Genomic DNA, 71,794 nt, shown 5'->3' with positions numbered 1-71,794 from the left:
TGGGACTACGAGGCGGTACCTCGGTAGTGCCCTTGTTGATATTGATTTATGGCCATAGTTGCTTTCGATTAATTGTTGTGATTTTCATAAAGTTGAAGAAAATTCTGTTTTGATTCCACGAGATATTATTTACAATTATTTAGTGTCATTAAATGTGACATACTATTTGATTCATTTCCAATGTTATTTTATTTTACTACATTGATAAATATTTTACCATGTCATTATTATATTTCAGTAGGGCCTTACATGACCTCGTCACTACTCTATCGAGGTTAGGCTTGGCACTTACTGGGTACCACTGTGGTGTACTCATACTACGCTTCTGCACATCTGTTTGTGCAGATCCAGGTACATTTTACCAGCCTAGACGTCAGTGAGTTACCTGCGCACGGAGACTTCGAGGTATATCTGCTAGCGTCCGCAGACTCCGGAGTCCCCTTCTATCATTTTATGTTGCTTTCTTATATTTTATTTAGACCTTGACATATAGAGACATTGAGAATAAATTCTTAGAAGCTTGTGACTTATTTCTACCGGATTTTGGGAGTTAAAATTGTTTGAATTGTAGTTTATTTATTTCAGATATTTATTATTATTCCGCATTGATAGGCTTACCTAGTCTTAGAGACTAGGTGCCATCACGACATCCTACGGAGGGAATTTGGGGTCGTGACAAGTTGGTATCAGAGCACTAGGTTCATAGGTGTCATGAGTCACCCTTTTATTAGTTCCAAAAATCAAAGGTTTCAATCCCAACTTTAACTGATATATCATGAGAATAAGCAGCACAAGAGAATTCTTGAAGAATCTTATATTTTTTTCAATATATGTCAATGTAATTCTCAATTAATTTTTCGCATTATAATTGAACCGAGATGGTCAACCGGTCATGCCAACTAATATTTGTTTTAGTAAACCTCTAGTTTACTTGTGACATATGATTCCATCATCATGCTTATATTTGTGTAGTACAAATAAAAAGAAAATCGGGTAATCTTTCATATTTATCTGTTATGATTATAGAAATATGAAAATATTCAATATTCCTTTCATTTATAGTCTCAATATGCCAACCACTTTGACTTATACATTTGAAACTCAAAAAGTTTCTTTTGAGACTTTACAATATCAATGTCGTGAATACTTTTATTTATCCGGGTACTAACAAATTAATTTTTTCGGAACTCTTAATAACTTTTGTACTACAAGATCTTTTGTCACACCATTCATATAGTAAATGTCTCCTTCATGGAGAAAATTATATCATAATAAATTTTTATTGTCAAAATCATCATAAGCAAAGTCATTTTTTTGTTTTAATTTTGCCTTTAATAACCTTCTATAAGGCACAATAAAATATATTTTGACGTATCACATGTACGCGACCAATGGCATATTTATGTAACCACACAATAATATTTATTTTCTTTATTTCACTCAAACCTCCCTGAGAGGTGAGTTGTGGTGTATTCATCCAATCATGCATTGCATGTCTTTATTCATTATTTTTATTATATATTACAACATTCACCTTTAGGAATGGGTCTGCATTCCCAATACTTATCACAAGTCACATTCTCTTCAATGAATGTATCATAATCGGCGGCGTGCTTTATTATTTTGCATACCAATTTGATGGTAACCATTGCCTTCACATTTTGAAGAACTATTATTATTATTGTGAAGGCAATGCTTACCTCTTGAGTTAAACTATTCATAATGTCATTTGGATATAATTCTCAACAATAGACTTTCGTTTACTCAAATCAGCTAAGTAATTAGTGTCAAACAGATATATGAAAATATAAAATAATATTGAAAATTCACATGTGGTCTTTGCTGCAATAAGCTTACTTCAAGATGAAAGTGATATAACTAGAACATTAAAGAAAAATAATGTATCAAATAGAATAATATAGTACTACTAGTTACCATACACTTTTATGGAAACTAAGTATATTGCTCTCGAGAAAAATAAATAGATATAACAGAACCTTTAATTGAAAAAATTATTGATAATATTTTTAACATTAATGAAAAAGTCAATACTGGAATGACTCTACCATCTTGTTGCCTCCCACATCAGTTATAAAATAGGAGCAGTTATGTATTTTAAGTCACAAGAAACTAAACCCCTTTTTTATTTAATGGAGTATACTAAGAATATCGTGTACAAATAATAAAAAATTGGGTTGCAGAGATACAAACTCACTCAATTTTTCAATATACGAGAATTAAAAGTTTTGATCGGCCAATGCTAATTCAAAATATTTTTCCATTTGGATCGTATATTTATTTATCAATAACGTATGCTAGTTATGCTATTAAGATTACCCGAGAGAAACTTACCTCACATTACCTTTTCAAAAGTCAGAATGGCGCATGATGGTCAAGCATATATTTTATAGGAAAACGTTCAGTTAAGGGAAACTTTACATAAGGTTCTTGCTTTTTTTTTTTTGTTAACTAAGGAACCAAAGTTCCTCAAATGACTTTGCAAAAGTTGTAGTAGCTCCCCAATTTCTTGTACTTCTTTTGTTCTTTGGTTTAGTACATAACTCTTGGCTGCATCATTATATACTTCTGATTCTTATAATAAGATCTATATAACCAGGATACGAGATGATAAATATCAGACCAAACTTACAACAAATATTAAAAACTCGTTCATTGAAATGGATATTGATAATGCAACAAAATAAAATAAGTAAAACATGGAGTAGTAATTAGTTTACATTTAAGTATTTTCCTTTATAAAGTAAAACACTTAAGAATATGAATGGATTTGTAAGAAGAAAATACTTAGCATTGGAAACTTTCATAACAAATAAAGAACCTATGAGAAAAACGAATAAGAAAATGAATTAATAAGAAATTGAAAACGTATCTTAGCATTAGCATTATATGCCTTATCACAGTGTACTGGTCTCCTCAACCTTATTGTTACTTCAGTTATGTTTGATACCATTCTTTGAAATTGCTAAATGAGAAAGAAAAGCTTATCTCTTCAAGATGAATATTAGGCACGGCAGGAACATGCCTTTTATGATGTAGGACAATTTTGTAGATGTAAGTAACTCAATTGATTAGGGCATCGTATTGATAACGTGTTATAAAATAAAAGCAACTTAGTAAAACATGAACAAAACATGTTGTTATATATGAAATAAAAGCAATTTAGTAAAACATGAACAAGAAATGGAGATAGAGAGAAGGAAGAGATTTTCTTCTTCAATTGTGTGTATTTTCTTATCTATTACAAGGCCTTTATATAGGCATGAAAAGTGAAGAAAAATATGTTATTGAATATGTCATTAAACATAGAAATATGTCATTGAATATGTCATTAAGCATTTGAGAAAATCATGGAGGAAGAGTAGACATCCACCATAATTTGATTTTTCTTATAACACTCCCCCCTGGATGTCCATAGATAATGTATTGTTGACTAGTGAATTGTAATGCGAGTGCTAAACTTGGCTTAGGCTCGAGATCAAAGTTTCCGATCCAACCCAAACTCAGCCCAAATGTCACCTTCGGGTCATTTCGAACTTCCTATTTTACTTCCGGTGATTCAAATCAATTGGGCTGTTGTACAGATATGCTATCTGCTTAAAAGTCCAATTAGATAATTGGATATAGGTGAATGAGCCGCTTTAATGGACTTTATGGAGATAAGTTATATAATTCTGCTAAAAATAATTTATAATAAGCCTAAATTGTGAAATCTAAATCCAGTACCAGGAGATTTGAACGATAGTCCATTGGACTCTTAATACTCACTCCGTTCTAGTTTTTGTGAGCCTATTTTCTTTTTGGTCCGTTCCAAAAAGAATGACCCCTTTCTAAATTTGAAAATAATTTAGCTTAAACTTCCAATTTTATCTTTAATGAGAGGCTTTTATAACCATACAAATACTCGGGCATGTTTACCACCACAAGTTTCAAAAGAATTATAGTCATACAAATATTCTGACTTGTTAACACCACAAATTCCAAAAGTCTTCATTTTTTTCTTAAATTTCGTATTCAGTTAAACAGGTTCACATAATTTAAAACGGAGGGAGTATATTTGATCGGCCGGTCAAAAATAATTACATATGCTAATCAAATATACAAAAGTTATATATATATATATATATATATATATATATATATATATATATATATATATATATATATACTAGTCTTAGGGTACGCGCTTTGCGCGTGTACCCATTTTAATAAGTATATCATTATTTAAAACATATGTAAATATAATTAGACAATAGAAATGATGAATATTACATTATTTCCAATTAGCTAACTCAAGAACTAAAAGAATTCATGTCATGCAAATGTTTTCATATATCTTATTTTGATTTATGAGGACGTATGTGTGAATATCTTATGAAACATGTTATTCTCTGTGACTTAATATTTAAAATAAAACATCAGATTATTGAATCTTTTGATCTTTTAGGTATATACCTCCTAAAAAAATGACAATCACATTATAAAGTCTGAAAAATGACTAATGTTGAGTAATATTTATAACAAATAACTTAATATGAAAAAGAATATAGTGAGGCGTTTTCATTTGTATAACTTAATGCAAATAAGAAAAAAGAACAACTCATTTATAATACGTTTTATCTTTTACTATTTTATCCTTATCGTTTCAAATTTATATTTTTATCAATTTAACTCTCGATACTATAGTATAATTGATTTTACTCTATTTTTTTATTTTGTTTTACCGTCAACACTCTTCTTACAAAAAATTAATTTATATATTTTAATAGTTTTGTCAAACAAAACTTGACAAACTGTTTTACTTATTGATGAATATTGTATTATTTTCAATTAGCTAACTCAAGAAATAAAAAATTCATGTCATGCAAAAGTTTTCATATATCTTATTTTGATTTGTGAGGACTTATGTGTGAATATCTTATGAACAATATTGTTATTATCTGTGACTTAATACAGTAAATAAAATACCAGATTATTGAATCTTTTGGTCTTTTAGGTATATACCTCCTAAAAAATGACAATCACACAATATAAAGTCTAAAAATGACTAATGTTGAGTTAATACTTATAATAAATAACTTAATATGAAAAAGAATATAGTGAGACGTTTTCATCTACTGAGAAACAACGGACCTAATGTTGGAAGCCGACTCTTGTTCTTTGGGCCAACTACTTAGTTGACTGGCAATGGCAAAGGCTTGCGAAACTAAATTTGTAGAACTTAATGCAAAAAAAGAAAAAAAAAACGATAACTCATTTCTTTTACCGTCAACACTCTTCTTACAAAAAATAAATTTATATATTTTAATAGTTTTGTCAAACAAAACTTAACAAATAGCTTTTCTTATATGATGAATTTGAAAAAGAATTAAATTTATATATAAAAAGAAATAAAATGATTGTTAAAAACTTAAAGTAGAATATTAGCGCTTATTATTATTTTATCCAAAATAAAGTATATTATGGCGTAATATAATTCTCAAAAAGGTCTACTAAACTTTCATGTAGATTTTGATGTGTATTCATATAAATTATTATAATAGTGTTTAATTTTTTTCATTTCATCAGCATACACATTTTAAGATGCTTTTTTGAGTTAACTAATTAAAAATTATTGTTGGTAATATTTTGGTGACAAAATACTTGAGTTTAACTCATTGGATCTCACTTAATCCACGAATAATGTTGTTGACTTAGGTTTGAATAGCTTTGTCACGATCATACTGTTGATATTGATATTTGTCCAAAATTTTATAATTATATATTAATTAAAAAAATTTAGCAAGGTAATATTAATTAATTTTAAACTTTTAAATATAATAATTTCCTACATAGTTCAAGTGAGAGAAAAATCTAATTAATAAAGTTTTATTAATTTAAAAGTTCTTAAGATTAGGAAAATAAGTAAGCGACCCCAATTATTCCTATCTTTTACTTGAAAACAAATAAGTAAATGACCTCAGTTATTCTTCATAATTAGTATTTCTTAATTTTAATTTAATATGAAAGCAAGAAATAAATGAAAAATATATTATTATATATAACTTTTCAACTGTGATAGTATCTTGGTTTAACTTTGTATAATCATTAAGAAACTAAGAATAATACATTGTCTCTTTTTATTTAATAAATAAGATATCATGTTACTTAATTTAATCAAAATATAATAGAAAAAAATATTATATTAAGAAAAACTATTCCTTTCGGTTGTAAAGTATTGTCCACCTTTTTTTAACTTGTCACCAAATAAATTCTTTAAATCGAGTTTAATTTTTAATTTATTATAATTCTTAGATTTTTGATTGATACGACATTTGAGCAGAAGGGTTAAACTTTCTAATATTTGAAAAGAGACGTTTAAGTCAAAATTGTGTTTTGATATTTAGCTTAGAATTATTGCTTAAATATTTGAATTTAGAAGTAATAAATTTTAAAAGGAAAGAATTTGCTAAAATCTTTCTTAAGTTCAAATTCTTAAATATAGAAGTCAATATATAATTCGAATAAGAAAAAATTTAATATATAAACTTTAATTAATTTTAAGTTCTAAATATTAGAGAAATAATTAAACAACTATTCCTAAATATTAGGAAAATAATTAAATGATCATTTCTAAATAATAGTAAAAGTATTATATGAATATTCCTAAATATTGCGATAATAATTAAAAGACTGTTTTGTCTAGTCTGAATTCTACTTTCAAAAAATAAAAATGACGAACAATATTTCGTTAAATGCCTTCATGCTTTTAGTATATATATATATATATATATATATTGTACACTTACATACAAAAAATATTATTTTAGTGGACAGTTATACTTGTGTAAATTTTTCAAAGTTTAGTTTTTATTCACTCTGTTAGCTATTTTGGGAAAACAGAACATTATGACTAACCATCTCTTTGGTCTAAGGGTCTAGCTAGGATCGATTTATAAGTAACAGCTTGATCCTCGTACTCTAAAATCGTCCTTTATACATTGGAATCGTTGAACTAATCGAACCGATTTTAAATATTGTAGTAGATGATTAAACAAGGAATGACATGGGAATGTTAAGAGATTGGATAATAAAATGAGGACAGAAGGATGGGGAACTACAGATAGAGTAGGAAACCTAGCTGCATGCGCCAACAGATGGCACAAATTTGGGAATTAGGACCATATGGCACGTTTAGCGCATGGCTGCAACCATATATATATTGGAGAAATCAGAACACTCCTATTAGAAGCTTCAAAAATAAACATCATCATTACTGAGAGACACCACGTATGATCTTGAACTCCCTTTCCATGCAAGTGTCAACTAATCAGTAAATAGAGTCAGAGCCAGAGGTGAGGCTCCATTTTACTAGTTAAGAGTCAACCCTAAAATAATTTAGCAAAACAAAATGTTGCGTAGACAAAATTTGAACCCGTGATATGACACTTCCAATTAAAAAAACTTACGCCCTATGAAAAGATAATGTTACCAAACGTAAAATCAAAAATCAATTTTTTTATCTTTAAAAGTAAATTACATACACATAAAATATATTTGAAGTATAAATTTTTGACTTTGCAATTAGTAATGTTATAAAATATAGATATATAAAGTGTAATTAGATCTCTCTAAGTACAACATTACTATATAATAATCATTTACTATAAAAATTAAACTTTTTATGAAACTAATTTTTATGTTATATTATAATATATGTTATCTATAACAACAGTTTGCTATAACAACCAAAAAAATCCGGAACAAATGAAGTTGTCACAGAGAAGTTTGACTGTATATATTACTACTAACCTTACCCATCTTGAATTCTTGATCAGGGACAAATTTAGGGGCGGAAGAAAATTCACCCGACACCCCTTCACCGAAAAATTATACTATACATATAAGTCAGAATTCGATTTGTATATCTATATATTATATTTTGAATCCACTTGATATACCCCAAAAGTATAGCTAAATGGCATAGGGGGTTTAAAACACATGCATATATCACCGATCGTGTCAATACGTTTCATCTCCTATAATAGAACAAAAAGAATACTAAAAAGACCACTGTTTTTCTCTCACACATGCAAACTCTTATATGCTCTTAAGAGAAATGTATACCAAAAAATATGCTCTTCGAAAAGCTGTTCTTGATCGTCTTTGTGATAACTAGTCAACTGGTTAAAAATTCTCCTCCCACCACTATTGCTTCGTTAGAACTGTTAATAGAAAGTAACAATTTCTTTTATTAACATAATAATTTCGTAAAATCTCACAGAAAGTTACAATCTTTTATTGGAGATCACATTATCTCATGTCATGCATATAAGGAATTCCCAAAAAGTATTATAAACAATCGTCTGGTTATACCTACCACTCATCCTCTTATGATTTTTGAATTAAATTGTCGGGACTTTTTTTTACAGCAGTAATATCAATTTACTCCAATGTCGAGAACTTTCACAAACTTATTGCCATTGGGTGCAATAAAACTCCAGGTTTAGTTAACAAAGCATAAGTCACATGGAATATGTAGTCAGAAAGGTGAACTATCATATATGCAAATATAGCTAGACATTTATTAAAGTTATTACTCCATTTCTTTTGTTTTTTAAAATTTTCTTCTACTGATATAGGTCATGGAACCAACTAAATTTGTCAATGGGAATGCCTATGCCAATCTAATTCTAGTAATCTACCATAATTGATGTCGAACGTGAAATCAGTGAAGAATCCTTTTTAATTTGTATTCATCTTGCAATTTTGAACTTTGTCCAAATCATTAAGTAATTAACCATCAAGATCTTTAAGAAAAAAAAAACAAATTATACTCAGCTTCTTGGTATTCCCTTTGTGCTATTGAAATCTTAGTAGAGGCAAAATGTTATGGTCTATTGCAAGGAATATGTGAAGTGTTGATGTGGGGTTTATATAACTTTGGGTTCTCCTACCTCAATAGCTAACTTTTGGGGTGTGGTTCTCACTAGGTTGTATTAATGGTATCAGAGCCGCCACCACCCTCTGTACCCTCCATGCCTTGGATGGTGACGCCGGTATTGCAGTGTTCGCTTGGGGCTAGAAATGTCTAGCGCACAGCCGTCGAGGATGATGGATCGAAGTGTAGTGGTTTGTTATGGTCTATTGCAAGGAATGAGACTTGAGTCCCACGTCGGTACTACAAAGTGGTGATGTGAGATTTATATAGCCTTGGGCTCTCCCACCTTAATAACTACACTACTAAAAATCCGCTAAAAACCGATCAAATATTTCCGACCAACGTTGGTCGGTCAAAAAAAGCGACTAAAAACCGTCCAGCTTGGACGGAAACTGGAAAATATTTTTTTATATTTTTTTAAAACTAAATACCGACCAACGTTGGTCGATAAATTGGTCAACGAATTGACCCAGCTGGTCAGACAAGAAAATTTTGGATTATCGACCAACGTTGGTCGGTAATCTGGATTCAATTTTTTAAATTTTAATAATTATTTTATTATTTAAAATATTTTTATAATATTTAAGAATTTATATTTAAAATTACCGACCAACGTTGGTCGGTTAATGTAGGGGAAGCATTTACCGACCAACTTTGGTCAGTAATTGTTATTTTCTGCAAAATAACCGACCAAAGTTGGTCAGTTATTACGTCAACATTGATCAAACTTTTGAATTACTTTTATATTTACTATCTAAATAATATAAATGTAATTCGTAACACTTTTGTAATACAAATAATGAATACACTAACATATACTATATATAACATGCTATATATGTAGTTAAAGTAGTACAACGAAGCGTGTTATATATATATATATATATATATATATATATATATATATATATATATATATATATATATATATATATATATATATATATATATATATATATATATATATATATATATATATATATATATATATATATATATATATATATATATATATATATATATATATATATATGAAGAGTGTGTGTGTGTGTGTGTATATATATATAGAGAGAGAGAGGTATAGCCGTATATATATAAGAACACGAAGCGCTAGGACCACGGGGTCGGGTTCTTTTAGGGATAGACTTGTGAAGATCCTAATTAGTATATATAATTTATCATCAAATATATCTATTTGTAAATTGATTCATCGACTTATAACTTACTTAGATGCATCGATGAATATTAAAAATAAAACGTTTGACCTATATCGACTAATAGTAAAAACAAAACGTCTCGACCTATATCGATTAATCTATGTTATGCATTATTAGTGATGAATGAATGAAAAATAGAAGAATCAATACTAAACATCTTTGACACACACACACACACACACACACACACACACATATATATATATATATATATATATATGTGTGTGTGTGTGTGTGTGTGTGTGTGTGTGTGTGTGAAAGAGGTTATTAGTATTAAGTAAACGAGTTAAATTAATTGGTCAAACATGGTCAAATTTTAACAAGCTATATATATACACACTAACATATACTGTAACAAGCTATATATATAGTTAAAGTATTACAGTAAAGTGTATTTTTGTGTGTGTGTATATATATATATAGGTATAGCCGTATATACAAAGCGCTAGAACCACAGGGTCCGGTTCTTTTAGGGATAGACTTGGGAAGATACTAATTAGTATATATACTTTATCATCAAATATATCTATTTGTAAATTGATTCATCGACTTATAACTTACTTAGATGTATCGATGAATATTAATCGATGATTCATCAAAACGTCTCGACCTATATATCGATTAATCTATGTCATGCATTATTAGTGATGAACGAATGAAAAAAGAAGTTATTAGTATCAATTACAATAGTGTATGTGTGTGTGTGTGAGAAATTACTCACATACTTAATTATAACTTAGAAAATTTACTTAGATAGATGCTATTATAATTTATTAAAAGTAAATAGTTAATATAATTATTTATAAAGATTATGCTTATAGTTTATAATTATTTATAATAATTGTATAGTTAAATAAAATAAATACTTATAGTTTATAATATTTTTTTTATAGTTTATAATATTTTAAGAAAAAAATATACAAAAAAAAGAATTTACTTTTTTAAAAAAAACCGACCGAAGTTGGTCGGTTTTTGGTCAAACGGTCAACACTTAATGAACCGACCAAAATTACCGATCAACTTTGGTCGGTAATTCTGAAATCAGAATTGAAAAATGGGGGAACCCCCATTTCTCTCTTATCTTCCCCTCTCCTTCTCTATTTCCCTCACTCAATACCTTCCTCTCTCATTCTCTATTTCCCTCACATAAATTCTATTCCCCACCCTACGTCGCCACCGCCCAGCCCCCGCCGTCGCCACGTCGTCGCAGTCGTCGTTGCCACTGCCACTGCCGCCCCTCTCCTTCTCCATCTCCTAAAAATTCTAGGTTTGAATTACAATCCATTTATTTATTATTTTTAGGTTTTGTTAATTAGTTGTGAATTAGTTTCAATTGATTAGTATTTCAATTATTTGAACATTGCATTTTATTGAGGATTAGGGTTTTGGTCTTGTTTTAATTAGTTTTATTAACTAGTCAATTAGTTATGCATTAGTTTTAATTGATGAGTGTTTCAAATTTGAGTTTGTATTGTCTTGAATAGTTTAGTTAGAATTGAATTATTAACTTTGTATTGTCTTGAATAGTTTAGTTAGAATCTAGGGTTTACGATTTGTTCTTGTGAATCAAACTTTTAGGGTATAGGTTGAATTTCTTTAATTTAGTTAGTTTATGTTTAAACTCGTAGGATATGAATTGAAATTTTAGTTTTTAGGATTTGTTCTTGTGAATTGAACTTTTAGGATATGAATTGAACTTTTAAGATATGAATTGGACTTTTTGGATATGAATTGAACTTTTAGGATATAAATTGGTGTAACTAGGAAAAAATAATTATCTTGAATTAACTAAAAAAGATATAATTAATTTATAATTGTAGAATAAATTAATTTATTCCTGTGAATCGAACTTTTAGGATATGGGTTGAATTTCTTTAGTTTAGTTAATTTATGTTTAAACTCGTAGGATATGAATTGAAATTTTAGTTTTTAGGATTTGTTCTTGTGAATTGAACTTTAAGGATATGAATTGAACTTTTAAGATATGAATTGGACCTTTTGGGTATGAATTGAACTTTTAGGATATAAATTGGTGTAATTAGGAAAAAATAATTATCTTGAATTAACTAAAAAAGATATAATTAATTTATAATTGTAGAATAAATTAATTTATTCTTGTGAATCGAACTTTTAGGGTATGGGTTGAATTTCTTTAGTTTAGTTAGTTTGTGTTTAAACTCGTAGGATATGAATTAAAATTTTAGTTTTTAGGTTTTGTTCTTGTGAATTGAATTTTTAGGATATGAATTGAACTTTTAAGATATGAATTGGACCTTTTGGATATGAATTGAACTTTTAGGATATAAATTGGTGTAATTAGGAAAAACTAATTATCTTGAATTAACTAAAAAAGATATAATTAATTTATAATTGTACAATAAATTAATTTGTTCTTGTGAATCGAACTTTTAGGGTATGGGTTGAATTTCTTTAGTTTAGTTAGTTTATGTTTAAACTCGTAGGATATGAATTGAAATTTTAGTTTTTAGGATTTATTCTTGTGAATTGAACTTTTAGGATATGAATTGAACTTTTAGGATATGAATTGGACCTTTTGGATATGAATTGAACTTTTAGGATATAAATTGGTGTAATTAGGAAAAATAATTATCTTGAATTAACTAAAAAAGATATAATTAATTTATAATTGTAGAATAAATTAATTTATTCTTGTTTTATTTGTATAGATGGAACATCGTACTTGGATGTACAATAGGAATTATCCTAATTGGTGGGGATTGCAGAAGGATTTTGTAGAAGGGGTTGATGACTTTATTAGACATGCAATGTCACTTCCACCATACCAAAGTGAAGGAGTAATTAGGTGCCCTTGTGTCCGGTGCGATTGTATGAAGTTTAAAAACCCGGAGGAAGTTAAGCTTCATCTTTATAGGAAGGGGTTTATAGAGAATTACTTTGTGTGGACAAATCATAGAGAGATCGATGGTAGCCGTGTAATATTTCATAACATGGTTGTTGGTGAAAGTAGTAGATCGGTAGAGAATACAAATCTTGATTCTAGAATTCATGATATGGTTGCAGATGCTTTTGGGATGCACTTCGGGGGTGAGCCCAATGAAAATGTTGAGCAAACTCCTAATGATGACGCAAAACGTTTTTATGAACAGTTAGAGGAAGTTAGTCGTCCACTGCGTGAAGGAAGTCCGCACTCTGAGCTGTCTGTTGCAGTTAGATTACTAAGTATCAAATCTGATTGGAATATTTCTCAAGCAGCCATGGACTCTTTCATTGACCTTATGAGTGAACTGGTTGACCCTAATATCAACTTACCTGCTGATTTCTATAAGGCAAAGAGATTGTTTTCTAAGTTAGGACTTTCGTCAATGAGAATTGATTATTGTGAAGATGGTTGCATGTTATATTATAAAGATGATGCAACTTTATACAGTTGTAAATTTTGCGAAAAGCCTCGTTTCAAGATGCTTTCCAGCGGGAATATGGTCGTTGTCAAGGCGATGCATTATTTACCTCTTATACCTAGGTTAAAAAGGTTATATGCGTCGATGAGTTCTGCTCCTCATATGAGATGGCACTTTAAAAATAGAAGACCACCTGGTGTTATGTTTCATCCTTTAGATGGAGAAACTTGGAAGCACTTTGATAGGACATATCCAGATTTTGCTAGTGAACTAAGGAACATTCGGTTAGGTCTGTGTGCGGATGGCTTTACGCCTTTTTCTATATCTGCGACACAATATTCATGTTGGCATGTCTTTCTTACACCTTATAATCTACCACCTGAGTTGTGTATGACTAGTCCATATATATTCTAAAATTATATTATCCCCGGTCCACGTAATCCGAAAAGTTTGATTGATGTATATTTTCAACCTTTGATTGATGAGCTAAAACAATTGTGGTATGATGGTGTTGAAACATATGACATATCAACCAAGCAGAATTTTAATTTACGTGCTAATTTAATGTGGACTACTAACAATTTTTCTGCGTATGGAATGTTATCTGGGTGGATTACTGATGGGAAGCTAGCTTGTCCTTAATTCATGGAAAATAGTAAAGCGTTCACTTTGAAACATGGCCGAAAGTAATCATGGTTTGATTGTGACCGTCAATTCTTGCCTGATGATCATGAGTTTAGAAGGATGAAAAATACATTCAAAAAGAATAAAGTAGAATATGATTCTCCACCTCCGATACTTTCAGGTGAGGAAACTTGGGAGAGGGTCTAGAACTTCAGTAAAGTTACTGAGGCTTCACCTTATAGATTCCCCGGATATGGTGTTAATCATAATTGGACGAAACAGAGTATGTTTTTGGAGTTGCCTTATTGGAAGGATAATCTTCTCCGACACAACCTTGATGTCGTGCATATTGAGAAGAATTATTTTGACAATTTGTTCAACACAGTGATGGATGTTAAAGGTAAGACAAAAGATAACCCGAAGGCTAGAATGGACTTACAAGAATATTGCAGGCGGCCTGAATTATACTTGCAGACAGCAAACAATGGTAAGGTGTTCAAGCCCAAAGCAAGTTACACATTCACTTTGGAGGAAAGACGACAAATTTGTGATTGGGTTACGAAATTGAAGATGCCTGAGGGTTATGCGTCGAATTTTAAAAAAAAAATAGATATGGAGGTAGGGAAGTTGAGCCATTTAAAAAGCCATGACTGCCATATTTTCATAGAGACCTTAGTGCCTATTGCATTTTGTGGTTTGCCTGAAAGAATCTAGAAACCCATCACAGAGATTAGTTTATTTTTTAAAGACTTGTGTTCTACCACATTAAGGGAAGAAAACCTACTTTGGATGGATCAAAACATTTGTGTAATTTCTAGTAAGATGGAAAAAATATTCACATGTGATTTCTTTGATGTGATGGAACACCTTCCAATACACCTTGTACACGAGGCATGACTTGGAGGGCCTGTTCAATGCAGATAGATGTATCCCTTTGAGAGGTAATATTATAAGTTTGATGTAATATTCTATTTTATTTGAATGTTCTTGGCTAACATGACGTTATGTAGGACAATTGGCAAATGCAAACAATTTGTTAAGCAGAGAAATATGATTAAAGGATCTATATGCGAAGCTTATCTTGCAAAGGAAGCTGCACATTTTTGTTCTTATTATTTTGAGAGTAACGTGCCATGTTCTAGGAATAGGCCCAATAGGCACACGGTCGAATGTGTGAATGATCCATTATATCCACCAATGTCCATATTCAATCAACCAGGCCGATATTCTAAGGATGTTAGAAAGAAAAGTTTGAGTGATATGGAGTACAAATCAGCTACACTTCATGTGTTGCTAAATTGTCCCGAAGTTGTACCATTTCTTAAGTAAGTATTGATTTATTAGTTATCAAAATGTAAAATTTATTGTGACTACATATTGATGCAACTACTAAAAATATTTGATATGTCACAGTCACTTCGTGGGTCAATTTGGCCATGATGCTGTATATACGAGATTTGATACGTGGTTCAAACAGTTTGTAAGTGTATATATAGTGAATGTATAAAAATTGATTCATAAGTTGTGCTAACTTACACACACACACACACACACACACACACACACGTAGTGAATGCATAAAAATTGATTCATAAGTTGTGCTAACTTATGAATTTTTTTAACACTATGTAGGTAAATAATCCAAATAATGGTGTAAATTAATTTTTGAAAGATATATCTTGGGGACCTGGGCTTCAGGTCACAACAATGTCTAAGTACGTAGTAAATGGTTATAAGTTTCATACAGAGGATTGCTCTAAAAATAAAAATAGCAACAACAGCGGGGTGTGGGTTCAAGGTGGTGATGGCAACCAAGTTGGAGATATTGATTATTATGGTGTGGTCAAAGAAATATTACAACTAGAATATACAGGTTGGCCATATAAGAAATTGATACTCTTTAGATGCAAGTGGTTTGACCCAAATCCAACAAGAGGTACAAGAGTACACCACCAATACAACATAATTGAGGTTAATCATACGAGGGAGTATGATCGCTATGATCCTTTCATAATTGCACATAACGTTAGGCAAGTGTATTATGCTCCTTATCCATTGCGGCGGAATAAGTCCGATTAGTGGGTTGTAATAAAAACTAAGCCTGTAGGTAGGGTGGAAGTCGAGAATGTGTTAGATGTTGCATATCAAAACGATATCTCCAGTGTTCACCAAATAGTGGACGATCAGTTAGAAAATGATTTGGAACATCCTGAACGCATATTGGAAGAAGTTGATATAAATGAAGTAACAATTATAGAAAATGAGGACGAAGAATCAACTTATGAAGCTCAAACAAGTGAGGACCAAGAATTCTCGGACGAGGAACAATATGTCGATGAGGATTAAAAAGTTAGTTTTTTAAAGCATTCTCGTTTTATAGCTAGTTTATTATATGTTTCAATCTAAATGTGTATTATATTATGCAGATGGCAGGCAAGGGTCAAGGTAACAATGACCCTACTAGTTCTCGGGGTCGAGAAAAGGGTAGGAAGGGAAAGAGGAGGTAAAAAAATAATAGTCCCTCTTGTCCACCCTTTTCAGAGATGCCTATGTCTTATCCTCCACCACACGGCTATACTAAGCTGCCACAGCATCACCAGCCGTACACCTTCATTCAGACACCAGGTCTTACATCACAGGGCCATAAGATTATACGTCTGACATACAGTTCAGCTGCCTCACAGCCATCTGCATCGCAACCATCTACATCACATCCATATGGATCACATCCCTACATATCACAGGCACATAGATCGCATCTATCCATGTCACATCCACTCGGGTCACAGCCATCAGTATCACATCCACTTGGGTCGCATCCAGCTATGTCGCAATCATAGGGATTGCAACCATCTTCATCATCGACTCCATCTATTGCAGGCCTTCGCCTGCGAGGTAGTAGCTCTGACCCGCCTACACCGTCTTCACATGCCTCTGATACACATGCTTCGGATGGTGATGATGAGGTAGTGCATTATGATCGATATGGCAGGATCATCATAGTCCCTGAGGGTAATGGGTAAGTGTTATTCATTATTTTTGCGTCTATTGATTTGTAACATTTTTACTAAGATATTAATATATTTTTATTGTTAAATTGCAGGTTCATGCCGGGTAATAAAACTACGAAGATAATCACCAATGCCATCAGAAAGCTTTATGATGGCCCTTATGCGACTTGGACTGATTGTCCATTCTCGCTGAAGGAGCAAATTTTCAATCAATTTAAGGTATAAATGTTCTTTTAAACAGTTTAATAATTTATATTTATGATGTTTCCATCTAATATTTAACTTTTGAAATACAGAGCAAGTGTATATGGGAAGACCGCTATAGCGCGAAAGTGACTGCAAATTTTCATCATAAAGCTCGCAAGAGATTGGCGGATGCTTTCTCGGATGCTAGAAAGAAGAACAAGAGGCCTGGCTGATTACTTGAGAATTTATGGAATGATTTGCAGAGGCAATGGCTTACCGCAAAGTTCTTAGAGAGGAGCGAAAAAGGAAAGAAAGCTCGCGCATCCGAGAAGGGAGGCTCCTTGCACACTGGAGGTGCGATCAGCCTAGGGACAATAAAAAGAAGATTGGTACGTAATTGCTTAAATTATTTTACTTTTCTAAGTATATCTATTCTGTTTATTAACTAAATTAATTTATTTTCAGGAAAAGAAGTATGGGTATCCAATGAGTCATGATGAGCTATTCTAGGAGATGCATATTGTGAAGAAGAAGAAGAAGAAGAAAAAGAAAGAGGGGGATCAAGATAGGTGGGTCGAGGATCGGGCCTCGACTGCATATGTAAGCTTTCAATTTTCTTTAAGTATTATAATTTACTTTTATAAAATTTTTGAAATACTGATTTAATTTAAAATAATATAGGGTCCCTACCAAAGTAACGTGGAGGAATTCATCTGTAGTCATCCAGTTGGTGAATCGGGTGTGCTAACCCAACCTTCGGATGAGAATGCTGAAAGAATATGGTTGGAGTCTGTTGGCGGTCCAAAATGGGGGAAGGTATACGGGCTTCCTACTAAAAACTTCCATCGCTATAAGTGTGGAATGCGAGGAATAGGGACTTCCTCACAAGGCGAACAACTTAATAGGGAGAGCCTCTCCGCTATGCGGGAGACAGTGACAAAGCTCACATCCGAGCTAGAAGCGGCCAAGGAAAGAGAAAGGCTTAGAGATGCTCAATTCCTTGGTATGCAAGCTCAGATCAGAACTCTCCTATCTAGTGGAGCTTTTCCGTTGCCCCGATCTAGTGAGTCATCTCCAGAGGGTCGACCTCCACGTGATCCTTCCTCCCGTCCTCCTCGTGATCGTTCTTCCCGTCCTCCACAAGACCGTTCTCTATACCTTCTTGTAAATGAAAGTTCATCAGACGGTGATGATGATGTTGTAAAAAATATCCCTTAACTTTTATATACTTTGAACTAGACAAATAGAACCAGTTTTGAACTAGTTGTAATTAGTTTTAACTTGGTTTTGGATTTTTATGTTCAATTGAACTTTAATTTGTTAGTTTTGAAGTATTTATTGAATGTTTTGATTGTTGTTGTTGTTGTTGTGTTATTATTATTGTTGTTGTTGTTGTTGTTGTTGTGTTGTTGTTGTTGTTGTTGTTATTAGGTATATTGATATGCTGACATGTGGTGTACCTGCTAAAACAGGCATTTTATGCCAAAATTAAACCTAGAAAAACCGACCAAAGTTAGTCGGTTAATGAACATTGAATTCCCAGAATTCAACATTACCGACCAACTTTGGTCGGTATTTTACCTGCACTGTTTAGGTTACCGACTATAGTTGGTCGATAATGTTTAATTTTAATTATTTTAAAAATATATATATTTAGTTAAACCGATCAACTTTGGTCGGTAAAATTAAATTAATAAAATATATTTCCGACCAAAGTTGGTCGATAAGTACTTAAACTTGTCAGATGGTCGTTTTAAGCTACCGACCAAAGTTGGTTGGTAATTTCCGACCAACTTTGGTCGGTAAGCCATTCCGACCATCAAAACACCGTCCACACCCTAATGGTCGCGTTTTGGCCGGTAATTGGCCATAACCGACCAACTTTGATCGGTTTTTAGCGAATTTCTAATAGTGCTAGCTTTTGGGGTGTGATTCTCTCTAGATTTTATCACAAAAGACACTATATGATATTTCCTTATTTGTTTAAGTTTTAGTGAGTAGAATTACTCATTCACGTGATATTTCAAGATAATAGGTATCTGCTAAAAGAACCGAGAAGCGCTCAAGCTAATCAACATTTCACCGTTATAATTGTTTATAACATATTTTATTGGTTTCAGCATATTTCCCATCTTTTTAGATCACCAAATTATACTTAGGTATCAATTATAAACAATTTGATCGCATAAATTTGTTCTCATTTTAAGGCCTAAGCGTTAAACTGAAACTCAGAGCATAATATGTACTCCTATCAACTTCTTTTTTCCATCAATTAGTGCAAATTTCCTCCATGTTCTCAAAACGCAAAATAGTGCAAACAATTCCAGCAATTTCATCAGTAGACATTTAATGCCACGCAGAATAGTCGCTGCACGCGCTGGACAACCGAGAGCGCGTGATTAAAATCCACATAATATTGAAATATTCTAATCTAACAAGGTCAACCAGTGGTCAGTCCCAAGTCTAACAGGCCGAGATTTGCAATCAAATCTCAAAACCAGCTAATTCCATTAATTAAAGTATTAAACTCCGATTATTAAGTACTAATTTCAAACTCAAAAACAAATCTTTAAACCCATTAATTTAATCAAACTTGAGATTCAAAAAACCTCTACAAGAAGCATCCATGCTTCTTCTTCTACTTCTACTTCCATTTCTTGTTCTTTCTTACTGCTAAAACTCCCCTTATTTGCCAGTGATAGCCAATTGTTTTATATCATTTTCTTGAGATCTTCAACTTTAGCTTTAAGAAGCTGCCTCTCTATTTCACCACCCATTGGCCCCCTTTTTTAGTGTCTTAAATTTTTCATTCAATATTTACACTGTTATCAATCAGTAAAAGCTGCAAAATGCTACAGCTTTCTGAATGAGCTTTCTGTGTCTCTCACAAAACTTGCATTCTGTCCGTTCTAATTCAATGCTCTCTCTCTCTTTCTGATATTATTTCAAATTTCGGCTCTTCAAGTTGTTCGTTAAAGTTTGAAAAAAAGTTCTAGTGTTTTACTTTAGTACTGTTTGATTATGGATTCGAAATTGATGAAACCATTACCAAAACAATTGATGCTGAAAGATTACCTGTTAGATGACTTGAGTTCATGCTCATCGAGCGGTTTCCGATCATATCCTCGCTGGCAATGTTGCACTACGGTTCGATTTCTTCTCGAAATCGACTTGAAGAACAAGTATCAACCAGCACCGCCGCCGCCGTACATGAAAAGTGCTAAATCATTACTCAAAAGCCGGCCAAAACCAACGCCATCGTCGGCGACGGTTTCTGCATTTCAGAAAGCGTCTGTAGCGGTGATCAACGCCGTGAAACACCTCCCTTTTGCCGGAGTGAGGTCTCCTCTGTCTTCTTCGCCGTCGAAGAAGAAGAAGAAGCCGATGATGAAGACAATTTTTCCGAGGAGTTTGTCTCGGAAGCTGAAAAGAAGCTTCTGGAAGAGAGGCGATCACAAGGAGATCTACTGGTGGACGTCATTCAACCGGTTGGATAAGGAAGAACTAAAACCGCCGGTTTTTTCTCCGGTTTTAACTGCCATAACCGCCGGCGATTCAAATAGCTCAATGAGTGTGAGTGTGAGTGAAAGTAAGAATAAAAGTAACAGTAACAGCTGGTCAGATAGTGATTTCACAGCTTCAAGTGATAATAATTCACTGCAAACTTCAAGTGGTAATTCGGAGGTTAATTCGACGGAGACTGAAAACAACGTCGTAGCTTCGAAGAGCTTAGGAACGGAGAAGGTGATCAACAGCAAAAAAGTTGGCGCAACTACCGGTGATGATTCACCAGACTCAACTGTAAGCAGTCACGGTAGCATTACCAACTCTCCTAGCAAAAAGGTTAGCTTTATTTTTTTCCTAACATTTCTTTTTAATTTTTGTCTTATTTTTCTCTAATTTCATGTTTTCTATTCTTTTATTTCAAGGAGTATCATATTACTTGCATTATCAGTTACAACGATATATTTTTACGTAATTGATTTTGTGATACGGGAACTTAAATTGTGAAATTATGACTTTTCTGTTCACGACTTTTAAAGCACAGTAAAGCATATTACTTGCATTATCTATTCGAAAAGAACGGCAAAGCACGAGAAGAAGAAGCTATTGTGAATGAAAATATTATCATCAATATTTTACCCATATATTTTTTAGCAGAAGAAAATTTTCTTTTACATAGTAAGTTTGCCAGGTTCAAGTTTGAATTTACATAGTAGCGGTATAGTAAGTTTGCCAGGTTCAAGTTTGAATTTACATAGTAGCGGTAAGAACATTGTTTTAAAATTTTGAACATGATGAGTAATTAAAATATTAGACACTTTGTAATTATGAGGGGGTGTAATAGTTTGTTGAGTTTAGAAAAGTTAAAATAAAGTTGTATTCTCAAGGTATAATTAAAGCGTGGTGAATTCAAAATTTTGAAATATAGTAAAAAAAATTGGGGTGTAAGAAATTTGAATTACATTTTAAAAAAGGAGAATTTTCTAGAGAAATGAATTTTCACAGCGATATGGTAGGAGCAAATATAGGTGGAACTACTGGGGGTAGCCCTGGAGAGTACACGTGCGGGGTATTTCAGGGTTGAATTGCATGCTTCTCGACACTGACAACAAATTTACAGTTGGATGATCAAACGGCGCAGATCCCGCTACGTTGTTGTCACTTTGCGGGATCTACGGCTATCTATGTAGACTATTAACTTTGTGGAAGTCGAGACAGCGGATTACTACATTTTTTATTTCCTACATAAAACCAGGTATGAAGTGTCATTTTCTTATTCTCTGATTTAGTAGGACTGTAGGGGTAGTTAGTTTCGGTCATATATTATACTAGTATACAATAATTATATTATTATATACGGAAAATGGTCAAAAATGCCCTCCGTTTGTTTTTGGTACCAAAAATATCCTTGCCGTCTATATTTTGGATTACAAATGTCCTTAAACCGTTAGTCTTGCCATTGAAGGTGACATGACAGTTCAACTGTGTTAGATTTGCTTACATGGCCATCCACCTAAGCAATCCAACATGACAAAATTATTTTTTTGGAAAAATTATTTTTTCGAATTTTAAAAAAAATACAAAATCAACACTTATTCCGAAAAAAGTATAAAAAATTCCGGAAAAAATATTTTCCGAAAAAATAATTTTTCAAAAATTTTATACTTTTATCGGAATAAGTGTTGATTTTGTATTTTTTTTTAAAATTCGGAAAAAATAATTTTTTCGAAATTTTTTTATTTTTTTCGGAATAAGTGTTGATTTTGTATTTAATAAAAATTTCTGAAATAAATAATTTTTCCGAATTTTTTTACTTTTTTCTGAATAAGTGTTGATTTTGTATTTTTTTTAAAATCCAGAAAAATAAATTTTCCGAAAGAGTAATTTTGCCATGTTGGATTGCTTAGGTGGATGTCCATGTAAGCAAGTCTAACCAAGTTGGACTGCCATGTCACCTTCAAGGGCAAGACTAACGGATTAAGGGCATTTGTGGTCCAAAATATAGACGGCAGGGATATTTTTGGTACCAAAAACAAACTGAGGACATTTTTGAGCTATTTCAAATAGTTCAAGGGCATTTTTGGCCCTGAACCAATATATATATCTAGTGACTCATATGCAAACTCTCCTTTACAAGAAGATTTTTTTTAAAAAAAATTCCCTCCCAAATTAGGAGAATATATAGTGTTTCCACACTTCCCCTCAAGCGTGACTCGAACCCAGGACCTAACAGTCATGAGTGAAGGTGCTTTACTAAATGATGGAGTACGTACAACGTAGTAGTCAAGAGATTACAATTTTTTGTAGTATTAAGAGTTCGAGTGATTTAATTAAATCCTAATTAATTCATCAATAAAAACTACTTAGATTGTTTGTGTATATAAAAATCTCTTTAATTTTTGTGAATAATAATATTGTAGGGTCCTTTATTTTATTTTTTATTTGTAGCAAGCTAAAATATGAGAAGATGTGATTTCTATCACATTGAACTTGTGTCGGTCGTGTGTAGGGTATGTTTTAAAAAACTTGCATATCCTTGCGCGTAAAAGGAAAGAGGAAAAAGGTGATAGATAGTTTGGTTTGTTTGGACGTATAACTGCTACAAACATTAATATTTATTAGCATGTGGGAACATTAATATTTCCATTTCACCGTCTATCTTTACGCTAGGTAGCTCAAATATTGGTTATGTGCTTTTCCTTATAATAAGAACTTCTATAAACGATATCATATTAGTTGGGACTCAATATAAAATAACGTTTTAGTAACACTAAATGATGTGGTGAAGTGGATGAGACTGTTGCTCTCTTAATTAGAGGTCTCGGGTTCGAATTATGAGTACGGAAAAATTATGATAGGGAGCGCTACCCCTCGAATGAGGCCCTACACGGCGCAAATCCGAATATAGTCATGCTCCAATACGAGTACCGAACACCGATAGAGAAACCAAAAAAAAACATTTTAGTTAGGGATTTGAAAATAATATAAATATGGGTAGACACAAGTCACATACTTTGTCTAGTAGTGAAGTTGACTTATGACGAATTCGAAATTGTCTTAGGAGTTTGTGTCCATTTGCTTACGGTAGAAACATCCCTGGAGAATAGTTGACTTCCTAATAACAAAGCTTGACCACATCTTTCCTATGTGCACTATTTATTTACACCCTTTTCAAGATATTACTCAGGAGATTGGGAACTTTTTAAATCTCAGACACCAAAATTTTAATCTATTTTAAAGTACTACTAATATTAATTATATTCTGGAAAAAAAATATACACTCCGATGCATAAAATATTTTGTGTTTACGTAAGGTTCGAAAAAGGGCTACATCCTTGGGGATATAATCTAGACAGTGTATTCTAATACAAGCATTAGTAGCCTGCTTTCACGGCTCGAATCTGTGAAAATAGATTTTTTTTTTTTTTTTTTTAGAAAGTGAGATTTCCCCAGTCACGCATTCTCACTGATGCCAGACAGTCCCATTGAAGTGGAACTATCAAAATTCAAGTGTCTGAACTCTATTGACACAACATTTATGTAATTTATTGACATTATATCTAAGGGTAGGGGGCCATACGGGTTAGTCTTGCCTGGAGAACAACTGAACAAAATCAATAATAAGAGATATGCTGGATCTGTAGCCCCCTACTTGTTTGATCATTTCTTTTTATTTTATCTTCCATTGTTTTATAACTAAAAAAATGTAGCTATAGTACTCCCTCCGTTCAAATTTATGTGAAAGCGTTTAGATTTCAAGAGTCAAATGAATTATTATTTTGACCCCGATATTTTTTCATATACCTTTTAAATATTTTAAATTATTTATTATTGTAACTTATAGTAGTATTTTTTTACGTAGTTTTCAAATATGTAATTTTTATTTCAAAAAACAAAAAATATCAAAATGCATGTCAAAATTAAGAAATTGAATCTTGAAAACGAAAAGTATCACGTAACTTGAGACAAATGGAGTAATATTTTTCGCATTCAATATTTGATATTGTACACGTTTAATGTTCAAAATAATCCTCAAAGATTTCTTAATTGTCATTGTTATGTGCAGAAACATTGGCCAAATGAAGAAAAAGAACAGTGTAGTCCAGTGTCTATACTGGATTGTCCATTTGGTGATGAAGACGAGGTCTCGTCACCTTTCCAGCATAGATTAGCTCGTGTGGAAGGTAAATCCCTAATCAATTTGTGTTACAGAATAATGCAAAATTTATTCCCTTCTAACAGAAAATCTTAAATATTTTTGTAACAGGAACTACCAAAAAACTCATGAAGAAAATCCAAAGGTTCGAGTGTCTCACTCAACTGGAACCACTAAACTTAGAGAAACGAATTGTATCCTCAGAATCAGAGAGTGAATCCCCACTCACAAATACCTCAGAAACTGAAGTTGAGGAACAAGAAAAAGAAGAGGACAAACAGACAGTTGAAAGCAGAGCATTAGATTTGGTTCAAGAATTGAAAGCCTCATTGCCATCTTATAACATGAAACTAAAGGCAGAGGAATTACTGTTGGATTTCTTTAAAGGGAGAATTCTCAATGCCAGTGAACATTCAGAAGAGCTAACAAAAGGTGATGCACTCAATAACAAGCTGTTGCAAGTAGCAAAAGATTGGATAAATGGGAAACCAATTGAGGTACTGTTAGATTGGAAGGTGCGAGAAAACAGGATGGCTTATATTCGGGACATTGAAAGCCGAGGCGAGTGGAAGAACACAGATTTAGAGAAGCAAGAAGTGATTTTGGAGTTGGAAATTGAAGTCTTTGCATCTTTGATGAATGAGCTCTTGCTTGATATCATCTTCAGCTAGCAAATCTTTAGGTGCAGTGCAGTAGAATGGTAATAACATAACATAGTTAACAGGAGAGTTAGGGGAAATATAGAAGCATATGCTCAATTTTCTTGGAGGGAAGCCTTGATTTAACTGGTAAAATTATTGCCATGTGACCAGAAGGTCGCAGGTTTGAGCCGTGGAAACAGCATCTTGCAAAAACGCAGGGTAAGACTGCGTACAATAGACCCTTGTGGTCTGGCTCTTCCCTGGATCCCGCGCATAGCGGGAGCTTAATACACGCCTTTTATGCTCATTTCTAAAGGTTGTTTTTGTCATTCAGTTGCCGGCAGAAAATGGCTAGCCAGAATGACTGAGACCACCTTGAGAAATGGGCTACATGAGTTTTGAATTGGAGCTGTTAGTGTTGAACTCATTCTTTTCTTTCTCTTCCTTAGAGAAAGAAGGGATGGTGAAATGTTGAATTAGAAGAGAACTTTTGTTGTACTTTCTGGATCAAGTTATGCTAAATTCTAGTTGATCATTGTTAGTATCTAATGTCTTTCTTCATCCAATAATCTTAACAGATGGTGGAAGTTAACAATCTCATTTGCATGCAAAAATAAGAATGTTAGATAGGAAATAACATATTAATGTATCTAAGATCTTTCTTTGCTCATTACTTCCACCAACTATTTAGATGAAATAATATGGTACTCCATCTAAAGTCCAAACTAATCAATGTGTACGACCACAGAGAACAATTAACTTAAATAGTCATCTACCCAAGCGCTTAAACTTAAAATAGCCGGTTGATGTATTATATATTTATGATTTATGTATAATGATGCCTAATTATTGTATAATCTATGTATACTGAATAGAAAAAATAAACATTAAATTCGACCGCTATTTATGTAGAGGTTTGCGACCTTCTCTTGTTACAATAATCCAAGTAACCCTTCAACAAACAACATATTATTGTATTACAACACGCATTGCCTCCAATCGCACCAAATTGTGTGCCTTTATTTTTCAAGAGAAGTGAAAGTTAAATCCAAAAATGAATCTAACTCAACTAAGACTAATCAACTCGTGAAAACTCTATGATACATCGCTCGTCTAGTTTGGACTAATGAACACTTTATTTTAAATTAAATATTCCAACAAAACAATTTGACTTCCCTACATAAGAAACACAAAAAAACAAATGGAAGCAAGCATCAATTATTGTCAAATTTCTGCAACCCCCCCCCCCCCCAACACACACACACAACACAATTATTCCAGCTTCTTAAGTAAATATAAATTTTTTAACTTAGGGATCGTTTGGTTAATAGCCTGGAATAATTAATCCCAATTTGGATAAGGGGGGTCAGAAGTACTGTATATTGAAATGTAAGGGTCTTTTTGTATCAAGTGAAAAGGGAAGGGAGGAAAAGTGTATTTGACCTTTCTTTTGAATTTGGTTTCCACTGACATAGGTCTACAATTTAAAAGCAAATGCAGATTGTAGACGTGCAACAGAAGATGTGTAAATTTTCCTTTTTGCTATGAATGTCCCTAATATTTGTTAGATTCTTAGATTGCATACTACGAATGACTTTTGGCTCTTAAGCTTCAGATAGTGGCAAAGTGCAAATTAACTAAGGATCATATTCCCCCTTCCTAATTCTTCTAATCTTTTTAAGTTATACTTACTTAGAACTTGCAAATTACCCAACTTAAGCTGATGCCTAACCTCAGACATATTTTAATTTTATACAGTTTTATTAATAGTGCATGATACTAAAATAAGATGGAGAGTTCAGATATCTTGCATTGCTTCCGAAGTAAGATGAACAGATAATTGCTAGCTACCCATTTTTCCTTCCTTTCTTTTGATTTTTACACTTTCTGGACATGTAAATAAAAGTCATGAAAAGTCACTATTGATCGAAAAATTATACTGAGTATATAGAATATTATATTATGTATATAAATCAAAAATTATTTGTTATAAATATATATTAAATTTTAAACATCCTTTGCAGCATTCTTGGTTCGCCATAAATTGCAACATAACATATTTGAAAATGGTGTATTAGTGGCAGAGGCGGAGTCAGGATTTGAAACTTATGGGTTCAGAATTCTAAATCTTTTAAGTTACTGGGGTCTAAATTGAATAATTGTTAAAGTCATTAAGAGAATGAAGGGAAGAAGCCCAAAGCTACCAGCCCATAGTTAAACCGTACAGTTATTTATTAAACTGATCCGACCCGATTCATTTGTAAATAATATAAATAGAACATTTCTCATTATTTTGTACAGACTGAATTTCATTCTTTTCGGATAATAAAGCATTTTCCTTTACTCTCGTTTCTCTCAGCTCATAGAAGCTTCTAGGTTTCCTTTTCTAAGCTTGTGCATTGTGAAGAATCTGTAAGTGTTCATGGTATCAGAGCCAAGAATGACGTAGCTCACGTGTTTTCCGGTGGATCGATGTTACTCCTATATGTTTCTAAAGTTTTTGTCTTTCGACGACGGTGTTGTGCTGATTCAGTGTGCTTTTCCGGTGAAGCTCGGAGGCGGAGGTTTTTATCTTGCCATTGAAGGTTATTGCTTTCCAATTTCACGGAAAATTGGTAATTTTCTTCCGATTAGAACTGTGTTCGAGTGATTTCTGGTTTGGTGAATTTCTGAACCCTAATTTTCTCAAAGTATGTTTTGCTATGGCTCCTAATATTGATCCTTCAAATGTTACTACTACTACTTCATCTAGTATGTCTTCTAGTACTGTTGAGCCGTCACATCCTGTGTACCTATATTCTTCTGATTTCCCTGATACAGTTTTAGTTACGAAGTGTTTTAATGGGACGGGGTATGGAGGATGGAGACGAAGTATGCTAATTGGTTTGTCATGTAAAAACAAGTTAGGAATTATAAATGGAACCATCCCTAAACCTAGAGCAAATTCTGTTCTATTTGAACCATGGGTTCGTTGTAACGATATGGTTACTGTTTGGATATCAAATAGCCTGGATACAAAAATTAGAGAGAGAGTCTGCACAAAAGCTATGGCAAGAGATTGAGCAGTGTTATGGCAAGGCAAATGGTACTAAGGTGTTTCAAATTAGAAAGGATCTTGCATCCATCTCCCAAAGGTCCTCTGGCATTGCATCTTATTTTAACCGTATTAAAAAACTCAGGGATGAATTAGCATACTCTATTTTATATCTAGACTGCACTTGTGGGTGTAAGGAAGCATTTCAAAATATAGAAGAACAGAAGTGTCACGCCCCAAACCTGGGGAGGCGTGGCTGGCACCCGGTGCCGAGCTGGCCCGAGCGAACCACTCTGTAACTCATGATCAATCGACCAAAATTAAAACATACATAGGTCGAATTGGCTGAACTCATTCCTTTTGTAACTATCATGGGCCAACATGGCCACAACTCATAATGTATAACTATAAGTGGGTAACACTTAATATATAACTATAAGTGGGTAACACTGTATCACTGAACCATTTTTCTTAAAACATGAATACATATGGGTCGTCAAGGCCTCTGACATACTGTACAAAATGAACTCCTATCTATAAAGCCTCTAAGATTATTTGACATCAAATGGGATAGGGTACCGGCCTACCCATAAGTCTGTAGCAAAATTCTGACACGATGACTCATAGACTCGGATGCACTCCGAATGAGGTGGAGTCTTACCGATCCTTCGTTGAATGCCAATCTCGTCTACTATGAGGGCTCGTCAAACTGATTATTTATACATGCAGGCATGAATGCAGCGTCCCCAACAAAAGGACGTCAGTACAAATAATGTACTAAGTATGTAAAACAGAACTGAAACATAACAATAAGTCAACATTAATTAAAGACATATAAGAATCAACCTGAATCTCTGAAGTGCCACCATATATACATACTTATCATACTTATATATATAATGAGTCTCTTTGAGACTGTTTCTATTATCCATATCGTATGATGCATGACTGCCCAACTGATCAGTGGTAACTGTCCGACCGTCCGTAACGCGGTGGTAAATACATGACTGGCCGTAGCTCGGTGGTAAATATGTAACTGCCCAACCGGCCGTAACTCGATGGTAAATGCATGATTGTCCGACCGGTCGTAGCTTGGTGGTAAATGAATATGCATATCTGCCCAACCGGCGGTAAATAATGATACATAACTGCCCAACCGGTGGTAAATGATGATACATAGCTGCCCAACTGGTGGTAAACGATGATACATAGCTGCCCAACCGGTGGTAACTGCCCGATCGGCCGTAGCACGGTGGTAAATGCATGAAGATGCATGTATCACTATATTAAAAACATTAACATCTTTATCAAATACCTCAATAGGGAACTAGATACATATTTAGACATGCTTGAATATCACTTTACGGGAATGAATAACATAGACATCCTTAACTGCTAAGAGTAGAACCACTTATGGAATAGCATTACGTTTAAGTATCGTTACTTGGATCATGCCAAAAGAAAAAAGGGATAGCCTTAACATACTTGGAGTAGGAGGAAAATCCGTATGATATTTTTGAAAGAGGTTACACCATACTCCCTTATAATCACAAAATCGCACATTGCTTTGAATTGTTGAAGATCTTATCTTGCTCATGTGACTTACGTTAATAACACAAACAAAACCAAGCTGGTGTGACAAGCAGAAGAAGACGGAATTGCGTAGCAAGTACACCAAAAGTAGAGGAGCACTATATGAGTTTGAGCACTTATCAGATGCCAATAACAATAAGCGATCTCATCAGTTGTATCATCGATGAACATAAGCATCTGACTTGAACTAAAAATGGCAGCAGAATACACTATGCACAGTCGTGAAAAGAATTTAACTTAGTTGAGAACTTCCATATAACACCAGTTTTGATAAAAGCTTAAGAGAGATGGAAATATTCAATACCTATAGTCAAAGACCTGGGAACTTGCCCTTACATCCTTCATAACTGACACCATACTTCCAATGAATATTAATATATGACTCTTACTTTATTAAATGGAATGACTAAGACTTTGCCACATACTAATATGAACTTTAAGAGTCATCTTAACTAATCTTATATGGCTGCCACGTTAATCTTTATCCCAAAGACCTTAATTAATTAGTTAATCTTTCACCAAATATCATTAATTACCCCAATTATCTATATAATTAAGAATTATCTCAAATTATTTAAAATTTTACTTATTTTTTATATACTTTATAAATCATACTATCATGGTCATATGGTACTATATAAATAAATACATACACTATTATTTCATTAAAATATCCATGCAAAAATACATATATTTTCTCAACTTATAATTTTCTTAATCTCATATAAAGAGTAAAATTTTCGTACACTTAATTCTTAAAATGGTAAAAAGATAACTTTATTTTCTTGTGAGAAAATAATTTCTATCTTTACAATAAAGAAAATCTCATAAACTTTCTCATATTATGTGTGTAATTGAAAGTAGTAATATTAATAACTATATAAAATTATATTTTTCAAACTGTTTTACAAAAATACTCCACTCAAAATACTATATCAAATGTATATAACGGTATCAAGGTTGTTAAAATTATGGGGTCTTATAGTCACAAATCTTCTATAATCTTATTAATTGTGTTAATCCCTTCAAGCTCATATGGATTACTACAACTTATCCTAATATTAAAGTACGGGGTGTAACAAGAAGGTTCACCAGTTCCTAATGGGGTTAAATGAGACTTATACTGGAGTTAGAAGAAATATCTTGCTCATGAAGCCCTTGCCTGATATTGATGGTGTATATGCAATGCTTATAGAAAATGAGAGTCAGGTTGAGAGTCAGCCTTCCAATCCAGCTTTTGTTTCAGACTCTGCTTCTTTTGCTACTGGAGTTCAGAAGCCCTTCAGCTCTACTTACAATTTAGAGGCTACTACTCAGAAGCCTTTCAATTCAAGGGTAAATTTTGAATCCACAAAGAGGGGCAACTCCAATTTGGTGTGTAGATACTGTAAGAAACCAGGACATCTCATTGATAAAAGTTACAAACTATGGGTATCCCTCTGGATTTGGAGCTAAATTCAAGAGGTGTGCAGCTTATGCTCATGTGTCATACTCAACCAACATGGGGCAGCCTGATAATTCTAGTTCTAAAGGATCTAAAGCAATCCCACTTGACATTGGAGGGAATATTTTGACAAAGGAGCTGTATGATCAGCTGCTAACTCTACTTCAACAATTCAAGTTCTCATCCACTACTCAGGATACTACGTCTGTTTCAGCTAACTTTGCAAGTTTGATAGCTAATACTGTTGTTGATAATTGTGGTTTTCATACTTGCAATTTGTCTAGAGTAGAAGACAATTTTTGGATTATAGACTCAGGTGCAACTAATCATATGACTCCTCACGCAATATTACTCACTGATATTAAACCTCTGCCCTTACCCTATCTTGTAACACTCCCTAATGGTTATAAGGTTAAAGTAACCTGTACTGGTACTCTTTTCCTTTTTGCCACCATGTTTCTTCCTGATGTCTTACTTGTTCCCTCCTTTCACTATAATCTCATTTATTTTTATCAGTTGTCGGTACAACTTAGATGTAATGCTTTCTTTACTCATTATGCTTGTGCTCTACTGCAGGGCCCTTTTCTGAAGAAGTCACTGGTTCTTGGTAAGCTTCAGAAGGGGCTATACATTCTTCAGCCAGTTGACCTTAGTAATTATGATTCTTTCACTTCTTTTCTTGTAAATACCATGACTGCCAACATTAATGAAATGAATATGAGCAGTTTTAATCATTGTCTTCCTGTGTTCGGTCGAACCCGTAAGTTATACTCTCCATCCGCCCTTGTGTATTACGACCTTTAAAATGAATAACAGGAAAACACACCTTAATAAGATGAACAATTACTTTTATCTTGTAATTCTGTTAAGGATTAGATTAATCTTATATACTGTAATATTTTTGGGTGTTTCACTGTAGTCTATCTCTTCTGACAGCAAAGACTCGGCTAGTTACCAGATATATTTTAATAGCATGTTTAGTCGAGCATTTGAACTCTCTAAAATGAATAACTCTTTTAAATAATAAGCAATTCTAATTTTTCAAGGAATCGGCTAGACGCTCAAAAGTGCTTTTTAAAAAGTTTCTCAACACAAACTATTTTTCTTACAATAATTAAGGCTCTTCTCATACAATCATATAGCTTGACTAGAGATGCTTGAAAATGACAAGAATTGCACTAGTCCTTGCTCAGTGCAAATCTTTAAGTTAACTGCAATTGTTTGGCTAATTAGTTCCTGGAAATTAGAAGTGATTATCCTTCAAAAGAATATAATTATATTGGAGAGTCAAGGTAAATTTTGTAAAACTTGTGGAAAAAGAACTAGTGATTGAACAATAACAGAAATAGTTTTTGAATAAAAAAAAGTAACTCTTCCTAGAAGCAGAAAACTAATTTTTTTTTAGGACAAAATTACTCTTATCAAAAGTCTATATTTGAAAACTCCACTTTAATTATTGTAATTTTAACTCCTAGTTTCGATACATCATATAGCTTGATTAGAGTTGCCTGTAATAGGACTAGAATTGCACAACATTTGTATGGCATTACTAGAATGTGATGTATGTGACCGCTACAAAGCCATGACACACCATACATGGAAAAAATGCCAAAATTTGAATGAAGTAATGCCCCTGAACTTACGCACATTGCTCCCTAGACCCCAAGAAAGAGACATACAAATTCTGCTGATAAAATGAACAAGTTCCAAGTAATAAGACAACCACCGCGACAGAAAATTACTTTAGACATTATGAGTAAGTAATATAATATTGTATGTGACAAGAAAACTTGAGTTATCAACAAAGTTAAAAGATCCAGAATTTAAGCTTTATAGGTTTAATATTTAAGATATTTAACATTGAATTCGTTATATTTTTAAAGTGACGTATTTATATATAATATTTGTTAAAATTATAAGAATTTTTATATATAAATTTGTGTTACACGTCAAAAATAATAAATTCAGATGAATTTAATACCAGATAATGCATCTGTCTTTGGTTAGCAAATGATAAAGTGAGGAACCTAGAATGCATAAACTTGCGATTTTTTTTATATATATTTGATGCTATCGGAAATAGTCTATCTAACACAAAGTAAGGATAAGATGTGCATATATTGCATCCTTTCTAAAACTCACTTGTAAGATCACACTGAATATGTTGTTGTTGTTGTTGTATTTGGTACTCAAAACATTTTGATCCAACTAATTCAACTACATTTCGAGTTGACCTACTAAGAGATAAAAATATTCCCTTCAATTTGTTTTAAGTGCGACCTTTTTATCCTGCCAAAATAAGGGCAAATCTTTAGAGTTACAAGCCTAATAAACATAATATACATAAATTTTATTTTTCCATTATAGTTTAATAGCCGAGTAAATTTTCAGTTAGTTGGTCAGATCATAAAGTAAGGAATTACATTGTATTTTTATTCAAATCGATTAGCAATGGTCAACAAACTACTGAATTCAGTTGGAGGACGTACCCAAATTACTTCCTCAAATTACCAATACGGTGACCAAATGTGAAATGACCTTTTCAATCTGATTTTTCTTTTCTTATTCTAAAGTCCAAAATTGGAGTTATTTTTATTGCTTATATTCTAGTTTTATTAAATTTGTGCTTAAAAGTTCAATACATAGGGAAAATGAAAAAGAAAAACCAAAAGTCAATCTTGTAGCTGACTAAAAAGCCAACCACGGAATAGCCTCACATATTGACAAGCAGAAAAATCAGTTTACCAAATTTTCATTTACTGCTACTCCCTCCCTCCCCAGAAATAAAATGACTAAATTCAAAGTACTAATGTAAATTTAATTTTTTTTAGAAAAAACTTTCGGTATTAGGAACTTGATTAACAGTAACATTGTCTCTGTTAACTCTCATAACAGAGGAGATCAAGTTGCGACGAATTGAAAGTCAACAAGCGTAAAACTAGTCTAGATAAAGGATATCGACAACAAGGAATAATATAGTTGATATCAATTAGTTTTAGGCTTAATAATTATTGTAGTTATTCTCTTAATAAAAAGGCAGTATGGTGCATAAGATATCTCGCGTTCACACAAAGTTCGGGAAAAACCGCATCCCAGTGGATGTGACGTATACAACCTACCATAATGCAAGTATTAGTGATAAAGAAAATTATTTGACTATTCAAAACTATTTATAGGAGTAAATACGATAATATGGTAATAAATAATTCATTTAATACCCACAAAATTATTAACCCCACGAAAATCTAGTAACGCTTCAAAGAGTCCATAGATACAGTCACGTAAACTTTGTTTCAAAAACCTTTCTTCCCATATTTCCTCCCGCTTTTAAGGCCTCAGTTACCAGAATTAAGCCAACTTTTTAAACCCAAAAAAAGGAAAGAGAAAAATATAGAGGTAAATTGTATAACAAGTCTAAGCCAAATTCTTATTCTTTTCTTGTGTTGCGAAGTGAACTGAATCTTTTCACTCTTTTGTTTGTGTGTTGGGTCTGCCTTTTTTTTTAAAAAAAAAATGGAGAGTGAGACCATGCAACTATTGGGCTATTGATTTTTCAAGTTCCATTTTCGTTTTAATTATTTTGTTTGTTAGAGTTTTGAGGGATTTAAGGGAAGAGGAAAGAGATGAAGAATGAGGATCAAGCGAGGTTTTTGTTTGGAATTTCACTAACTGATAGACCCAAATGGCAACAATTCCTCATTTGCTCTTCTGGGTTTTTCTTTGGTTACCTCGTCAATGGCTTATGTGAGGTCTGTTTCATTTTCTCTTCTTTCCTGTTCCAGTCATTATTCTGTGATTTTGCATTAATATATATCTTTTTGTACAAAATTCTTTTGTTCATTATTGGATTACTGTTACATTGAGCTTGAGATTTGTGCAAAAGTTGCTGCTTTCCTTCTGTTCTTGGGACCAGAGGTTTATGAAACTGTGCAAGGCCGAATATTTCACTATGTTTACACCAAACCAAGGAATTTAATCATAGCATTTAAATACTAAAGTGAGAATACATTTGAAATTGTTACATAAATAGTTGGTCAGCTTCAATGTTTACTTTTTCTAACGGTATAAAAAGATTATACATTAATTATATACAATTATACATATATTATACATCTGCTGGCTATTTTTAGTTTAAGAGATTGGGTGGATGGCTATTGGGGTTAATTCTTCAATACATTTCACTCAACCATGGTTAAGTGATAAATGTATGTCTGAAGACAGCGTATCGGATAAGTTTTTACCTAATTATAGAGTTAAGGTAGTGAAATCCTTGCAGATTTAGAGTTTTTACCTAATTATAGAGTTAAGGTAGTGAAATCCTTGCAGATTTAGGGAACAGTAGGACACAGTAGAAGCAAAAGATCCATTTGGGCAATGCGAATTAGTTGGAGTTAAGGCTTAGTTTTGATGCTATATTTATGTTAGGTTCAGTGTAGCTTGGTGTTGATACTATGGTTACAAAATGAATAAATCCTAACCAGTTTGGGATTGAGGTGTAGTTATTCATTTATAGAGGGTACAATAGTAGTATTTTGCACACAGACTTAAAATTCTCGATCTAACTCTAGGTCTAAGTCTGGTTTAATTTGACTCATGTCAGACTTTTAGTTTAGTTCATTTCCACCTTTGCTTGCAAAAAATAGGAGTAAACAAGTTTTACAGTGATAGGCCTAGTTAATCTATTAATGCTAGTGTTTTGGTAAGTTGGAATGGTGCATTTCGTTTCTATGTTTGTGTAGCAAACCAGTAACAGGTTTGACATGGATTTAGGGCCTCTATCAACTCTTTAGTTCTTTTTGAAAATTTTCAATTCTTTGTACTGATTCAGTTTTAAGTCATAATCAGTGTTGCAATGTAAAGTAACTGCTTCAATTTTCTTACTTGCAATTTTTCAGGAGTATGTGTATAATCGACTGGGGTTCAGGTATTACTACTGTATTCCTTCAATTCTAATTATTTTCTCCGCCTTGATCATCACTATAATATTGAAATAAAATTCCTCAGTGACAAGTTTTTTCTCAATCTTTGTTTCAGCTACGGGTGGTATTTTACCTTTGTACAAGGTTTTGTATATCTATTTCTCATACGATTGCAGGGTTTCACCACCAAGCAAATGGTGAACCCGTGGAAAACTTATGTGAAGCTTTCTGCTGTACTCATGGGTTCTCATGGATTAACAAAGGGCTCCTTGGCTTATCTAAACTATCCAGCACAAATCATGTTCAAATCCACTAAGGTATAGTTATACGTTTTCATTACAAATATATGGCTAATAGTAGTGAATGGTACTAGCCTGTCCATCTGGATTGTGGCAATTTTTTTGTGTAGGAAACTTATGATGTCTTAGTGCTTTACATTGGTCTAATTCCCGCTATGCTCATTTTTGGAGTATAGGTACTACCGGTAATGGTAATGGGAGCCTTTATGCCTGGGTGGAGGAGAAAATACCCAGTTCAAGAATATGTCTCGGCCGTGCTTTTAGTTGGGGGCCTAATACTTTTCACATTAGCAGATGCTAATACTTCACCAAACTTCAGTATCATTGGTGTTGTTATGATAACTGGTGCTTTGGTGATGGACTCTTTTTTGGGTAATTATCAAGAAGCAATTTTTACCGTGAATCCTGATACTTCTCAGGTGCTTACTGTTTGTTTCATGTTTATGGTTTCTGCATCACTCATTAAATCACCTGTTGCATGTAAATAATATTTGATTGTCGTATTGAATCTTTTATCAGATGGAGATGCTATACTGCTCAACAGTTGTCGGCGCACCTTTTCTACTTGTGCCCATGATACTAACAGGAGAACTCTTTGCTGCATGGAAATCCTGTTATGAGGTTAAAAAAGAAAATCCCTTGCTGATTCTTTGGATTATACCTTGTTCACTTGTTTCAGTTGTTTCTCCTGAGATATTGAGAATAAGGAATTCAGAAAATACATTCATTTCGAATGGTTTGATATGGAGAAACATCTCACTTGATTGGGCATTCCTCAACAGATTTGCTTAAAAAGAACGAATGTTTTGCCCATCCATTGTGGTCCACTTAAATTAGTTGTTACGATTCTTAAGTCAATACACGATTTTGTTTTTTTTTTGTGTGTGTGATCTCAGTTCATGCTTGATATATTTGTGCAGTCAGAGCAAATCTGAAACAGAATGAGCAACCGTTATCCAAGCATGCGCACTTTCAACTGATCTTTTGTTATTACATTCATTAGATGAAATATGTAGAAATCTGTTACTCAGTTTCAGAAATAACACAGCACTCGAACCTTTATATGGATAATAGTCTAACTTTGAGTGAACTAGTAGAAATTCTTCTCTTCTTTCTGCTACATAGTTATCTTAGACTCACGTTTTTTGTGTAACTTACAGCATCCGTATGTTTATGGTGTCTTGGTATTCGAAGCAATGGCCACATTCATTGGTCAAATTTCGGTTTTATCACTCATTGCTATTTTTGGGGCAGCCACTACTGCTATGGTAAATCTTTTGAGTTTCTAATCCTCTAAATGTGCAGTCTTATTGTTATTCGCTTCTCTGGTGCTAGAGTTAACGTTCAATGATCATTTGGCGTGCTAGAGTTAACATTCAATGATCATTTGGCGTGCTAGAGTTAACGTTCAATGATCATTTGGCGTACAGGTAACCACAGCAAGAAAGGCAGTGACATTGTTGTTGTCATACTTGATATTTACTAAGCCGCTAACTGAACAACATTGCTCTGGATTGCTGTTAATGTCAATGGGAATTGTTTCGCGGCTATTGCCTGACAGTAAACTTTCCCCACAAGCTGTGAAATCTGATAACACAACTAGGCGAAATCATCACAAAGAAGCAAACTTATCATCACAAAATAGTCCAGATGAAGAGAAGAGGCCATTAGTTTGAGCTTCAAATGTAAAAAGAGAGAAAGAAAATAAGTCTTATTTGAAGTAAGTTTATTGGTAGTTGCTGCTAACCACTTCTTTTGTCCTCTATCGTTTTTGTTTACATGAACCTCTTTGCTTTCTTTAGATATATTTGGACTTTATTTTTGTCATAAAAACACAGGAATATAACAAAAGCTCTATGTTTGTCTATATATAAAAAATGGAATATAGTATATTCCTTCTCTTGATCCCCATTTCTTTGGTTGATGTAGACTGGTGTTATTTTGTTCCTTACATTGAGAGAGTGGATTTGATTTTTAGTGCAAAGAATTTGACATAAATATCAGCAGGATAGCAAACTCTGTTCATATTGGATAAGCCAAATAATGTTCTATTTGACAACATTTTCTTTATTTGAACAATTATTAGATGATTTGTAGCTGAATACTGAGAGTACAGTTGCCATTTTCTATGAAAAAAATAAGTTTTCACCATTGGTGCAAAAAAACATTTTTAACTCTTTCATTGTAATTTAATCCGTTTCAGCAAGTTACAATTTTTTTTAGTTACTGGCATACGAATGTAAAATATTTACACTCTCAGATCAAACTTAAACTCGTTTTTTAATTTAATATTTTGCAGTAACAGTATAAAGAAAATACACACTTTAGATAAATAGTTGCATGTCCATACTGACATTAGTGGTTTACATGGACCGGGTTGGTTCGGTTTTTATTAAAACCAAACCAAACTAACTATATCGATTTGGATTGGTTCGGTTTTATCGAATTTTTCGGGGTTTTTTGTTACATGAATAATATGTCAGTCTTACTTTGTTAAATTTTTTATAAGTAATTAAATATATATTTAATTAAAATTAAAAAAATTGACAAATATATGATCTATTAAAATATTTTTATGGGAGAATTTTCTTAGTAGCATATGATAGTTATTTTTTTAGTTATCTGACAATAACTTTTTGTTAATGTACACTTTTAAGGTTAACCGAATTTAATAGTTAAATATTAAAATCAATATGATACCCGAATAATGATATGTTCGATTTAATTTTCAATTATCGAAATACCACTTCAAATTTGAAAAAAGATATAAGAATTTAATAGATCTTGACATATGAACATGGAACAACAAAGAGATTGACGCATTTCAATAACACTTAATAAGAAAGTGATCATACAACACATTATTTAAAGTTAATAAAAATAGAGCACTTCATATTCTATTAAATATTACATCTCATAAGAAAATCCTAAATATTTCTAGACATTTTTTAAAGAAAGTTCTATATAAAATCTTAAACGTATATATAAAAATTATATATTTATGTGTCGAGTTGGTTCGAGTTTTTTACTCAATACCAAACCAAACCAAATCAAACCAAACCTCATCGAATTTTTTAATCGGATTGATTTGACTTTTCGGTTTGGTGCAGTTTTTCGGTTCGGTTTGTATACCCCTGCTGAGCATGAGTTAATAATAACCCGAACAAAGAAATAGAAAAGTAAACAATTTGTTATTGTCGATTTACATAAGATCTTAATTCAATTGAATTTCATGGTTCGAGTAATTCACTCGGTGAACTTCCTGATTTTTAACTTTAATTAAAATATTGTCATCTGATATGTAATCCCCTTCACCTTAACAGTTCATTAGTTTCTTCTCCTATGACATTTATTTTGTCGGTTTCAACAATTTGACGCATTCTTATATTTAACAATTCTTCCATTTTAATACTCATATTTATTCATACTAATATGCTCAACTGTCATGAAAATCACACGATACTTACTTTTGATAAATTAAGTTCATGTGTTAAAAGAGTTTTTTAGAACATAAAAGTGTGTGGTGTAATAATTATTCGATCTATTTCAAAATAATCAACTTTGTTTTTAAGTTTCTAATTTCTTCCCAAAGATATCTCCAGTAACTTTATTTTCTTATTTATCTGTTTTATGGTTTCACTAATAATCTGTCACGATATAAGCTGTGTAAGTTACTCCATATACACTTTTAGTAAGTAATTATTTATTGTCAAGTAATATTTTATAAGCTGGAACCTTCTTCTATTATGAATCGACTTATCTGATTTTTTTTCTCCCGCTTGCGTCTATAAAAGGTATCCTGGTGCACTAAGCTCCCGCTATACGAGGGTTGTGGGGAAGTGTCGGACCACAAGAGTCTATTGTATGCAATCTTACCCTGCATTTCTGTAAAATGTTATTTTCACGGCTCGAACCTGTGACCTCCTGATCACATGTACCAATTACGCCAAGTCTTCCCATTGTCTCACTTGCGTCAATAAATGGGAAAAATTTGAAATTCGGAAAAGAAAATTAAGATAGGTCGCACATATGAGACTGTTAAGTAAACCAAGCCTAATTTCAACATTTAGTACGAACTTGTGCTTTTATCTGCACATAGTACTAGAAAAAAGTGGTACCTTTCAACAATTTTAACAAAAGCCTAGCTCATTTCTAATTAAGCATGTGACCGTACTTTAATTCGCGTTTGGTCAAGTTTCTTTTTGATCAAAAGTTTATTTTTTAGGGCTAAAAGTATAAGGTGTTTATCCTGTTTTTAGAAGGAAAAAAAATATTTTTTTGAGTAGAAAGACAACAGTTTTTAAGAAGTAGAAAAAGTAGATTCTTTCCGACTTGAAAAATATTTTTGAGAAAAATATATTTAGAAGCATTTTTTAAAAGCCTGACCAAACAATAATTGTTATTCAAAAGTATTTTTCAAATTAATTAGCTTAATTCAAACTATTTTCCCATCAAAAATAATTAACACTTTTAAAAATAAGTTGATTTTAGAAGTCTGACAGAGCATGCTTATAATTCATTTGTCTTGGTGTTGCTTACAGTGACGAAGCTAGAAAATATTTCAAGGGTGTTCAAACTTGAACAAAAAAAATAAAAATTGTGGAGAGTGAAGCTCGAACCCACGACCATGAGGCACTCTTGACCACCCTTTGCCACTGAGCTATGATTCTTCATTGTTGTAAGGGTGTTCAATATGTATTACATGCATGTAAATCCAAAATTTTACCTATATACACAGTGTTAATTTTTCAACATTTTCCGACGAAGGGTGGTCAGTTGACCACCCTTGCTACACTGTAGCTTCGCCCCTGGTTGCTTATTGTGCTTCTTATGAAATGCCTTTAGTGTAAACTCTCGTCTTTAGTACTTCCTCCCTTCACTTTTAGTTGTCAAGTATTATAAAAATAAATTTTTATTTTTACTTGTCACTTTTCGCATATCAAGGGAACAAATTTTATTTTTATTTTTCATGTTTTGTCATTAGCATTAATTACTCATTCCAAATTATTTTTCAAACTCATTAAGACAATATATCAATTAATATTGGTATCATGATAAAATATATTTTATTTATTATTGCTTAAAGGGCGTACAAAATCAATAATGCACAAGTAAAAGTTAACGGAAAATATTTTTTTAATTTAAAGTGATTGGCCCCACTAGTATCTTTCGGGTGTGGCTGGGGAATGAGGGGTATGTGAAATTAGAAATTGCTAAAAAGACAATACCACATGTCCCACGTGAAAATTACAGCAGTTTTTAGTGGCCGTTAAATGATTACCAAACAGCTGCACTTAAAAACGTTATAGGGCCGGGCCCCAAACTGGCTATTTTTTATTTTTTTTCCCAAATTCAAATTGAATAACAATAGTGCCCCAAAACCCAATTTCACGGCCCAAATATCCATTTCCCTCTTCCACCCCAGTTCATTCGAAAAAGAAAAACCCTAATTTTTAAAAAAAATTGAGAAACATTTCTCAATAACTAAAATATCTGTGTATTCAGAAATCGATTTTATGTTTGATTTTCTCAAATCATGAAAGGAACTAAACGATTCGCGTCGTCCGATTCCAACTCGTTCACTACCGACTCAGTGAGTTTGTTCTCTGTTATACAAATGCTAAATTCTTAGTTTTCAAGTGTGTAAAGGAGTTTTTTTTTTTTTGGGTTAATATTCTGAGTGCTTGAATTTTTTAGATCTTAGAGTTGTTGATTTAGTTAAATGATGAATTATTTAGTATTGGAATGAACTGGTCGTGAACAAAGTGGAAGGTGTATAGGAATAATCATATAGCCGAGAGTAACTAATTTGGAATGGTGACCCTAGTTGATTGATTGATTAGAGCTGCCCTGTTGTTCTAAATTCTTAATTTTCAACTGTGTAAAGGAGGAAAGTGTGTTAAATTTGTGTAAAGCTAGCATTTTTTGTATTTTCTAAAGGTTTGAGTTTTATGTAGATTTTGTTTTTTATATGACAGTGGTATCAGCGTCAGCTTGCGCACCTTGACTATTCCACTAGGTATTAGGTAATTTTGCCGACCAAGGCCTGGGCATATGGGAATAAATCACTTATAATCTTTTCTTGCTCCTCTGGGATTTGAACCTTAGCCGTCATGGTTTTCCAGCCACTTCATTTACTTGAAATACACATTATTTACTATTGTAATGAATTGACTGAACAGAGCAGAAATACAGATCATTCGTATTGTTCACCCCAATTACTTGGGATTGAGTGGTAGTTGATTGATTTGTTAGAGTTGTTACCATTTGTTTGGATTGGAGAATAAACAAAGTTTTGATTTTACTTCCAAAAGAAATTGTTTACATTCTTGCAATGCATCAAGGGGATATGGTGTTGAACTTTGCATCTTTGGAAATTAGCAAATTGGGGCCATCCTGGTTGTGTATATCTTAAGAGAATCTTTGTGGATAGTTGCGCTGACCCTTTTTTATATCTCTTGTTTTCTGGTTTCAAAGCAGATTCAGGGCAAAAGAATAATGGCGGGATCAATTTTTGATCCACAAAAGGCTGAACAATCCCTGCCGCAAACAATGAAGACTCCGCAGTTAGATATGCAAAGGGCTGAGTCATCTAGACAGCATGTGAGAGCTCTCAATACTCAGTTTGCAAGGTCTCTCATCTTTCTGTTTCAACTACTTTGCTTCTCAAGAAGTAATTTTGTCATGCTCTCTATGGTTATTCTATCTCTCTACATTCTTCCTGCCCCCCCCCCCCCAACAACCAAAAAAAAAAACAGAAGAAGAAAGCAATACCAAAAGTTTAAATAAATAAAACAAAAAGGAAAAGAATGCTTTCACAGAATGGATTGGGGAAAACGGATCTAATTGATGTAATGCTTTCTTTCCCTAGAGTCTTAGTCTATTCCGTTAAAATATGGTAGCAGCATGTCAAGCTATGTTTTTCTTGATGTTTGTTAACTCACTGGTTCTTCTCCTTTATGAGAAAAGTTTTGTTTTCTTTCTTGTTTATCTCCATTCAAGTTGCTTGTCTCATTGGAAGATAAAAAGCTTTCGCAGACATAGATCTGTATTGAACTAGTGGATACTACTGTTTTTTGTGAGCAGTTGGGTCCAAACTCAGTTACAGAACCACCCTGATGAACTTTGGGAAGATGGAGTTCAAGACTACTTAAACCATTCTTCAACTATCAAGGTATCTTCGGCATCTCAGATTTCCACTCTCCAATTTTTTTTTCCAGATAGTTAGTATGAATGTTTCTCCACACACACACACTCCAAAGATACTTTTATAAATTGCTTTGGTTGGGGATGTGTTGCTTATTGTATTTCCCCATATTGATACAATAATGTCTGCTAATTCATTGATGATAGGGTAGGCCAACATATTTCTGCAAGGTTTTGTTGGAAAAGCATAGCATCTACTTGAATACGAAGCATTTTTTTTTAATTTAAAAAAAAACACCTAGAAATTGAGCGTGCATAGAGCTTGATAGCTGTTTCTTCGTTTGCTGGTGATTTTTCAATTGTGGCCATTCAATTGCAGGATAAGTTTAGTGATGTTGTGAATTGGCTAAAAGCTAATTCTTCCAATGGAGAGAATAAATCTGCACTGGGATCCCAAGCTGCTTCGAAGTCCCTAGAGTCAGAAACTAAGGAGAATGATGGTAGATTATCTTTTCTCAAACCTGCTGTTCCTGTGGCTAATTCATCTCCAGGTTTTGGGGCTGTGGCTAATTCATCTCCAAGTTTCGGTAGTCTGGCTAATTCATCTTCAAGTTTTGGTGCATCATGGAGCTCAGGAGGTCTCTTTAACAACAAGTCTCCCTTTTCATTTGGTAAGTCTTCTTTATCCTGGATGCTTTATGTTACTTCTTTTTCTCTCTTTTTTCTTCTTCTGAATAATTCTGGTTTCTTTACTTTGTTACCTTTCTAAATGAAGTGGTTCTGGTATCTTTATTAGTATAACAATGTAGGCACAGATAATAAATGGATTCCCTTTATAGTATTTAGCTTGTTCTTCGAGCAAATTAGCTCATTGCTGTTTCGTAGCTGAAGTTAATTAAAGAAAAATCTGAACTGTGGTGTCATTTCTTATGGAATTTTTAATTTAATACACAGTTGTGACACTTCTCTGTTGTCTGTTTCCTGCAGTAGCTCTATGATAAATGGACCAGTCATTTAGGATATGTTAATCCTCATTACATCTCGGAATGGGCTATTTCTAATATCTTAAATTTTTCTGAAGAGTGAAGTAAGAGATCGAGCTTGCACGTGATGCATTATAACCTAATGCAGCTGTTAAGAAGGGTTGGGATGGACCAATTTATTGTCAATTTACCAAATGTTGTAACCTTTCGAGTTATGAGAACACAAAAACTATATTATTTTGCTTGACCAAAGGTAATCATATTGTGTGGTGGAACATGTAATTGGGGAAAGCAGAAGTGACTGCTTCATCAACTACTTTTATGATTAATTAATTATTTGCAATATTTTAATATATTGTTTTCCACTCAAGTCTTTTCATGCTCATATAACCTTTTTCTGTTGTCAAAATAGCTTTTAATCACATGAAATGGATTTATCTAAATGTATACATGACTGTAGTACTTCAATTTCACTGCTGAACTTGCTAATCCTTTTTAGGACTTCAATCTTCGGTACAAACCCAAAATTCGGTACCTGTGAAAAATGATGCTGCAAACGATGTCCAAGATGCTGGTAAGGTTTGGAGATTTCATGTTTCAGTTGATTTTTTCTAGGTCAAATTATATTATCACTTTATCTCTTGTGTTGCTTGATACTCATTATGTGTTCATTATTTTATTTTGATTATTAAGTCCTCTAGATAATTGTCTCTTTTCCTGTTTGACATATTGTGGTGGTGGGTGGGGATTTTTTTTTTTTGGGGGGGGGGGGGAGGGGGAGGAGAGGGGGGTTGTTGTAAGTAGATTAGTCCTGGTTTTTCTTATCTTTCATCAAATGAGAGTTTCAAATTCACTTTATTGTCATATCATATACAAGACTATTGATGATTTATTAGTCAATTCCTTTACGTTTTGACACAGAGTCATGCGGCCACATGGTTGGTGGAGGTTTAAGTGCCTAATGCTTTGGGAACAGAACATAATGTCGACTAGTGGCAGTGTGGCACTTCTTGAAGAGTTTCTTTGTATTACTCGATTCTCCCCATCTCTAATTAAGGATGACCTGTTATGTTCTTGTTGCACCTATTGGAGCAGCCTAGACAGTAGAAGGGAAATAATTTTAGAACACGAGCTTTGGAGTTGAGACTAGTATCTGTTCTTTGTTGCTCCAATTCAATTAAGTTTCAGAATTTTGTCTCTGCAAGGTCATCTTGATGTAACAGATATTTCTAGCAACTAGAATGAATGGGAGAATAATATTGGGCCAGCGCTGATATTTCAGTATTTCTAAGGCTGAAAATAGGTCAATCAGAGACTAACCCAAGTCATACCTAGTAAACCTTTTAAAATGGACTGGGTATTATTTTCCCTTTTCTTATAGCATGGCAAAAGAAGTGCAACAGGAAGAAAAATGAATGCCTTCATATACACAGTCTGGACTCGACTGACCCTGTATAATTTTTGTATAGACTAACGAAGTTGAAGAAACATAATCAAAAGATTGTATCCTGAAAAGTTTTCTGGAGACTATTCTTTTTGTTCTTCCATTATCGGCCTCAGAAGATTGTGAAATTTTTGTTTTTTGTTTGCTCCTTAACTGGTGGAGTTTATTGATTTGCAATGCAGAAGATGAAGTGGAGCAGCCAGGCAGCCCATCTGTGAAGAAGACTGAAGAAAAGGGAGTCACTGTAGTCCATGAAGTCAAATGTAAACTTTATGTGAAGGTAATATAGCAAGTGCTTACTCCTGTTCAGAGAGAAATATATCATGTATAGTTCTTTTTGGTGTTGTAATCATATTACTGGATGGTTACTGCCCATTTTTCAGGTCTTTGAACTTCAGCTATATTTTGTTTGTGATGTACTATCTTTTTTTCCTCCCATTCCAGTTTATGTGAACCTATTTCATTTTTAGTCCGTTTCAAAAAAATGAACCCTTTTTAAATTTGAAAAGAATTTAACTTCAACTTCCCATTTTATCCTTAATAAAAAGCTTTTACGGCCACACAAATGTTATGGTCGATTTAAGACCACAAATTCCAAAAGTTTTCATTTCTTAAACTCCGTGCTCAGTCAAATAGGTTCACATAAATTGAAATGGAGGGAATAATACTTTTGGTTTTTATTTAAACTGCGATTCTCTCATCAATGTTTGTTCGGGGAGTAACCAGGGGCGAAGCTACAGTGTAGCAAGGGTGGTCAACTGACCACCCTTGTCGGAAAATTAACACTGGGTATATAGGTAAAATTTTGGATTTACATGCATGTAATACATATTGAACACCCTTACAACAATGAAGAATCATAGCTCAGTGGCAAAGGGTGGTCAAGAGGGCCTCATGGTCGCGGGTTCGAGTTTCACTCTCCAAAATTTTTATTTTTCTTGTTCAAGTTTGAACACCCTTGAAATATTTTCTAGCTTCGCCACTGGGAGTAACTTATGCATGCCTCATGTTGACAACAATTGACCAATGAAGTGTAGTGGTCAATCGTGTTTGAGGCATGGAATAGCAGATATTCTTTAGCCTTGCCAACATTGTCTATAATACTAGTTACATTGCTCTATGGCATGTGCAGGGGTAGTTTCAGCAAGTGAAGCACACTGAGCTGAGTCACTGAGTCATGTCCACTTAGTTGTATTCTTTTGTGTTTTGCATGTATGATTGCATTTTTTCTTGCATTAGATTGCTTTAAGTTTTGTATAAAAGGGCATTCTTATGCTACAGAAAATGCTTATACAGATTGCTACATTCTCTCACTGTGATCTCATATAACAACCTTTTTTGGATAAGGTTCTCATATTATTATCACCATTTTTTCGTTGTCGTTTAACTTTATTCATTGCAATCAGCCTCTTGTCATCAAGGCACTATAGTTTCATGTTTCTAGTGGATCATCCTATAAGTTTGGCCATGAAGATTCTTTTCGAGATTCAAATTCAAGCTATTGACTTATTTTATATGTATTAAAATTAGGGCAAAGGTCCAAATATGCCCTCATACTATACGAAATTGAGCACATTTGCCATTCGTTAATAGTTTAGCTCAAATATGCCCTTACCGTCACATAGTTGGTCCATATATGCCCTTAGAGTTACACAGTTGGCCCATATATGCCCTTTTCGAAATGGAATTCACCCAAACTAATTAGCTCTTTCTTTAATTGTATTAAAGTGTATTACAAATACTATTTCCTTTTTATTAGTACTTTTTTTCTTTACTTTTCTCTTTTCTTTCATCTTTTTTCTTTTCCTCTTTCTTTCTCCCTTATTCTATTTTCTCCATTACTGATGTCTTCTCCATTTTCATCACCAATTTCACTTGACAAAACTCATAAATTCCAATTACTAAGAAAATTCTCCCATAAGGTAATCAAGTTCCAATTTCACTGGCCTTCTAAATAAATGAAATTAAATTATTTCAAAAATTATGGTTTAAAATTTAAAATAATAAAAACATCTCAACCTTTAACAATACTCAAAAGACCAAAATATTTAAATTGTTTTCAGAAAGATAATTTAATGATTAAAAGCCTAGAGTTCAAGTTGTAGTGTTATAAATTTGAGTTGTTAGTCTTTTTTCAGCTGGACATTTTCTATTTTTTTATTAACTATATATGTAAATTAGGGGTGTACATGGAACGGGTTGGTTCGATTTTTTATCAAAATCAAACCAAACCAATTATATCGGTTTGGATTGTACGGTTTTGTTGGATTTTCGGATTTTTTGTTACATAAATATTATTTCAATCTTACTTTGTTAAATTTTTTAGAACTAAATATATGTTCAGTAAAAATTGAAAAACATATGATATATAAAAATATTCTTATGGGAGAATTTTCTTAGTAATTGGAATTTATGAGTTTTGTCAAGTGAAAATGGAGAAGACATCAGTAATGGAGGAAATAGGATAAGGGAGAAAGGAAAAGATGAAAGAAAAGAGAAAAGTAAAGAAAAAAAGTACTAATAAAAAGGAAATAGTATTTGTAATACACTTTAATACAATTAAAGAAAGAGCTAATTAGTTTGGGTGAATTCCATTTCGAAAAGGGCATATATGGGCCAACTGTGTAACTCTAAGGGCATATATGGACCAACTATGTGACGGTAAGGGCATATTTGAGCTAAACTATTAACGAATGGCAAATGTGCTCAATTTCGTATAGTATGAGGGCATATTTGGACCTTTGCCCTAATTTTAATACATATAAAATAAGTCAATAGCTTGAATTTGAATCTCGAAAAGAATCTTCATGGCCAAACTTATAGGATGATCCACTAGAAACATGAAACTATAGTGCCTTGATGACAAGAGGCTGATTGCAATGAATAAAGTTAAACGACAACGAAAAAATGGTGATAATAATATGAGAACCTTATCCAAAAAAGGTTGTTATATGAGATCACAGTGAGAGAATGTAGCAATCTGTATAAGCATTTTCTGTAGCATAAGAATGCCCTTTTATACAAAACTTAAAGCAATCTAATGCAAAATACAACTAAGTGGACATGACTCAGCTCAGTGTGCTTCACCTGCTGAAATTTGTTGGATTTTCGGATTTTTTGTTACATAAATATTATTTCAATCTTACTTTGTTAAATTTTTTAGAACTAAATATATGTTCAGTAAAAATTGAAAAACATATGATATATAAAAATATTCTTATGGGAGAATTTTCTTAGTAATTGGAATTTATGAGTTTTGTCAAGTGAAAATGGAGAAGACATCAGTAATGGAGGAAATAGGATAAGGGAGAAAAAGAAAAGAGAAAGGTAAAGAAAAATAAGTACTAATAAAAAGGAAATAGTGTTTGTAATACACTTTAATACAATTAACGAAAGAGCTAATTAGTTTGGGTGGATTCTGTTTCGAAAAGGGCATATATGGGCTTACTGTGTAACTCTAAGGGCATATATGGACCAACTATGTGACGGTAAGGGCATATTTGAGCTAAACTATTAACGAAGGGAAAATGTGCTCAATTTCGTATAGTATGAGGGCATATTTGGACCTTTACCGTTAAAATTATGTTGAGTTTGAGTTTTTTTACTAGTATGTTGAATTTGAGTTGTCTAGCTTGATACGTTATAGTTATGACATTTCTTCCTCTCTATTTTTTCCATATGCTCAGTCAACTGATCCAGCGGATAAAGATGAATGGAAAGACAGGGGCACTGGTCAGCTTTCTCTTAAGTGTAAAGAAGGTGTTAGCAAAGGTACCCGGGAATCCAAACCAACTATTGTGATACGAAATGATGTAAGTTCCTACCATTACAAGGAAATAATATCCTTCTATTCTCTAGTAGTTTATTCTGCTTTTTTTTCCCTTTGGATCTTTGAGTAGGAAGGGACGCATATATTTGTCAGTTGAACTACAAAGGCAGAACTGTGAAATGGGAATCACAGTAGCAGTATGTTCAGTTTAACCTTTAGCTTTCCCCTCTCTTCAGAGTTTATTTAATTTTGTTACTAATAACTAAGATAACATTTGCCACCGCCTTAGTGGGCAACTACCGGTACGTTTGCTAGTGGGAGATAGCAGGTATCTAGTGGAATAGTAGGTGCCCACATGCTACCACGGCTCTAAGGGCCGTATGGAATTGGTCAAGAAGACAATTTCTGTTTCTCTCTGACTTGCCACAAAGCAAATAAAAGGAACAAGATTCTTATTTCTCCTACATTTGCCTCCTTTTCTTTACCCTAGTGTCTGAACAGGCCCTGAGTTTAGAATGTGTTTTTTCCATGTCTGAGGGAGAGAATGCTGGATAATTAACTGCTTGCTATTGCACTCTTTGGGAAAGGAGTATTTCAATCTTGCTCTTCAGACAGGAGAACTAGATCACACCTTAACCTTTCTACTAATCGAAAAGAAGATTACACCTAACATTTTTTGGCGTATTTTATACTTGTTGCAGGTTGGAAAGATTTTGCTTAATGCATTGTTATATCCAGGCATTAAAACAAACATGCAGAAGAACTCCATTGTTGCAATATTTCATACCTCGGTAAAATTTCTAAACCACGAATATCCATCTCATTCTTAGAAAATGCTCGCCAATTTGAACAACTCCCTGTAAGTGGAAATTTAACTCACGTGGTTCTTGAAAGCTTAGACAGTTGGGAGAAAAAGACTGTTTCAAGAATGTGCAGTTCAGCTCACTGTAACTACCATTCTTCAAGTTTTTTCCCAATTTACTTAAAACAATAATGCTTAAACTTGAAGAACTTAGTTCTATTTCCAACTGCATTAACTGGTTGCGTGTATGCTTACATTTCTTAGGGTGATGGTGATAATGATGATGCTGTTGTCGCACGGACATTCTTGATAAGAACGAAAACCGGGGAGGATAGAGATAAATTGGCAGCGGTCATCCAGGAATATGCTCCTGCTGCCTGAGGACTATACCTTGGCAGCAATTCTTTTCTGTATCAATACCCACCTCCGGGCTGGACGGATGCTTGGAATGGATCGCTTTACCTCTTCGACAGTTTCTTGGAAGACTCTTGACGGTGTAGCAGTTGAATTATAGCTTAGCTTATTTTGCAGTACAAATGAACTGATCCTGCTGTTGTGAATCCTGTCCCATCGAGAGGCTTTTACACACTGTAATGTATAGAGGAAAGAATTTGAGATGCTAGTGCCCAACAGAAAGAAAAGAAATGTACACATTTCTAATTATTGTTGGAGAAGAGGACCAATTTCATTCAATTTTTCCATCTTTCTGCGCTCGTGTATTTTTCAATAGCTAAATACCATGCTCAATTGCAAAATAGGCTGCTATTGCAAAAATCTATTTGTGACATTTTGGATATTGATTTTATGAACTATGAAGTTTAAATATAGAAAGATTAAGACCTGATTTGATGAATTCAGAAATTTTACACTGTAACAAGCTAACCACAAGGCATAAATACAGATCACTAGTGACAGCAATCTCATAGATGTACTTACTAACAGTTGAACTTGAACTTCCAAGTTGACTGTCAATGTGATTTGCAGCTCTGCTTGGTAACTTGCACCACTGTGCTCTAATTTCTTAGCATAACCAATTTCTTTCTACAAGACTTGTTAACTAGAAAAGAAAAGCATGTCCTACCAAATTTGAACCTTTTTGAATGGGAAAAGGGCCAAATATACCCCTCTGCTTTCATATATTGTCTACATTTAACATTCGTTATACTATGGGGCCAAATTTAATCCTACCGTTATACTATCGGGCCAAATTTAACCCTACCGCTATACTATCGGGCCAAATTTATCCCTACAATCAGCAAACTTTTTAAAATACCCCTTGATCTGTTAAGTAATCCAAAATCTACCAATTTTTTTCTATTAAATCACTTGTTATTCTTCTTGCTCCATTATTTTCAAAAAATACTATTGATGTGAATGCTAAAGTTACTAGACTATACAAATTATTCATAATTTTTTTTAATTACCAATGCACCCATTTCTCTTCTTGTAATAAATAAAATTGGTTTAAAATTTTATTTATTTTTAATCATATACACACCGTAGAATTTACCGGGTCTACTTATTGTGTATTATATGCAGCTGATCATCATTTATGTACATGTATATTCAAATATATTTTGTCATTGTCTGGTTAATATAGAGTACGATCGACTAACTTAAAGTGCACAATGTGTAGACATTTAATTAAAGCAAAGTTGAATTAGACAATGTAAAGTCTCCGAGGAACTTCAACTTCAATCACTAATACTTGCAAAATCTCCATACATTTAGTGCAACGAATTCATTAAAAATGGGATATTATAAATACTTTTAGAATTTAGAAAAGCTACCTAATTTAGATTTTTCAATTTACTATACTTTGTTTATTCGGTTGTATTATTAATATTTGTTTCCTCTAATTCAGAAAGCAGGTAAATGCCAATTATTTCAAAAATAGTGAACCAAGAAGAACAACAAGTAATTTAAATAAAAGGAATTTGGGAGATTTTGGATTACTTAACAGATCAAGGGGTATTTTTAAAAGTTTGCTGATTGTAGGGGTAAATTTGGCCCAATAGTATAACGGGAGGGATAAATTTGGCCTGATCGTATAACGGAGATTAAACATAGACAATATATGAATTATATCATGTGGACATTGATATTCCAAGTTGAAATGGGTGCCATGATCCTCACTTTACAAACGCAAAACACAGAATGCAACCTCCCTAGTTACTCAACCGATCCAGCAATATCGTGACTGTTCTATTTTGGTCCAGATACATCTAAATATAGCAAGCACTGCAAACATTAGGCCCTGTATAACAGTTAGGAATCTTACACGGCTAGGCGACTCTCTTCACTCTCCGGAAGCACAATGTCTAGCCTCATCATAGGCTTATACTTGTGAGGTATTTGAGCACCAGCCTGCATACAAACTTCAACCACAGCTGGAGCCTTCCCATAGAACCTCTTTAGTGCACTCCTCAAAGGGGTTCCTTTTGGATCTCGAACATGCCACACATAATTTGGGGGAAATACCTCATCCACTGTTGCATCTTGCCAGCCATGTTTTCCATCCCTCCATTGGTGTTTAAATTCGCCACAGAGCTTAGCATTGTGACCGCACGGCCCCACATGGACCTCTGAACAGTACCCGCAAGCTTTGACAGTGTACTTCTTCATCAACCTAGTCACCCCCCATTTCACTTTCTCATACGCGTCAATTGTCTCCTGGGCAATACGTGGCACCTCTGACTCCAATGGTGGAGCAAACCGTTCAAAAGACCGATGGGTGTCAAGGTCCATAATTACTGAACTTGTGTCTACAGAGGGTCTATGCTCCTCAACTAATCCACCTATGTCGATCACTTTTTTTCCTATCATTCTGATGGGTTTAGTCCTTCTCCGCGAAGGATATCCCGGCAGATCCACGCCAGCTTGGATGCAAAGTTCTACAACTGCAGGAATTCTGTCGTAATTGAACCGTGTCTCATGCTTAATGCGTGTGCCAAAAGGATCATACATATGGTAAGACTCGATAGGAATTAGCACATCATTAATCGAACCCTTCACCCATGAGTGGAAGCTTCTGCGACTACTGTTGGTCGTGCCAAGGCAATCCTGAATGTCGTGACCACTTTGAGCAACATGGATTTCTGAGCATTCACTGCAGGAAAAAACTAAGAATGTGAGTTGATAGAGAAATGAAAATGTGCTCATTAACTTTATAATCAAACAGGGTTCAAAAATCAGTAAACTGTCATTCTTAAAAGTTACCTACAAGCATGGACAGGAACATAGTGGAGAAGCTGTGCAAGTCCTTTAATCAAAAGTTTCCAAGCATCTAATACTTCATAAGCCACCGGAATTAAGTCAGGCACAAGCAAACCATTTTTAGGGGGTTCAAGCTTCTTTTCTATTCCCATTTCTGCTAGCTTCTTATCAGCCCTAGAAGCCTGCTGAATTTTCTTGAGAGGCATGGGATAGGGCTTCTTCTTTTTCTTGGGCAGGACTGGGGGAAGATCCACATTCTGCTGCACAGCTTCACGTTTCTTAGAGTTTCGACCTTGGGGATGCCTCCTATCAGTACAAAAAATGGTTGCTTGTCTTCTTGGACCAGTAGCATGATATCTACGATCAAACTGCAGCCAGAAACAAGTATTGTAGCCTTCACGTCAAACATAGGCAAAATCTCAAAACATCAAATTATTACTAAGTTTAACCAAAGAGCAGTTACACTACATACAACACCACAGACTTTTAAAAAAAGAAAAAATAACAAAACTTTTTTCTCAAAAACAAATAAATAAAATTCAAGTAAAAAGTATCTCGAACATGTATCATATCTCTCAATTTCTCACATAGATATACAGAGCCTATTAAAAGCATATTTGGAAGTTCAGAAAAAAATCATTAGCTTGGGTGCCTCTTCTTAAAGAAACTCGTTCGAGTTTCTCTTGGAAAATCGAAAACTTGACCTTCAATCCAAATCTGAAAAAGATTTCAGGCTAACTCCAATCAGAAACTTGTACTTTCAACTTCCATTGCATTGTTTTCCTTACAAAAATAGCCCACCAAGAGCTCTTTCAATCCAACCCTCTATTCACTAAAATATCTCTCTAACTAAAAAAGTGTCTAACAGAAAGCAAGTCATTATTCAATTAACAGACTGATTTCCTTCTATATAACCTCTGACACAGAATTTCTACTTTCTTGTTGGCTTTCCTTTTTCCTTCTCTACAGGATACATTAGATTGGATTTAAAGTATTCGCAAGACAGCATCATAGCATGATACTAATTACTCATAATAGAGGGAAGAAGCTTTTTTGCCCAAGTACCAATTATTGATCATGACAAGATAAATAAGTTGCTCTTATATTGCAAATTGCATGATAACTAAGAGCATTTGCCCATAATCATACTTTCTTGGGACAAAGTGACGACAAACAGCACAAAGCTTCCACTATGCATGAATGCACAATCTGCGTGAAATTTTGACTCAATTTCTCTTATTGAAATATATCATCATTTATCCTTCAGAAAGCACATGAGAGCATCAAGAGACGAATGAGTCTCCCTGGAGAAAATACTCGAGTAGACCAGTTATTAAAGCAGAAATCTGACTATATTGTCCACTGTACTTGGACAACGTCCAATTAAGAAAGAGTAAAAAGTTGCACACTACAGCTACCAAGAAAGAATAGTGCTGAGTACACGTACATATGCCATAATATTACTTTCTTCATCTAATTATAGCTTGAAAGTGGAAAGGGAGAAATCTGAAAGCAAATAAATGACCAATCATTGGAGCAAAATAACATAATCTAGAGCAGAGCGAAAAGGAACCTTTAGAGTAAGCAAATAAGGCCGTTGTTGCGACTTCTTATATACAACCATGCCGGGAGAAGCACCTGAAAATGGAAGCCACATGAAATATTCTCCACAAAAGGTCCTTATACTGACATATACAGAACTTTCATAAATTTCACTTCTTTTTTTTTAGTCAATGAGCTAACAATAATTCGTAATCTCCTAGAGCATATATAAAGTCTGAGGTCTTCGACATAAGAGTAACCAACAAAAGATATTTCCTCCACTCACTAAGTGGTGGTAAATGGCAGAAAAAACATTTGTATCAGATATCCTTTCAAGCTATAACTTAAAAAGATAAGAAATTCTGACATGGCAAAGACTTGAAGTAGGAATCATTTTGAGATGGCTGCCATGGACTATATGTCACAGCTGGAAAATTCTGGAGCATCTCTTTCTCCTTGCTTTCTGTCTGCCCGCTGGATCCAGTGAGTATGCAATTTTTGCAACTCAAAACTGTCCTGCAAATGCAGTTTAACTAGTTGAGGAATTAAAATCAAGATGAACCAAAAAAGCAGATTGAATCACTAGATTAGCTAACAGGGTCACTTGAAACTTTAAAAAAAATTAGTACTTCAATAGTTTCATGACTTAAATTACAGAATTAATCAAATACTTACAGTTTAACTAAACTTATAAGAGCATTGCAAAGCAGAGTTCAATGCCATTCACATTCATTTTGAGGTCCTAGGATGTAAAGCAAAAACAAACAATATCCCAGAGCAATTTCAATCAATCTGATCGACTATTAATAATTACTATGATAGTTTTTCCCAGTAACTTTTTTGGTCATCGCCACCAATTCTCACAGAGTCGCATATGCAATTCACATAATAGCACTACAAAGAAACCTACATCCGTCCCTACCTTCCTACCCACCCCCCAATCACACGTCGTCACCCCCCCCCCTCCCCCACCCTCCACTTCGGACAGACATGACCAACCTATGACCACATAATTTCCATAAACCAAGGTTTTTAAACTACCTTGAAAAATCAAGAATTCAGTAAAAAACCGAGCCCAAAATCCCATCTTGGGGGGAAAAAAGAGAGTAAAAAAGAAGAAAACAATTTTGACAAACCAAATGAACTTTGAAATGAATTTTTTTTATCCAGGGGGAAGGGTGAAAGTTGAGCTTGCCTCAATTTCTTGAGTCTAACGAGAATCTGCTTGTACTAGTTCTGCTTTTTACGTTTTCTATTAATCAAAGTAAAGAAAAATCAGGTACACTACTTTGAACTGGAGTTTGATAGATTGGGTGCAACAGAAAAGCTCTAGGCTTAGGGAGAAAGGAAGCCTCAAGCTCACAAGGTTTTAGCAGATTAAGCAGTAGAAATATAGTTTGGAATTAATTAAAGAAAAGAAAGCTGAGATTTTTATAAAAGCGTGTAATATTACTTGGACCCATGAGGTTTGTAAAATTTATACATACACTCCTCGCGTTCTTTAATTGGACTAAAAGTTCACTATGTTTTTAGAACTCTTTAGCCAAATCAATGAACAATGTGCAATCCAGCTCCTATTAACTACACGTAATTGAGGAAAAAGAATAATCGATTATTATCGAGGAATCAAACAATCTTTAACTACAACTTTGTTCAAACGTTTCCCATATTTTTACTTATAAAAAAGTAAATTCCATAGTACTTTCTCTGAGGTTTCACAATATGTCAACATTGTTTGCAAGAAATTTAAGGACTGAAACTCAAAACCTATATCAAAAATCAAATAGATTTTCACTCATACCTCGCCATTCTTCTTTGGCCAGAGGGAGTAATCCTTAGTTAATCATAATTGAGATGTGACTTTCTGCATATGATAAGTGAATTTAAAACTGTAGAAACATTTCTTGTTTAAATGAAAATGTATATTCGAAGGACAAAAACAGTATAAACGTCCTAGAAACAAAACTATAGAGGAAGAGACTGCACAACCATTCCAAATTCCCTAAAAGGCGACTGATCCAAATTCCAAATTATGCTCAGAAAACAAATAGTGTTGAGTTGTTGATGAATAGCCGTTTATGCTTTCATGTAGGAAGGCAATTTGAGAGCAACATCAAATAGGCAACTTCCCTGTGATAAGGGTCCAAGCCACAGTAACATATTGATCAAAATGTGCTTACAACAAAACGATCTTCTTCTTGCAAATACATTCAAGTCATTATTTGATAAAATAAAAACGTTATTTCCCAGCCAATCAATAGGGACAGGCCTTCTCAAATTCCTGTTGCTCTTTACGACACATCTCAAACTCATTTGTGTTGTAGTACATGCATCCAGCATACGCATCCATCTCTTTGTTACACCTTTGATGGAGATCCTTCAACCTATAACCAAAAATGAATGAAGGAGTAAAATAAAAATAATATGGAGCTATAGCTCGAGAAGTTTAAAAAAATGAGGAGTAAGGTTTCTCACAGTTGCAAGATCATAAAGTGTTCATTGAGTATCATTCAGATTTCTCACAGTTGCCTAAGCAATAAGATTCATTAAGTATCGCTAATACAACTTGGTTTAAATTAAAAAAATACCAAGATTTTAAGCGGCCAACATGTACTCAGTAAGACCAGGTCTATGTTAGTGGAAATCCACCAAAACATGGCCACTCCACATGTCATCTTTATATTATCTCCACCTTCCCCACACACGGCCCTAACCTAACCCCAATTCCTCCCCCATGATTCAGGCTATTGACCAATGGCTATGTACCAGGAGTATATACTGTTACAGGCATATCAGTTGACAATAAGGAACAAAAATCAATTGGTTGCCTAATAGTTGACTCTTTTCCACATTAATGTCAGTTTTGGGTGTCTAGCGTGGCATTGACTTCTGTTCAAATCTTAGCCTGCATATCAGAGGCATCCAAGCAGGGTACAAAGAGGATTTGCAAGAGATACAATGTGTGCATTCACCAATAATATGCACAAATAAAAGACCTTGAATGCTAGACAATACCTCGACACAGCAAGGCCAGTCTTGTTTGCAGGAAATAGCATGCGGGTCGCGTGGTAATCAGCTTTATTTAGTTGATGGCTTTTAGAGTTGTTTATCTACTCGTAATGTTGATGATGGAGAGATAAAAGAAGTGCTAGAGGAGAGGGAAAAAAAATTGAGAAAATAAAAATATAAGTAGCCTAGAATGGCATTTGGTGTAGAGAGGCTGATTCGGTTGCTCAGTCAAAGGAAGGGATTGCCTTACGTACTTAGTTATGACTCTCTAAAGTGGGCCTGCATTAGTTTAAGAGAATTAAAATGTCACTGAGAAATAACACAAGTAACTGGGTATAAATAATCAGGTAACTGGTCCCAAGGCTTCGGTATCGTAGGGACGTTTCTCTTTTTTCTTTTTTTCTTTTTTCAGAGGGAAGGTGGGATAAGTAGGAAAACAGTTAGCACTGAAAAGGTACTTACAGAGCTTTCCGACATTGTCTAAGAACATGCTTCAGAAGGATTCTAATGAGAGAAATATCCAAGTCCAACGTCTACGTTACATAATAAGGGGATGACAATATCCAACCAGCCTTTTATTTCAAGCAATTCAAATTAGCAAGACACCCAAAACTACCCTTGATTTCACCGGGTTAATCACTCCAAATATATCCCCCATACTACAGAATATTCAACTACTCTGATCAATAATGTTTAGCAACGGCATGGTGACCAAGGAAGAAGATCCTGAAAGCAACCCAATTACATAACGTAACTCATGCAATACACACTCATCTGCACATGGCAAAAGGATATAAACAGTTACAAGTATTCATTATGTTAGAAGAATTTCCAGCTTCTATGCTAAGCGTATACTTCTTCAAGAACAATTTTAATACCAGCACGCATACAAAAATCTAACCTCTGTTGACTTCATAATCGATTTAACATTCCTAAATACACAAACTTTCAGTCTTTAACTGCCAGAAGAGCAATTGTTCATTCTTTCTTTTTTCATGACTGAGGCAAAGCTGTCCTACTAATCTATCCTCCTCCTCTTTAAGTACAAATTTGGTTCAACAGCCATGTTACAACCTCGTCACGTAAGCCTACCACACATCACGCACTATACCACCTTTTGCCGCTGCACAGGCAGCACGCTTGTTCATTCTGGTACATTATTGTTTGAAACCATGTTACATTATGCCTTGACTTCTCTAAGTAGTCCAATAAAAGAAACCAAGGAAATATATCTTATTGCTCTTACTACTCTACCAATTACTAGGCAACAAGAACTATAAAAGGCAGTTGAACTGCAAAAGATTCAACCATTATTAAACAAACATTCAAAAAAAACTAAAATTCTGTCCTGGCATGAGCTTAAATGGAGCAACAGGGTCAGTGAAGACTCATATAGCCGGCCCCAACTTGTTTCAGATTGAGGAGCAACACTATCAGTGAAGATTCATATAGCCGGCCCAAGCTTGTGTCGGATTGAGGCACATCACTTCGACTACTACTAGTAGACGAAGTATCAATCAACTAAACTCACTCCCAAACTAGTAAGGTTGGGTTATAAGAATCCTCTACTTTTTGTTATGAGTGATTTGGACCCATTTCATTCCACTACTCAATAATTTGACAAATTAGAAACTTATCCAAAAAAAATTGACAAATTAGGATTTTGTAAAACGGGAGGTTCTCTAAATCTCACTCTCATGCTAAGTGACACACTTGTTCCTACAATAACATACAAATGTCTAACAAAACCAAACATACTTCGGGCAACAATTAAGCTTAAATCCCAGCTAATCAGATCATCTATGATGATCCTTCTGCAACTTTACTTCATGGGACCACCACAACAAAACGAAAATTCTGCTATATATATACTGTAACATTAACAAACGGATAACTTAAACACTTCATATCTTGAATCAGAAAAAAGTCACCTCCTGATTAGTATAAGTATATACAAACAAAGCCCTAAACTTTCTCCTTTTCTCAATAATTAATTCGCACACAAATCACAACAGTAATAACAATCACAAAAATTCGATAAGGCATTTCAAAATTAAAAAATATTTGAATATGAATTTATCACTTACAGGCTAAGGACACAGCGAGTGACTTGTTGACCTTTGTGAAGGCATTTCTCAGGGTTAGGATCGTCTTTTTTGCACTTGAGATATGCTACATTCTCGCTCCGGCATCTTATGTCAATGTGCTTCGACGCCGACATCAGCACCGCCGATGTTGGGATCGGATTCCCTACTGCATCCACTGCGCTACTCATTCTCCAATAGGCCAAACTTCTCACAACTATCGAAACTTCGTTCACTCTCTCTAAAACTGGAGGTAGTCTTCAGATTGCTGCTCATAGATTTCTCCTACCAAAACTTGGGCTGTTTATTTGGGCCGCTGTGGATTGGGTTGGGTTGTAGCCGTAAAAATAACACGGGCTAGCCAGTTTTTTGACCGATAATTGAAAAATAGCCAGTATTTGCAAAATCAATAAAAAAATAGCCACTATTTTGCTGCAACACGGAAAGTTCCAGCATAATATACTGGAGATTGGTGTACTTGTGTATGAACTTCCAGCATATTATGTTGGAACTCTAGCACACGGAAAGTTTCAGCATAATATACTGGAGATTGGAGCACATGTGTATGTACTTCCAACATATAATGCTGGACCAGTATATTATGCTGGAAGTTCACATGTAAAAAATTCAAACTCCAGTATATTATACTGGAATATTTTCCAGATTTTGAACAGTGTTTTCGTTCAAATTTATCTTTACATGAAAAGTGACTAAATTTCGATTACTTTTAAAATTGTGATTATTTTTCAATTACCACTTGTAAATCTGGCTATTTTTGAATTTCACCCATTGTAGCCTGGTGATTGATTAAGTAGTCTGAGAGCTTTTATAGGACGAAGTGCACAAAGAGCCGTTTTTGGATCATTATTTAAATAGTAGTGAATATGACCGGTTATTTGTGTAAAAACTCCTATTTAAAAATAGTCAAAATTTATTCGAAGTATTCTTTTAAAGTTTAGACACCTCAGACATTCGAATCTAAGTTGAAAAATCATGATTTTGAAGCTTCCAACCCTACAGGTCTGAAATTGGGCTTTGCTAAGCTTTAAATTCAGACAAAAAAAAAGTGAATCTGAGCAAAACTTTTTACCTTTGGTTACGAAGTTAGGCTTTAGAAAAGCCTAATTTCAGGATCAAAGATCTAAAGAAGAAGAGGAAAAAGAAGCGTCAGGATGAGGTTGTTCAAATTTAAAGTTTGTCAAAATTGACTAAATTTTAAATAATTTTAAGAAGACTCAAAATATTTTAAATATGAGTATTACAAACGACCACCTTAACGTCATTTCTACAAATCAAAGTATGTTAACTCCTCTTACTCGTACAAGAATTAACCTAAATAGCTTCTCACTCAACCTCTTAAATTAAAAATAGCATGCGGGTGTATAATATATATATATATATATATATATATATATATATATATATATATATATATATATATATATATATATATAATTCAACATATAATATATGTATAATCGTATATAATCTGTATATACCAGTAAAAAAAGTACATAGAATATAATCTATATATATCGAAAATTCGTTCTGCCTATATGTGTAAAGATCCCTCGCCCTTATAATCAGTCCATCATTTTATTTGGGTCGATCGTGGATTCTGCACTAGGTTTCAATCTTCAAGGGATTAGAGGAATTAACCTAAAAAAAAAAAAAAAAATAAGAGTTTAAGTTTTACATAGAGTGTATCCACGTTTTTAATAATCTTTTTAAGACCAAACTAAAATTTGGCTAATGTTATAAAATATAACTCAAAGTAACAATATAGAACAAGGAAAAATAAGCTAAGAGATATAGAGAGAAAGAGAGGAGAGATTCTTATTTCTTCTTCAATTGTGTTATCTTTCCTATCTATTACAAGACCTTTATATAAGCATGAAAAGTAAAGAATCACTGTTGTAAAATAGTGAGTGGAATGGCCACTATTGAAAGAAATGACCACTATTGAGTGGAATGATCACTACATAAATATGTCATTAAGCATTTGATAAGAAGATCATGAAGGAAGATCATGGGGAAGGTTATAGAGATAATGGAGAAGAGTAGTGAGCATTACTCCTTTGGTGGTTATGGACTTTCACCATAATTCAAAATTTTATAACATTCTCCATTGGATGTCCATAGATAATGTGTCTCGGTAAAACCTTACTAGGAAAAAAACCCTATGGGAAATAATCCTAGTGAAGGAAAAAGAGTACACATATCATGTAAGACGCATTGCTTGCTGCCTCATTAAAAACCTTGCCAGAAAAACCCAGTGAGACAAAACCATAACTAAGAGAAAAAAAGTACAACGCGTATTTGTCTCCCCCTGATGAAAACATCACTTTATTTTCCGGAAATAACGTATTCCAATCTCGTACACCAGCTTCTCAAATATTGAGGTTGGTAATGATTCATTAAACAGATCCACCAAAGTATCAATCAAATAAATTTGTTGAACATCTACATCATCAATATACCGAAGATCATGTCTGAAAAGAACTTTGGTGAAATGTGCTTTATTTTGTCTCCTTCAATATAATCTTCTTCCAATTGAGATAAGCATGCAATATTGTCTTCAATATTAGTGAAATCTTCTTTTTCAAAGAAAAATCACACATCTATTGTATATTGAGGTACTTGCTTATTCAGTTGTTAATATCTTGGCATGACTTGAATAAATAATTAACAGTCTTGTGAAAGTATAATATGGCAGTACCCTCACATACAAATAGATTATTTGAATAACGAACTTTAGAAAATGCCTACACTTGCATAACCAACAAAACCTTGACAATATTTGTTAGATTAAACAAATCTATATCAAGGATTCTTTTTGCAATATAATCCCAATAGTATTCCAATATCTTCATATATGAATAAAATTTTATCTTGCTAGCATATTATTATACTCATAGTTTTAGCAAGATACTAGACACAAAACAAATCATGTACGCCATGATCGCTCTAATTCACATAAGAATTTGCTGAAGTTTTATTTAATAAATTTCTTAGGAACCTTAATATGCTTCAGAATAATTTAAACCCTTCAATGATTTTCATTATACGCATATCAAGTTTTTCATGTATTGCCAGATTAAAATCTGAAATGACTACATCCCCACATGAGAAAATGTCTTTATATAATCAATGCCAGGATATTTACAAATCTTCTTGTAACACAAGTCGTCTTTATGTCTAGCGACTTGACTTTTTTTTTCACACAAGAATATATTTATACCTCCACTGGCTTTATAATTTCAGGTGTTGGGACTATCCGTCCATCTTCATATTGTTCAGGTGAAGCTAATTTTCATTGCGTATTTTTTATTTGGCCAATCATTTATCTGTCCAAATTTCATGGCAGATTTGAGCTCAAGATTGATGTAATGCCAAAATATTATACTTTTAGCACATTACTCGCCTTATATTTTATTGGTCTAATAAGTTATTGTACGATATTTGAGCTAAATTGTATTGTTTTATATGTAGAAACATCGGAAGGAATTATCAAATAAAATTATACAAAAAAAAGGATAAAAATACAAGAAAAGAGCACAAAAGCATCAAATATCCAAACTGTGCTACAGACCCGGCTTTGCAAGGTCTATAGCCAGGTTGACCGTGCTATAGACCAGGCTTTGCGAGGTCTATAGTCAGGTCAACCGCGCTATAGACCAGGCTTCGTGAGGTTTATAGCCAAGTCGACTGCGGTATAGACCAGGCTTCGCGAGGTCTATAGCCAGGTCGACCACGCTATAGACTAGGCTTCACGAGGTTTAGACCACGCTATAGACCAGGCTTCACGAGGTCTATAGTACGGTAATTAAAAGTCGCGGGTTAAAAGACCCAAACTCGAATTTGGACCGGGGGGTTGACATAAATACTCCCCAAACGAGTTATTCTAGGGTTAAAAAATTGATTTTGGAGAAGAAATAGGCTGCCAAGCACTGTGAAGCAAGAATCAAACGAGTTTTTCTTTCCTTTATCTCTTTACTTTGTAGTTTAATGTCTTTAAATATTATGTTGATTGTTGTTCTATTTATGAGTAGTTAAACTCTTTAATCTAAGGTTTGATGGAACCTATTGGAGGATGATTCTCTATTGCGTTTAATATAGATTTGCCTTTGATTTTTCTCTATTTTTCAACTATATTTTCATTGTTGTTAATTGAAGAGCTCTCAATAAACTGTGCCTATTTAGTGTGTATATTGCTCGAGAGAGAGTGCACATTTAGGTAGTTGTTGAACAACACTACTCCTAACGTAGTTGAGAGATCGATACGGAGGGTTTAAAGGCGGAATTAGAGATAACGAAGTCTTGGTGTGGTCGTCATGAGCGGTAAATTAGTGCCAGCTAGCGTAGTTCGAGAGAATACGTCTAGTAAATTATAGTAGTTACTCGAGAGAGAGCTACGACACTTAAAATACTCACGATCGGTAGAAAATATTTAGGCGAATTTATAGGAAACATAGCGAGGTAGATTCCGACAATAGGGGAAATCATAACCTTAGACTTTTCCAAATCTTGTCTACAATATTTACCTTGTTAGTTATAAATTACTGCATTTTTAATTACTTTGATCTTAGTTAATAAACTCTCAAATTGTTTTATAATATTTTTGAAGGTTGATTACTTGAATTCGTGCAAAACTATTAGTTGTAATTAACACGTTATTTTCCTGTGGGATTCGACTCCGGACTTGTAAACCGGATTATATTTGCAATGACCGCTTAGTCCTTTTTATAAGACATAGTTGGGCGTGATCAAAGATCCTCGTCAATATTAATAAAATTGAGCACTACATTATGTCAACAATATCGTCGACAATCATTTTACATCGGTTCCGTCATCACTCAATAAAAACATAACTTATCGAGATCTCATTATTTTCAGGTACCTGAGCCTCTCTCATAAGGTCTTATAAAGTGTTATGTCATGGTGCTCTTATAAAGCACTAGCCTCTTTATTATGACCATCTTGATCATTTGCTCCTCTCCTTCTTCAAGGAGTTTTATCTTTGGAACCGATTCTTCTATTATGTTGCCTGCGTGCTGTAAACTCTGTCTCTCATGGACTTTATTCTATTTGGAGTATTAGCAGTTGAAATATAACATTTAGCTTTGGGTCAGCAAATGCACCTGGCAAAATAAATAAATTATCACTTGAATTTCAAGTACACATTTTCTTGTTTGAGGATCTAGGTGTACTCATAATAATTCATTACATGTATTACTTTTTCAGCTACCCATTTTCTTTCCCTATTTTTGGGATCACCAACACATATCCCTAACCTTATTTGGGAATCCTGATTGTAGGCTAGAAACCCGTATTTTAGTCGTAGTATTGCACTTTAATTATTGTATTTTATGTGTGTTTGAGCTTAAATGATAGTGAGTTATACTTATTACATGTTTTATGCCTTGTAGGAAATGATTCTAAGTTATTTAGGTAATTTGGAGCGAAATCGAACAAGTTGGAGCTTTGAAATCTGAGTAAAAGCCCAAGAAATTAGGCGGGGATCACGTTCGGGGTCAAGGACCAAGTCCGGATATCAAAAAGTGAATGCATGAATTCACTCTGAGAAAAAGCCACTACCGCGCGGCGCGACAGTAAAAAAGTGGCCTGACAAGAAGAATCTGAGCTCTTTGGATTTCCTCACTAGCGCGCCGCATGGCGCGGCGCGCGGCTGTGCAAATTTGTCAGAGTGATCTCCAAGTTCGGCTAGGAAAGTATAGTTTTGTCCGATCTTGTTTCTACATTGTATAAATACACAAAAAATACAATTTTGAAGGGACTTTTGACCTAGGAAAGATTGGAGAACCAACAAAGGTAAGAAGACTCAAGAATTCATCAACAATACAACCTGCAATCGGTACAATACAAGAGTTTGTATCGAAATCAGTAGCTTTGATATTTTCTTTGTTCTTAAACTTATTTGAGATGTATTACTCTATTGTTATGGAGTAATTTCCATTAGGGTGTTGAAAGATACCGTGTTTTGATAATTTGATCAGGGATTCGATTCTTGATAATTGTTAGAATTACTTGATGGAGTTTTAATTTGTAGTGTGGAGTTATTTCTTATTTTGCTTAATCGAAAGAGGAGCCTTATATTGAATTGCTTTATATCTTATACTCTAGTTTAAATTCGCGATTCAAATAGGTAATCAAAAGAGCCTTTTGAATTGTTAATCGAACTAGAAAATAGGGAAATATTCGTAATAAGTCACCCTTTAGATCATAACCATCATTTTGTTGTTGCAATTGTTTACCATGCTTCAATTGGATTAATTACTAAAATTAACATTTAATCGAAAGAGAAATATTAACTTCAAGTGTAACCTGATTATCTGTTGAATTCGTGAGAATTAACAGTATTATAGAGTGAATTAACTCAAGAATTGGATCCCGAGTCAATTATCTTGCACTTATCTAGTCAACTACCCTTATTTCTCTCATTGATATTTCTTCGTTGTTCATCTGTTGTCTTTTGTGATCAATTGTTACTTGCTTAATTTTTAGTAGTTAATCGTAGTAATAGTCATCAAATCAAGTATTAATTTTCCTGGATAGTAATCAACTGAAGATTATTCGAACACTGTTTAAATTCAATCCTTGTGGAGACGATAATTAAACTATACTATCTTGGACTAGTGACCAATAATTTTCTACACCAGTTTTGCACTCGTCAAATTTTGGCTCCGTTGCTGGGGATTGGTGATTAATAATGTTTAACTTAATTTTCAGTGCTAATTCAGGAACAACTTTATTTTATTTTCCTTTTTTGCGCTCTCCTCATCTGTGTGCAGGCAACAGGTTGAGTTCAACGGTGTATGGCTTGATCCTCTTCAAAGAACTTGGTGCCATACGACCCAGAGTTAGACAAGCACCCGAGGCAGTTGAGAAGAGAGAAATGATCGAGTGGATTGTTATTGGGCTAACCTTCAACTCAAAATACAATGGTAAACAAGGAAGAGGTAGTGGACCTAGCTGCGAGAGAGGCGGATCAACAACGGGAAGCACGGTTAGCAGCTGAAGCAGCAAGAATTGCAGATGAAACGGTCGACGGGGAGCGAATGTTCAATCCTAATCGAAACGTGCTAGAAGATGAATTTGAAAATGCAGCTCCTAGACCTGGGAGGTCGTTATGAGATTATGCCAGATCGGTATACAACCAACAACAGTCTAGTGTGAGACCCACATCCATTGATGCCAATAATTTTGAACTCAAACAGGGTGTCATCCAGACCATTCAGAATAATTGCATATTCAGAGGGAAGCCCAATGAAGATCCCAACAACCATCTGATGGGCTTCGACGAAATTATGAATACATTCCGTTACAATGGAGCATCACATGATGCCATATATCTCATAGCATTCCCGTTCTCTCTTAAGGATAATGCAAAGTAGTGGTTGAGAAGTCTGCCCGCAGGGTCAATCCGTGCATGGGAGGAAATGACGACCAAGTTATTAGAAAAATATTTCTCTGTCGCTAAGACTGGACGAATGAGGAAAGATATTCACAACTTTAGCCAAGGTGATGGGGAGACAGTGTTTGAGGCATGGGAAAGATTCAAGGAGCTATTACGGAGGTGCCCTCATAACGGAATGGAGCAATGGATGCAAATCTAGGACTTCTAGGACGGTTTAAACCCGTCATCAAGGAAAGTGCTGAATAGTGCGGTTGCAGGCCCTCTGATGAAGAAGACTCCTGAAGAGATTGTCACTCTTCTGAATGAACTATCTTAAGACGCAGAACAATGGTCCACTGATCAAGAGGACCGAAAAAGATCAGTAGGGGTGCACCAAGTAGAATCCTCAGTAGCAATGCAGGCCCAAATTACATCTATGGCTAAGGACATCAAGCAACTGACACTAACTCAGGTGCATAATCAACCACATGTGGGATGTGACATCTGTGGATTGGGACACCCGATATATGAGTGTCAAGCTACAACTGAGAAAGTCAACGTTGTGGGAAACTTCAACAGAGGCAACTACCAAGGAGGTAGTAATTTCAATTCTATGGTACAGAGACATCCAAGGTTCTCATGGAGTTCTTCAACTAGTAGTTTGAACTCATGGCAACAGCAGAATCCCAGAGCACCAGTGTAAGGACCTCCTGGTTTCCAAACTCAATAGAGGCAACCATACCAACCTCCACAGCCCAACAACTCAAGTTTAGAAGATCTAATGAATACATTTATAAATAAATCCAACGAGAAACTTGAGACTCAGGGAGCAAGGCACAGACATCCAGAATCTGAAAAGACAAATGGGGCAACTTGTAACATTATTGTCAGAAATGGCAATGGGGACTTTACCGGCACACATTGAAAAGAATCCAAAAGAGACAACCAAAGTTGTATCTCTCAGGAGTGGGGAAACATTAGCAGAGCTAAAGGCAAAACCAAGGGATGAGAAGGAGATCAACTCAAACAAGATAGCTAAAGAACAGAAAATCGGTGAGTCTTTACCCAAGGAGAATGTAAGCAGCAAGGATGTTGATAAACATAGGGTGAACAACGCAGTTGAGGAAAGCAAGCACATGCCATTATTACCATTTCCTCAAAAGATGAAGCGAAGAAATTAGACAAATGCTTTGGGAAATTCTTGGAGATGCTGAAACAGTTGTATGTGAATATCCCGTTCACGGAGGTGCTCACACAGATGCCAGCCTATGCAAAATTCCTAAAGAAAATCCTCTCAAGCAAAAGGAAGCTCAAGGAAATGAAAGTGGTCAAACTCAATGCCCACTGCAGTTCTATTCTACAAAACAAATTTCCTGAGAAGTGTGGGGATCCTCGCAGTTTCACTATACCTTGCTCGTTGAGTAGCGAAAATTTTGACAAAGCCTTGTGCAATTCAGGTGCATCCATTAACTTGATGTCATTATCGGTGTTCAAGAAATTGGAAGGAGAGCTAGGAGTGATCAAATATGTGCCAGTATCCTTGCAATTGGCTGATCAAACCACGATCATACCTGAGGGCATAATTGAGGACATCCTGGTAAGGGTAGACAAATTTATTTTTCTAGTAGAATTCATCGTGGTAAATGTGGAAGAGAATAAGGAAGTGCCTCTAATCCTGGGGAGACTATTCCTTTATACTGGCTGGGCTATTCTTGATATATATGAGAGGAAACTCATTCTACGAGTGAGAAACGAAAAAGTGGTGTTTCAAATGAAGAGAATGATGAAATACCCATGTGATGAGGCATCTGCCTATGTTTGTCTCAAGCTAGATGTGGTGGGAGAATTAGCTGAACAACACAAACTAGATAAGCTGGTAGGTGACTCACTGGAGCGATGCATTAGTCAATCGAGCACAACAGAGGATGAAGATCTTAAGATCAAAAAGGAAGTTGAGGCGCTGAAAATGAGAACCAGGTGGTAGATGAAGATCAATTCGATAAAGAAAAGAGAAAGCCGAAGCTGGAAATGAAAGTACTCCCGACACATTTGAAATATGCTTTTTTGGAGACTAACAATTTTCCTATGATTGTTGCTGCTGATTTGACGGGTGAACAGGAACACATTCTTGTGGAGTTACTACATAAGAATAAAAAGGCAATAGATTGGAGTATAGTCGATATTCAGGGGATCAGGCCTGCAATCTGCATACACACGATCTTGTTAGAAGAATGGAGTAAACCAGTGGTGCAGCCCCATCGCAAATTGAATAAAAATCTTGAGGAGGTGGTTCAAAAAGAGATACTCAAATTGTTGGATGCAGGCATAATATTTTCCATCTCTGGCAGTCAATGGATCAGCCATGTACAGGTTGTGCCGAAAAAAGGGGGCATGACGGTGGTAAAAAATGAGGACAACGAGCTAATTCCTACCAGAACAGTTACTGGGTGGAGGATGTGCATTGACTACCGGAGATTAAATAATGCAACAAGGAAGGATCACCTTCCTATTCTTTTTATTTATTAGATGTTGGAGAAGGTGGCAGGGCGTGGATGTTACTGCTTCTTAGATGGATATTCAGGGTACAATTAAATACCCATTGCTACCGAGGATGTTGAAAAAACCACCTTTACATGCCCGTCCGAAATCTTTGCATACCGGAGAATGCCTTTCAGACTATGCAATGCACCAACTACTTTCCATAGATGCATGATGTCAATATTTTCATATTTAAATGGGAAGTGTCTGGAGGTGTTCATGGATGACTTTACGCTATTTGAATATGACTTTGAAGATTGCTTGAGGAACCTCGAACCTATTCTGAAATGATGTGAGGACACTCACCTAGTACTCAACCGGGAAAAGTGTCACTTCATAGTTAAGGAGGGGATCGTCTTGGGCCATAAAGTCACAGCTGAAGGTATTGAAGTTGACAGAGCTAAAGTAGACTTAATATCCAAGCTCCCTCCACCGACCTCAGTGAAGAGCATCAGAAGTTTTTTGGGGCATGTCGGTTTCTATAGAAGGTTCATTAAGAATTATTCCAGCATTACCAAGCCTTTGACTGCATTACTTGCCAAGGATGTAAAATTTGTATTTGACGTGGAGTGTCTCAGAGCATTCGAACTGAATTAAGGAGAAGCTATTAAGTGCCCCCATAATGGTGACTCCTAACTGGAGTGAGCCTTTTGAGATAATGTGCGACGCCAGTGATGTGGCAGAGGAGAGATAAACTGTTCTGACCCAATTACTATGCAAGTCGGACCTTAAATGATGCTCAAGTGAACTATGCTACCACAGAGAAGGAGTTCTTTGCAATAGTTTTTACTTTCGACAAGTTCAGATCCTATATGGTGGAAAGCAAGGTAATAGTGCACACTGATCACTCAGCACTGAAATATTTGTTGAGTAAGAGAGAGTCCAAACCGCGTCTCAT

General features: G+C 34.1%; 6 protein-coding genes across 13 annotated transcripts; 4 read left to right on the top strand and 2 right to left on the bottom strand.

The window, feature by feature from the left end:
• Nucleotides 1-19,967: 19,967 nt before the first annotated feature.
• On the top strand, nucleotides 19,968-25,789 carry LOC107766122 (uncharacterized). Its single transcript, XM_016584855.2, has 3 exons — nucleotides 19,968-21,199; nucleotides 24,927-25,044; nucleotides 25,128-25,789. The coding sequence occupies exons 1-3, from the start codon at nucleotides 20,378-20,380 to the stop codon at nucleotides 25,685-25,687; spliced, it is 1,500 nt and encodes a 499-aa protein (XP_016440341.1). The 5' UTR covers nucleotides 19,968-20,377; the 3' UTR covers nucleotides 25,688-25,789.
• Nucleotides 25,790-34,996: 9,207 nt separating this feature from the next.
• LOC107766131 (UDP-galactose/UDP-glucose transporter 4-like) lies at nucleotides 34,997-38,846 on the top strand. 2 transcript variants are annotated; one of them, XM_016584871.2, is made up of 7 exons: nucleotides 35,000-35,477; nucleotides 36,624-36,652; nucleotides 36,763-36,964; nucleotides 37,123-37,365; nucleotides 37,466-37,567; nucleotides 38,107-38,214; nucleotides 38,377-38,846. In XM_016584871.2, exons 1-7 carry the CDS (start codon nucleotides 35,352-35,354, stop codon nucleotides 38,620-38,622), a joined length of 1,056 nt encoding a protein of 351 aa, XP_016440357.1. In that variant the 5' UTR covers nucleotides 35,000-35,351; the 3' UTR covers nucleotides 38,623-38,846. The 2 variants fall into 2 exon arrangements, with proteins under 2 accessions (XP_075103046.1, XP_016440357.1); XM_075246945.1 differs by lacking the exon at nucleotides 38,107-38,214 and having other exon boundaries at nucleotides 34,997-35,477; nucleotides 38,377-38,833.
• A 3,459-nt stretch (nucleotides 38,847-42,305) lies between these two features.
• Nucleotides 42,306-51,783, top strand: LOC107766129 (uncharacterized). 2 transcript variants are annotated; one of them, XM_075246833.1, is made up of 9 exons: nucleotides 42,306-42,539; nucleotides 43,427-43,578; nucleotides 44,033-44,120; nucleotides 44,472-44,763; nucleotides 45,575-45,649; nucleotides 46,702-46,799; nucleotides 50,206-50,331; nucleotides 50,990-51,079; nucleotides 51,355-51,783. In XM_075246833.1, exons 1-9 carry the CDS (start codon nucleotides 42,483-42,485, stop codon nucleotides 51,469-51,471), a joined length of 1,095 nt encoding a protein of 364 aa, XP_075102934.1. In that variant the 5' UTR covers nucleotides 42,306-42,482; the 3' UTR covers nucleotides 51,472-51,783. The 2 variants fall into 2 exon arrangements, with proteins under 2 accessions (XP_075102934.1, XP_075102933.1); XM_075246832.1 differs by having other exon boundaries at nucleotides 42,350-42,539; nucleotides 43,424-43,578.
• On the bottom strand, nucleotides 51,292-57,253 carry LOC107766123 (APO protein 1, chloroplastic). 6 transcript variants are annotated; one of them, XM_075246829.1, is made up of 6 exons: nucleotides 57,044-57,234; nucleotides 56,216-56,359; nucleotides 55,880-55,944; nucleotides 54,310-54,674; nucleotides 53,372-54,199; nucleotides 51,292-51,678 (listed from the first exon to the last, which is right to left on the bottom strand). In XM_075246829.1, exons 2-6 carry the CDS (start codon nucleotides 56,292-56,294, stop codon nucleotides 51,672-51,674), a joined length of 1,344 nt encoding a protein of 447 aa, XP_075102930.1. In that variant the 5' UTR covers nucleotides 56,295-56,359; nucleotides 57,044-57,234; the 3' UTR covers nucleotides 51,292-51,671. The 6 variants fall into 6 exon arrangements, with proteins under 6 accessions (XP_075102930.1, XP_075102929.1, XP_075102931.1 ...); XM_075246828.1 differs by having other exon boundaries at nucleotides 56,216-56,364; nucleotides 57,044-57,228; XM_075246830.1 differs by lacking the exon at nucleotides 57,044-57,234 and adding an exon at nucleotides 56,524-56,650 and having other exon boundaries at nucleotides 56,216-56,364.
• Nucleotides 57,254-57,965: 712 nt separating this feature from the next.
• LOC107766124 (NADH dehydrogenase [ubiquinone] 1 alpha subcomplex subunit 8-B-like) lies at nucleotides 57,966-61,209 on the bottom strand. The gene is made up of 2 exons (XM_016584858.2): nucleotides 60,945-61,209; nucleotides 57,966-58,232 (listed from the first exon to the last, which is right to left on the bottom strand). Exons 1-2 carry the CDS (start codon nucleotides 61,130-61,132, stop codon nucleotides 58,103-58,105), a joined length of 318 nt encoding a protein of 105 aa, XP_016440344.1. The 5' UTR covers nucleotides 61,133-61,209; the 3' UTR covers nucleotides 57,966-58,102.
• Nucleotides 61,210-69,565: 8,356 nt separating this feature from the next.
• Nucleotides 69,566-70,342, top strand: LOC107766130 (uncharacterized). The gene has a single exon (XM_016584870.1). The coding sequence runs from the start codon at nucleotides 69,566-69,568 to the stop codon at nucleotides 70,340-70,342; it is 777 nt and encodes a 258-aa protein (XP_016440356.1).
• Nucleotides 70,343-71,794: the final 1,452 nt, after the last annotated feature.

Source organism: Nicotiana tabacum, chromosome 23 (genome assembly GCF_000715075.1).
Source record: "Nicotiana tabacum cultivar K326 chromosome 23, ASM71507v2, whole genome shotgun sequence".
Lineage (NCBI taxonomy): Eukaryota > Viridiplantae > Streptophyta > Magnoliopsida > Solanales > Solanaceae > Nicotiana > Nicotiana tabacum.
Note: the sequence above shows the minus strand (reverse complement) of the source record. Positions and strands in the feature narration are given on the sequence as shown.

Excerpts from the sequence above, each read along its gene's own strand:
- LOC107766122 (XM_016584855.2), top strand. The coding sequence starts at position 20,378 with ATGGATTCGAAATTGATGAAACCATTACCAAAACAATTGATGCTGAAA. Across the intron at positions 21,200-24,926 it reads CCAACTCTCCTAGCAAAAAG|AAACATTGGCCAAATGAAGA; the intron begins GTTAGCTTTATT and ends TGTTATGTGCAG. Across the intron at positions 25,045-25,127 it reads TAGATTAGCTCGTGTGGAAG|GAACTACCAAAAAACTCATG; the intron begins GTAAATCCCTAA and ends TTTTTGTAACAG.
- LOC107766131 (XM_016584871.2), top strand. The coding sequence starts at position 35,352 with ATGAAGAATGAGGATCAAGCGAGGTTTTTGTTTGGAATTTCACTAACT. Across the intron at positions 36,653-36,762 it reads TATAATCGACTGGGGTTCAG|CTACGGGTGGTATTTTACCT; the intron begins GTATTACTACTG and ends TCTTTGTTTCAG. Across the intron at positions 36,965-37,122 it reads TCATGTTCAAATCCACTAAG|GTACTACCGGTAATGGTAAT; the intron begins GTATAGTTATAC and ends TTTGGAGTATAG.
- LOC107766129 (XM_075246832.1), top strand. The coding sequence starts at position 42,483 with ATGAAAGGAACTAAACGATTCGCGTCGTCCGATTCCAACTCGTTCACT. Across the intron at positions 43,579-44,032 it reads CTCAATACTCAGTTTGCAAG|TTGGGTCCAAACTCAGTTAC; the intron begins GTCTCTCATCTT and ends TTTTGTGAGCAG. Across the intron at positions 50,332-50,989 it reads CTATTGTGATACGAAATGAT|GTTGGAAAGATTTTGCTTAA; the intron begins GTAAGTTCCTAC and ends TACTTGTTGCAG.
- LOC107766123 (XM_075246829.1), bottom strand. The coding sequence starts at position 56,294 with ATGCTCCAGAATTTTCCAGCTGTGACATATAGTCCATGGCAGCCATCT. Across the intron at positions 55,945-56,215 it reads CTACTTCAAGTCTTTGCCAT|GTGCTTCTCCCGGCATGGTT; the intron begins GTCAGAATTTCT and ends TTCCATTTTCAG. Across the intron at positions 54,675-55,879 it reads CTTATTTGCTTACTCTAAAG|TTTGATCGTAGATATCATGC; the intron begins GTTCCTTTTCGC and ends TTCTGGCTGCAG.
- LOC107766124 (XM_016584858.2), bottom strand. The coding sequence starts at position 61,132 with ATGAGTAGCGCAGTGGATGCAGTAGGGAATCCGATCCCAACATCGGCG. Across the intron at positions 58,233-60,944 it reads ACTCGCTGTGTCCTTAGCCT|GTTGAAGGATCTCCATCAAA; the intron begins GTAAGTGATAAA and ends TTTTGGTTATAG.
- LOC107766130 (XM_016584870.1), top strand. The coding sequence starts at position 69,566 with ATGCTGAAACAGTTGTATGTGAATATCCCGTTCACGGAGGTGCTCACA.